The 72,089-nt window shown below is 44.3% G+C and overlaps 1 protein-coding gene across 1 annotated transcript; it reads right to left on the reverse strand.

The window, feature by feature from the left end:
* Positions 1-23,657: 23,657 nt before the first annotated feature.
* On the reverse strand, positions 23,658-43,342 carry ABRA (actin binding Rho activating protein). Its single transcript, XM_086966112.1, has 2 exons — positions 42,575-43,342; positions 23,658-24,151 (listed from the first exon to the last, which is right to left on the reverse strand). The coding sequence occupies exons 1-2, from the start codon at positions 43,285-43,287 to the stop codon at positions 23,677-23,679; spliced, it is 1,188 nt and encodes a 395-aa protein (XP_086822238.1). The 5' UTR covers positions 43,288-43,342; the 3' UTR covers positions 23,658-23,676.
* Between the last annotated feature and the right edge of the window lie 28,747 nt (positions 43,343-72,089).

Consider the following 72,089-nt stretch of genomic DNA (forward strand, 5'->3'; position numbering starts at 1 on the left):
GCCAGAAACCACACTGTAAATTTGGCCCCCGAGAGAAAGTTTGTGAGTACCCATGATCTAGACTATCTGTTTCAGAAATTCTTGCTATACCTACCTCAAACTGCCTCTGCTATGACTCTCTGTACTACTACTACTATTAGGCTGTCTGTAGCTAAGCTTGCCCAGTTGGCCACCCTTTATTTAAAAGGTTTTAAATAAAACTCAGATTCACCAGTAGCTCTAGCCATTGAGTCAAGTCCTTTGGGTTGTCCTCTTCTACTACTTCTAGTCTTCCTACTCTTGAGGCTTTCTTAATCTTGATGCTTTTCGACAATTCCCACCAACAAAATGCCCAACCAGATTTGACTATTTTTTATAGGATAGGACATACTACTACTGTTGTAGGGATTTTGCACATACAGAACTTTGCGCCAGATAATAGGACGTTGGTGATGGGAGGTTGGACCAATGTGGAAGCAATGCACATGCACACCCTTGCTTTCGCTCACTCACTCCTGAAAGTCCACACCAAATACCACAGAGTCTATGTAAGTTCAAAAGGTTTATTTTCAACTGACAAGCTTGGTACATTGTTCTATAATGCAGCACCAACAGCAAAATGCATAAGATTAAAACAATAAACATTGTTACACCTAGTTACACTTACAACTGCAAATCCATAGAACGAAGACAAGATGCGAAATTATATTAACTGGAAGTACCATCCTCCATCTGGTAGGAATATAGTTTATATAAAATTATAAATGAAGATCTCTGAGCGAATTCCGGAGACCCCTCACCTTAGAAGAACTTATTATTGATTACATATTAAGCTCTGCAAAGCACTGGTTTGTAGAAGGGAATCTTCCATCTGTTATGAGAAAAATGGTGTGAGTGTTTGATTAGTTCAGATGCTCCGTCCATCTCCACCCCCTTTTGTACCGCTTTTTTCACCATAAGTTGGCAGGGTATGCTCAGACGTGAGTCCCTTGCTCACTTTGCCACTGGATTCAAGCAAGCCTGGCTGAAGACGGCTGTAATGCCAGAAACCGGTAATAGGAAGCTTGTTTCCGGTCCAGGGAAGGCATGGCTTGGCAGTTCGGGCTGGACTGTTCCCATGAGGCACAGGGTCAGACTGATTTGCATATGGCCATGTCTGAACTGGGGTGGCAGAGTGGGCTAAAGAACTGTGATGGATTAAACCCAGATCTGTTGACTGGGTCTGAGTGTTTGATTGGTTCAGATGCTCCGTCCATCACCACCCCCTTTTGTACCGCTTTGTTCGCCATAAGTTGGCAGGGTATGCTCAGACGTGAGTCCCTTGCTCACTTTGCCACTGGATTCAAGCAATCCTGGTTGAAGATGGCTGTAATGCCAGAAACCGGTCCTAGGAAGCTTGTTTCCGGTCCAGGTAAGGCATGGCTTAGCAGTTCGGGCTGGACTGTTCCCATGAGGCACAGGGCCAGACTGATTTGCATATGGCCATGTCTGAACTGGGGTGGCAGAGTGGGCTAAAGAACGGTAATGGATTAAACCCAGATCTGTTGAATGGGTGTGAGTGTTTAATTGGTTCAGATGCTCCGTCCATCACTACCCCCTTTTGTACCGCTTTGTTCGCCATAAGTTGGCAGGGTATGCTCAGACGTGAGTCCCTTGCTCACTTTGCCACTGGATTAAGCAAGCCTGGCTGAAGATGGCTGTAATGCCAGAAACCGGTCCTAGGAAGATTGTTTCCTGTCCAGGGAAGGCATGGCTTGGCAGTTCAGACTGGACTGTTCCCATGAGGCACAGGGTCAAACTGATTTGCACATGGCCATGTCTGAACTGGGGTGGCAGAGTGGGCTAAAGAACGGTGATGGATTAAACCCAGATCTGTTGACTGGGTGTGAGTGTTTGATTGGTTCAGATGCTCCGGCCATCACCACCCCCTTTTGTACCGCTTTGTTTGCCATAAGTTGGCAGGGTACGCTCAGAAGTGAGTCCCTTGCTCACTTTGCCACTCGATTCAAGCAAGCCTGGCTGAAGACGGCTGTAATGCCAGAAACCTGTCCTAGGAAGCTTGTTTCCAGTCCAGGGAAGGCATGGCTTGGCAGTTCAGGCTGGACTGTTCCCATGAGGCACAGGGTCAGACTGATTTGCATATGGCCATGTCTGAACTGGGGTGGCAGAGTGGGCTAAAGAATGGTGATGGATTAAACGCAGATCTGTTGACTGGGTGTGAGTGTTTGATTGGTTCAGATGCTCCGTCCATCACCACCCCCTTTTGTACCATGATGTTTAACTTAGGCACAGCGATACCTGCATGGTGATGATGTTTTTATTTCCTAACATGCCATGGTTGTGGTGTTAGAAGTTGTAGTGGACACTGGCAGTAGCATTTCCAAATAAGAAAATGAGACAGTCAGTCGCCTGATAGAGACTGTTGGAGGAGTAGTAGAATGAAGTACAGTACATAAATTACTGCCAAACAATGATATGCCAAAATACAACAAAACATAATGGTGTTGGGGATAGCCTAGTTCATAGAGTTACAAAATCTAGTTGTGTTGAGTCACTCAACTAGGCCTGCAGTACACTGGACACAAGCTTAACCATTAGTGCTGTGGAAGAGAATGACAACAAATCCAATCAATGCCTGCAATTAATGATGATGTATTCATTTCCTTTGGTAAAACAATTACTTCAGAAATATACTTCTCATGGGTGGGCAAGCAGAAGAAGATCCTTGCCCTGCCTTGAAATTGAATTACTGTTGCTTTTGCCACATCCGCCCCAGCAAGTGTGTGATAAATTATTGGTGTATATTTAATTTAGTCATACCTCAATAAGTCACACAGCCCGGAGGAAGAGGGTTAGGGTTTGTTGAATGGTTAGGAAGGGGGGTTTAGAGAAAGGTTTGACAAAGAAAAACAGTTTGCATGGACAAACTACAAAACACAATCTTTGTAGACTACCATATTCATATCAATCTGTTATGGAGAAAAAGGAAATGCATGCATGAAGATGATGATAAGGAAACCCGGATTACATACAGTTTGTGTTCTGTTGTACCAGGCTTACTTTTAAAGATAGCAAAGAAAATGTCAAAATATCTGTAAGGATGAATTATTAACTGAGAGCAAACATAATGATAATAATAACAGCACACTGTAGTAATAATTGAAGACAAAAAAAGGAATCAAATTATTTAAAAGATTATGAAAGTTGATACTGTTACTGTGTTATCCTAGTCAAAATGGGGAGTTGCATCTCAGCATTCCTCTTGGTACTGCTCCGTCCATCAGTCTTGGGTGACGCCACTGCCTGCCTGGCAGATGTAGATTCATTAGTAAGATAGGTTTGCATTGTTTTCCCAAGTATAGCACAGGATAAGGCCCGGCTAGTAATTGTAGATGGAAAAATAAAAGGGATATAGAGAAACCAAGTTGAAAAATAATGCACAAGTTATGGTGTAGTGCAACAAGAACACTTTCAGAGGCGGCATGGATGCATCATGTGTACTCTAGTCTGTTTCCAGCATTAATCTACAACAACAACAGGAACCGATTAGGTCTACGTTGACGGCACCCTTTGCACAGCCTCCATTTAGTGTACATTTTTTTAAACAGTTGGACAAAGCACATATACTGCAACATACTATTTTACAATTTAAGTGACTAAATCAATGCACCGCAGTCATACCACACTACACTCGACTCCAACGCCGCCCATATCGAAAGATTGCCCCGGACACGCTACACCATGAGCCTTTTATCACCAAGGACCTATCATAGTCCTTGTGTGCTGAACTTTACCCGACACTTTCTGCGTCACTGTTAAATTGAGGAGTACGGAGAGATTCCTGCCAGAAATCATTGTCACTAGGTGTCTCAGAAGTCCAATACAGGGCGGAACCTGACTGACTTTTCTACCTGATCACTGGATGGGGTCTATTTCCCTACCATATGCATTATATGGCATCCCTTGCACTTTGAAGCGGCTGTCCTAGTGATCCATTAACTATCAGCTATTTATCGTACAGAGCCACCATACAGGGAAGAAAACATATCTACCACTACAAGACATCAGGAGTGAGCCTTGAGAAAGTTACATAATAAGTAACAAAACACGTATCGGCTGTCATCGGCTGTTTCTGTGACCATCACGATTTGGAGGGCCCTAGGACCAGGACCCCCAACGTGGCGGTCAACATGTCTTTTCTTTTGTAGTGCCAAAAAAGCTTCAGTAAAATTTTTAATTTGTTACGAATATCACATATATTGCTAACTTCCTATGTACTACATGTACCATTGACATTTTGTATACATTTTGTGTTTTCTTGACAACCTTACTGATATAAATGCGAAGAGCTATATTAGCTATATTGCACTTGATATCACAATATACTTTCAAGTGAAGCAATATTAAATATAATAAGACATAACATTCAATCTCTGGATGTTCTCTTTTTTGATTTTGGAACATGCATTTATGAGTTGGAACAGAATTTTCACAAAAATAAAAAAAAATCACCACTGGTGATAACGGAAATTAGTAGAGTGCCGAGGTACAACTTATCTATAATATACTTTATATCAGGTATTTTTGTAGCTGTTGACTTGACATCCTTGATAGTGGGATGACTTTGTTACCTTGATAGGCACCGTAATTTCTATACCTTTTGTACTAAAACATATACAATTCTGTACTGTTAGATAGAACTGAATGTGAAACTTTTTCAGACCACCACTACCTACCTATGAGATTACAGAGACATTTAGGTCTGCGGTGGTTGTTGTTGACTTGTTTACCTTTTATGCCACTCATGAAACGCCCTGACTTATTCCATCAATCCTCTGCGATCCTACTGAGTGACTGCGAAGATACTATGTCACTGTGGTCAAAATCATGATGGTGTTGTTCAACTCAGTCTGCAGTGTACCGAGTTTGTCCAGATTCCATATTAAAAAATGCAATGGATTGGCCTGCAGTAGAAGTACAATTTTGTTATTAAACAACAAGAGTGGAAATATTGACTTGAGTCAATGTAAGTGGGTAGATTAAATAGTACACTTTGACTTCACTTCATGCACAACAAACAACAACAACACAAACACCAATCACTCAGAGTCGGTGTCCAATGCATGCCATTCATTACCTGTTCCTTCTCATCTTAAGTAAAAGGGGCGGTCTCTCTCACCATCATCATCATGGTGTTGTTCTACTCAGTGTGCAGTGTACAGATTGAGTCCCCTTTCTGTATTCAAAATGCAATGTCTCGACCTAAAATAGAAGTACACATTTGTTATTAAAAATACAAGAATGGAAAAATTGCCTTGAGTAACTTTTAGTGTGTAGATTACATATAGTACACAATGAATTAACTTCATGCAAAACAAACAACAACAAAATCACTCAGTGTCCAATGCATGGCATCATTCATTACCTGTTCCTTCTCATCTTCAGTTAATGAGCAGTCTCTCTCAGCTCAGAAAGGAGGATAGCTATAATAGTCCTCATCATATTCCTCTTCTTTTGGAGGGATTTTATTTTTTCTTCTATTTTGCATCATCCAATCATCATCTGGCTTGAGGGCAATGGATTTTGGGAGATTCAGGAGGATGGAGGAGCAGGATTCGGAGGAGTGAACTGTGAAATGCAGACAGCTCAAACTCATATATGGCAATAAAAAGACTAGAAGACGGAGGTGATGGATTAGTTGTGATTCGAAGTTTCTAACCAGAAAGACAGACACAAATAAAAGAATATAAGGGAGGAAGACAGTAAGAAGTGTAAGCCTAATTGTCAGGAAAGTATAGCTCGTCCTTAAACTCTGAGGGTTCAACCAGAAGTAGATAATCATCATCTAACACACTACTTCTGTCACCTGAGCCGCTGTCCTCATCTTTCTCCCTTGATTCACGTATTGTGTAATTCGGTGGTATAAAGTGCTTATTCATTTTGATCATGGTTAACCTCTCCACGTTTTTGGATGAGAGACTGGTCCTTCTCACTGTTACAATGGAACCAGCAGCACTGAAAACAGGTTCAGAAGAGACACTTGCGACAGGGCGCCAGCCTGCTGAGCAGGGGCCTTTGGCCCCTTTCTCATACCAATACCGCAATGGGTTTTGATCAATGTACACCTCTGTTGGGTCGTCCAGATAAGCCTGGGCCATCCGCTCAATGTTCAGGGGTAATAAACTTTTTCAGGCTCTTTTGTCTTTGCGTCAGCACTGGACCTACCATTTCCTTGCTGTAAATACCAATCATTTAATGATTTTACTGGGCCTAATGATCCAGTTCTTGCTGTTGTTCATAGTGTTGGTGAGTGTTCTGAGCCAAACGCACTGCCATCAGGCTCTGAAGTTGAACTTGATGCCGGATGCCCTGCTGCAGTACTTGTGGGTTTATCTAGAGGGCTTTTAATTAGCAGCCGTTCATTTCCCAACTTACTGGCTGACTCAGCTATCCGAATTTTGTACCGGGCAACATCCATTTCTGAAAAAGGAATTCATGTCTTACATTTCAGTGCCAATTTTGACGGTGGATCCAGAATTGTGGCACAAATGTAATGTTCTTGTGACAAAATCTTAGTTCACACCCTTGTATTGTCAGCTAAGCGACGGGCTAAGCTCTCCACCAACTCATATGCTTATTTTGTCCTCTACACCTTTTTACGCTTCAGATACCTCCTTGCTCTAGCATTTGAAACAAAGGGATAGCTTGGCCCATAGTACAGCCCTCCTTTCTGACTTCACTTGTCAAGATCTCGAAAGGAAGAAGCATCTCAGTTAGGCATTTAACTAGGCACTTTTGGTCCATCTCAAGGGTCATGCCTTTCACAGTAGCATCCCCTCTTTACATGACATATTCATTGATTGGCCTGTACTGCTCAACCAGACGGTCGAGCATGTAATAAGTGGAGTTCCATTGTGTTGCCACCTCCTGGAGGATGCTTTGATGGGCATTCTATAGTCCAGTTGAATGATCCTCCGCTGCTTCCGAGCTTTAAAAGAATGGCTAAAATGAGTGCATATTCTTCGGCAGGTGGTCAGTAAATTGCTGACTATGGCTTATTTTTTCAGAAAGTCTTGAACTCTAATGTTAATGCAGTGCGCCAAACACGAGATCCTGAAATAGAAACAAAGCGCCATGGCCTTCAGTACATTTCTGCCACTATCTGTGGAAACAAAACCAATCTTAAGCCCACTTGGGCGCAGCCATTCAAAAATCTTGCTGTGAAACTCTTCCAATATCTTCACAGCAGTATGAGATTTCTCCATGGCAAACATGGCTACAGTTGCATGTTTCCTAGTAGCATAAAAATATCATTTGTGTAAACAGCACCTACTTCAGATAGCTTATCTCTAACCCCCACAAAAGATACCCAGTGTGCAGTGATGCACATGTAATCAGTGACTTGGCAACTGGTCCACATGTCTGTTGTCAGGTGGATATTGTGAACAGCACTCTGCTGCAAAGCTTGTCCAACCAATTCCGACACATCATGATGTAGTGCTGGAACAGCAACTCTGGCGAAATAGGACCTGCTAGGAACCTTCCATTTAGGGGAGATGGCTTACACAAATTCAAGGAAACCCAGCTCTTCCACAAATGAAGGGAGAAGGTCCAGCACTAACATTTTAGCCAGCTTTGCATTGTACTACCGTGCCGTTGGGGGGTTGCGTTGGTACTGCCCCTCCAACCTAAGCATGCTCTCCATGGTAGGTTGGATTATTTTCCTTTGTGGTGCAGTTGTTTTCTTGAACCCAGTTAGGCTCAACGACGCACTTTGTTTCATTGCAGGACTCATTCGCCTTGGTGTCTCAGACTGACTCTGAGTATGGCTCTTACTGCGATGCAACTGAGATGTTGCTGTGGATGTGGGCGGTACCACTACACTGCTGGGGACAAGGCTAGAAATGTATCCCTCTTGTTCACCTTCCACTGCAAAAATATCTCCCCCTGATTCTTCATGCCCAACAACAACGGGTTGAGTTTTACTTTGTTCTAAGTGAAGTAGGTGAGCCTCCTATACGATATTGTGGTGTATTTTGAGATGACTTGTTTGGTCTCCGGTACCATAGTTTGTACCAAGCTTAATCCGCCTAACAGCATGTCGACACATTGAGCAGATAGCAATGTTCTCCTCCTTACTGCTAACCGAAAAGAAGTCCCAAACTCGGGAGGAGGAGGACTTTCTAGCACTGCTGGATGTGTCACTTTCAATACCAGATGAACTGGAGGGTGTGCTTGGAATGTGACCTTGTGCAGCTACACTGTGACTTCTACCACTGCCTACTGAGGTGGTGGTTGAGCTGGATGTAGGTCCCTGCAGGGCCTTTGCAAATTCAAATACGGAAGCTGGAGGTCGGTGTGATGTTACCTGTGTTGGTGGTATCCGTGCTACATCCCTCACAGCCATTTTGGATAGGGTAATAATGTTTGTCTCCATCTCCTTTGGGCCAGGAGTGATGTTCGTGATGACTGGCTCGTCATCATCATCATCCCCCTCATGTACATCTACCTCCATAACTCTTAGGTTTTCTGGAACCTTCCTTTTCACTAGCCTTGTCTTGTGGCGTGCATCACTCTCAGACTGAGCTGGTGGCTTCCAAGTTGCATCTCGATCATCAGAAACGGGGCTGGAGGATGAAGATGATGGACTAACCCTCCCTTTCCTTGCTGATGGTCTGGAAGACAATGGACTTTCTGAAACAGTGGCTTGCTCGATTTCCTGAAATGCCACTACTTCAGGAGGAACAACTACTATTGTGGGCTGTAGATGCTGCTGTTCTTGCAGCTGCAGCTGTTCTTGCGGCTGCACCTGCTGCTGCACACTTATCTGCTGAGTTTCTGACTGCGTTGATTGTGTACTACTTTGCGATAATGACATTTTAACATCGCTGCTCGTTAGTAGACTGGCTACCTCTGCGACACTCATGGGCTTGGGCCTAGGCTGGTGGGGTTGGCCTGCTGGTGCAGAGGTGCTGCTCCCAGCTTCGCCCCCGGACAACGCTGCTGCAGGTGTAATTTTATGGATCCCAACACATTGGCCGGCACACCAGTCGTGGTAAGTGCCACTTCCTTTTTCTGTTCCTTCTTCTTCTCAACAGCAACTTTCTTGGTACTGGAGGACCTCGTACCTTTCTTTGGGGCCATCTTCTTCAGATGTCAGGCAGGATGCAGGTGCACAAGTTGCAAAGATGTCTGTGGTCAACTGGTCACACATGAACGTGAAGTGGTGCGCAGCAGGACTTCTGTCTGGCAGTACAACGGTTGATGATACCTCCAACTCTGTCTTTTTGTGCACCTAAAAGCAAAGAAGCCAGGAGAAGAAGATCAGTGAAATGTTACATTTGTTGTTGTGGTTGAATTACTACTTGTGCAAGCAAACAAATAAAAGATATAGTGTAGCCATTTGTGAGTCTTTGTCAACAAGGGCTATGGTATACTACTGTGTACATACTACACTCTCAGGAACGATAGGAATGAATAAGAACAACAACCAAAATACAAATGTACTGGAAGTTGACCCGGTTTGGCTTTACATTATTAGATCATCACATCATTCAGGGAGCTGCTGCTGGCAAAGGGGATGGATGGAAGCAGTAAGCCAAGAAGAAAACCATGCAGGCCTATATGGCAAAAGCAGCACACTAGTATCTCGCACCAGAAATGGCTACCAGCAACATGGACACTCACAAATCACAAGCAACAATCAGGAGGCCTGAGAAACAATGTACTGACAAAAGGCCTATAATAGCCAGACAAAGGATGCATGCTAAACCATACTGCTTTGCCTTTTTAATGCAATGAAATGCAAAAATGAAAATCCACAGGGCAAAACATGGTCTGCAAGGGACACACCAACACACCACACACACACACACACACAACAAAAGCATTTCTTTAACACACACCCAAAACAGAAATACCCCACAAAAACTGGTTTGCCTAAATGAGGTTTAAAATGCAACAGAACACACAGAAACACTTGTTTAATGCACCTGTGGCTACCTCTGAGCCTATTGGATGAAAGCCCTGTTGGCAGACTAGGCCACACAAGCTTGCTGGCCTATGGCAAAAGCACACTACTAGGCTTTAAAATGTCCACTAGCCACATGGCCAGGCCCATGCACAACTACAAGAAACAGAAGACAGACAATGCAGGCCGATTGCAAAAAGCACACTGCCTGTCTTCAAAATGGCTGCCAGCCTCATGGCCAGGCCCACAACAAGAAGCCTAGGCCACAAAGGAATACCATGCACACCTATAAGGCAAAAGCAGCAAACTAATAACTCCCACCAGAAATGGCCACCAGCCACATAGACACTCACAAATCCCAAGCAACAAGCAGGATGCCTGGGAAACAATGTACTGACAAAAAACCTATAATAGCCAGGCAAAGGATGCGTGCTAAACCACACGTATTTGCCTTTTTAATGCAATAAAATGCAACACCTAAAATCTACAGGGAAAAACAAGGTCTGCAAGGTACACACCAACACACCACACACACAGACACAACAACGGCATTTCTTTAACACACACACAAAAAACAGAAATACCCCCAAAAAACACATTTTGCAACTCAGTGCAATGCCATCCATGCCCTAAATGATGTTTACAATGCAACAGAACACACAGAAACACTTGTTTAATGCACCTGTGGCTACCTCTGAGCCTACTGGATGAAAGGCCTGTTGGCAGACTAGGCCACAAAAGCACACTACTGTGCTTCAGAATGGCCACCAGCCATATGGGCAGGCCACACAGAACTACAAAAAACAGAAGACAGACAATTCAGGCCTATTGCAAATAGCACACTGCCTTTCTTCAAAATGGCTGCCAGCCTCATTGCCAGGCCCACAACTAGAGGCTTAGGTCACAAAGGAATACAAAGTACGCCAATATGGCAAATGCAGCACACTTATAACTCCCACCAGAAATGGCCACCAGCCAGGTGGGCACTCACAAATCACAAGCAACAAGCAGGATGCCTGGGTAACAATGTACTGACAAACAGCCTATAATAGCCAGGCAAAGGATGCATGCTAAACCACACTGCTTTGCCTTTTTAATGCAATAACATGGAAAAACGAAAATCCACAGGGCAAAACAAGGTTTGCAAGGTACACACCAACACATCACACACACACAACAAAGGCATTTCTTTAACACACACCCAAAAACAGAAATACCCCCCCAAAAACATATTTTGCAACTCAATCCAATGCCATCCATGCCCTAAATGATGTTTGAAATACATTCAACACACACCAAAGGAACAGTTGCTTTATCATGCACATACCCATGACTAGTTCTGGGCCAACTGGCTACCGACAACAATTTTAAAAAAAAGAATGCTAAGTACCAAAATTGTAGTTGGAGAAACTGCAATGCCCCCAATCAAGCACACACCAACTTACTTGTAAAATATCAAATTCAATAGTCCTCAAATCAAATGATAATGATGCAGCAGACACAAAGAGTGATTCTTCCAGCTCAAAATCCAAAGGCAGAATGAACAGGAGATGGACAAGCATTGGGAGGAGCCTGCTGGACAGGAACAGGAAGTTTGAGACTCTGTGGCACTTCCTCTCTCTCCCCCCAAAAAGTTTTTTTTTTTTAAAAGGACTCCTTGCACAAAAAATGTCAATCTGAGGAGTTTTTGTAATCCAAATCATCATTTACTGAAGGTTTTGTGCTGCTAGAGATATTATTCTTCTTCTGATTAAAAATTGTGTGTGTTCAAGATCGTGAGCTTCACCACACTTCCGCCTGATGTAAATGGCGCGTCTAAAATTACGTGCTTGCGATCTCACACTCTCTCTCGCGGTGGAGAGTGTCGTGTTTGCGACCTCACGCTCTCTCCTGCAGTGGAGAATGACGTGTGGTATGTGTTCTTCTAGGTAGTTTGAAAATCAGTCTCGTCGCATAATTTATGACCACCTGAATTTTCCCCAAGAGTTTAGCAGGAAGCCCTATATAAACTGCATTGCCGTAGTCCAGGCGTGACATAATTAATGCAGATACAACAGTGCACATGGTGGAAAAAGATAGCGGAGGTGCAAGTTTACGGAGCTGTTTTATCAATCCGACGCAACTCCTCACTACTGTGATTACCTGGTTATTCATAGTGGTTAGCTTAGAATCTAACCTGAAACCCAAGCTTCTCACAGCTCGTACCACTGTAGGAGTGGTACCAAGCTCTTGTGGCCAGAAGAGACTAGACCAAGGTTTAGTCCCTGTGGTAAGGGCAAGAACCTCTCTCTTGTCAGGGTTTGCCTTGAGTAAATTGGAGGTCATCCAATTCATCATAAACTGGAGGATGTTTTGTACCTTATGATGTGCCTTGGTAGATTTGTCAATATGCACGATTAGTTGAGTGTCATCGGCATAATTGAAAACCTGTCAGTCCAGTTTGGCCAATGCTTCCACCAATGGCTGAAGGTAGATATTAAAAAGCATGGCGGCAGAGTAGAGCCCTGCCAAACCTCACATGACAAGACTCCATGCCTAGATATATACTCCCCTAATTGGCCATTTTGGGACCGATCCTCCAGGAAGGAAACGATCCAATGGAGGGCTGTCTTGGTAACTTCCAGCCGCCGGAACCGGGCCACCAACTGTGTATGGTTCACTGTGTCGAATGCGGCTGGGAGGTCAAAAAGGATCAGTGAGGAGGGGATTTTCCTGTCGGCTGTGAGCCTTAGCTCATCCAACACTGAGAGCATCAACAGCTCTGTGCTGTTATGGGCTCTAAATCCCTCTTGCCGAACATGTAGCAGCTGGTGGACTTCCAGAAAGGAAGAGAGTATTCTAAGCACATGTTGCACCAATACTTTGGTCAAGAAAGTGAGTCTGGAAATGGGGAGATTTTTTTTTTAATTCTTTCTGTCCGTCCCAGCTTTATTTAGTAATGGGATCACCATGGCTTCCTTAAATTTTTTGGGGACCTTCCCCACTGCCAGTGATAAGTTTAGCAAGGACAGAATTTCTGGGCCCACCACTGGGAAACTCATTTTAAACACCCTCAGAGGACAGGGATCATCTGGTGACCCAGATTTTACTTTGGCCAAGAAATGGGTTAGACTGTTTAAGTCAAGTGCAGGAGAGTATGTTGTCCTGAAGGTCAGGTAGATCCAACACAGGAAGAGGACAAAGACTTATACCGTTATTGCCTATTTCCCTAACCACGTCTCGGACTTTGGCCAAGAATAAGTCCAGTAACCTATCACAATCAACCAGATTTGCAATCGCCCTTTGTTCTTTCTTTTGGCTCAGCTCTCTAAGTACATTGAAAGTCTCTGTCTGAATGTCAGTAGCCTCCTTAATTTTCTATTCATAATAGGCAGATTTAGTGGTAGTAATTAATGCTTTGCTTTATAATTCTCCCAGGCCCGTATAGAGTCTAACGTTGTCATTGGTGCTCCAAGTCTCAGGGCACCCACAGGTCTATTCTCAGTACTGCACACAAACTCCTGCTGTTCCACACAAGGTCTTGGGTCAATTAGGATGCAGTTTTCTTTCCAATCAAATTTCAGATGTTAGTTTCTTGAGGCTTTTCATAAACCCTTTGATACTGCTTCTTAATTTTGCAAAGAAGCAGCAACCTGTATGAACCTGGACCTACCCCTCTTCATGCAACAACATCCCACGGTCTTCAAGGCATATCTCTCTCTCCATGACCTTCTCTGACACCCAAGGCCTACTGTCTATTGCAAGGTACATGTGTGTCCAGCAGACACCTTTGTTACTCACTCCTAGGCATCCAGAACCAGGACCAGCCCACAAAAGTCCAAATGGCAACACTTTTGTCAGTGTTTCCAGCAAGTCCCATCCTCTACTGTCCTGTGAGGAAGCAGGGAGCTTGTGACTCTAATTTTGGATGCAAGGTCCATCAAATGCCCAAGGATTCCAATCCAGAGTGGGTCTTCCACAGTCCAGGCAGATGATCACCAGCAAGCTGATTTGTTTACCTCCAACTGGTGCTTCTCTTCTTTGCAGCATCTCTTCCCTGGGCAGGGTTCTAAAAATAGAGATGGAAGTTTTAGAAGATGGAAGTTGTTACCCAAGCCAGATGCCACATCATCACTTCAACCTGATTAACACTTTCAAAGAGCAGCCCCCTGCATTCACCGAATTATAAAAATTGCAGTTTTGAGTAAGACTGCAAGAGATCACGCCTTCTTCCTGAGCCAAGCTCTCTCCAGAAGGGTATGATTTCTTCCCTCCAAGCGTTTAATAAAACTGCTTTAGTGACTAGAGCAAAATGGTCTGCATGTGGTCCCTGTGCCAAGTGTGCGAACATTCTGCCAGTGCTTGTCAGAGAGATTTGATTTAATTAGCTAATTTTGGATATTCATTCCATCCACTTTTTATGCCAGATGCAGGCCAATCCCCTTGCAAGGGTGTGTTCTTCAGGTGGAGCTTCGCTCTGACAACGGGGTAGCAAAACAACTGGGCCAACAGAATAGCTCACATCATTAGTTATTTAAGACTGGCTCATGGAATTATGATCTTTTTATGAATGCATAAACAAACACATATAGACCAAAACTCACTCTGGATATGTGTGTATTCCCCAGAAACTGATAAATAAAGCCACATAAATAACTTTCCTACCGCGAGGCAATCAAAAGTTATATTTTACGTACACTTTACCAAAAGTTATAAATCTGTTCAAATGCTAAAAGTTTAGACTTAAGCCAAAAAAAGGAGCTACTTCTTTTCATAATGTAGTATATGGTCTTACCAGGCTCCTTCTGAAATAGTTCTACCTGTGTACAGATGTCTGGATTAGACACACAAATAGTCGCTCCGCGAGCCGCTACACATCTGCACACAAGTGCAAACATGTGTTGTGCACAAGACACTTACAGCTTATTATGGCCACAAAAAACTAGTATGTCATCTCTGTAATTAAAGGCATTTGTGACTGGCTGTATTATGCAACGAATGACATCATGAAAAAATTCTACAGCTGATGACACTCTGAAACCTAGCCTTTTATTTCTAAATAAACCAACATGAGTAGAAAAGGTGATAATGTACATGTAATTTTCTTCCAGTTCGAGCTGTGGATACCCTTTGTTCAAATCAAGGCGGGTAAAGGTTAAGCTCAATTCAGCTGCATAATCATGTCATCAATGTGCATACCTGGATGTCACTCACTTTCAATTGCCTTGTTTGCTTGGTGCATATCAACGCAAATGTGCATGGGTCCTCCACTATCCTTCTGGGCTCAATCCATCATCGTTCTTTAGCAAGCATCCTGGCCCCTTGCTCACTTTGCCACTGGATTCAAGCTGGCCTGACTGATGTGGGGTGTTACCCGAAAACTGGTCCCTGGATGCCTATTTCCTTTCAAGGAAGATATGACTAGGCAGTTCAGGCTGGAATATTCCCATGAGGAACAGGGTCAAGACTGATTTGCATATGGCTGGGTCTGAACTGGGATGGTGAAGTGAGCTAAAGAACGATGATGGATTCAACCCATATCTGTGACTGTCCGAGAGTGTCTGAAAAGTTTCAGCGCTCCGTCCATCATCTCCTTGTGTTGGCTTAGTTTGTCCTAAGTTTGCAGGGTATACCCAGACGTGGGATGCTTTCTCACTTTGCCATTGAATTTAAGCTATCCTGGCTGATGAGGGAGGTTACCCTTGAAACCAGCCCCCAGGATGCTTGTTTCCTGTCCAGGGAAGATATGGCTTGGCATTTTGGGCTGGACTGTTTCCATGAGTTACAGGGTCAAGACTGATTTGGGTTTGAGTGTCTGAAACATTTCAGCGCTCCGTCCATCATATCCTTGTGTTTGGCATGCTATACAGATAACACCTCTGCTATCCCATTATGCTCATGATTTGGTATGTTTGCGCTTAGCATTATTGTTATTGGAAGTGGTCTTTAATTATTTTAATTCGCAGTTGTTTGATGGATATAAAAATATTTGCATTGAATAATTTGGATGATATAGAGTTAGGGGCATAAACATTATTCTGATTTAAATAACGTGATTTGCATATACTTAAACATACATAATTAGATATTTGTCATAGCTCAGTGGTAGGAATGGGATTTGAACAAGCTTCAGGTAAGGTTAGTTCATTTAATTTTATTACAAATATTTTAATACTAAAATATTGTGATATTTAATTTTGGTAAGAGATAGGGTTTCAGTTATGATTAGGCACCATTGATGAATAAGATGGTGTCAAAGTAATGCATGTTTATAGATAACTGGTAAAGTGAAGTCAAATGAGATAAAGTGTTGAGTTATTGGTAGCTGAGGTGACAGTAGGAGAGGAAATGGCACATATCCTTTCCAAATATAACGTGGGCAAAATTACATGAAGGATTCTTGGGGAGTGAATTGTGGGCGAAATGTCACTAGTAATTTGAATTGCTGATCTGGGACTGCACGTGGCATTTTGCACATGTCTTATCACATATATATTCTGAAAGCCAGATTGTTGGTGGCTATGAACTTTATTTTCTTAAAGAATAGTTTTAATTGAATGTATGAGTATTAATCACTCTCCATTCACAACAGAACAGAACTTATTGTAAGATCTGGCCCTAATCAAGAGTGCCCTGTAGCTTGCATGTTTTATGGGAATTATTTGTTTAGTAAACCTATGTATCCATGTTTATGGATTGATCGTTAGCTAAAGATTGTATCAACTCATTTTCGATGCATCCCTACTTAGGGACTGCTGCAAAGCTGCATAGCCTAGTATTGATGGTATCTTCTTGAATCTTTACCCAATCCTGGTGTCAAGTTTGGTTGATCCCCTCTGATCAGTAGTTTACTAACCTCACAGTCCTACCTATAACAGGGTGATTTTAAATGAAGTTACATTTTACTCTTTGCTTTCTCTACAGGGTAGTATACTTGTATCCTTTTGGAAACATGCGATTGGCCTTTATTATTTTTTTTAAACTGGACGTTATAGGCCACTATTTTTGCTACCTCTAGTAGGCAAGGTTCTGTAAAAGCATGTCAATCAACAGTTATTGTAATTTCTGGAAAATTGTGACAGATTCCATCCTACTCAAATAGGCTTCTGGTGTGGACATGGCACAGAGACCGCACTTTTAGCCATTGTGGAAGAACTTAACAAAAACCTTGACTGGATGGCTTGGCTGAAGCATATTGTTGGATCTGAGAATGGCCTTTGACACCATATCACACTCAGTTTTCCTGCAGAGGTTAGCGCATGCAGGTGTTGTAAATTTAGAATTGAAATGGCTTTCATTGTTTTTAGAGGGCAGGAGCTTTCGGGTTAACGAGAAGCCGCTCTACTCAGAGTCTTAACCTTTGAAGTGTGAAGTGCCCCAGGGCCCGAGCCCCAGACTATTTAACTTGTACGTACGTCCTCTGGCTGAGATTGTTCAATCTTATGGAATTTTAAGAGTATCATACGCTGATGACATCCAGATAGTTGTCTCTCTACCTACTGAATCCTGTTCAAACTCTGACCTGGTAAATTCTTGTCTGAAGGATGTAGCAGAATGGATGGCAATTAGTTTCCTGAAGCTTAATGAGGAAAAAAACAAAATGATGGTGAGAGGATTCAGCTTAAAGTCTTCTGTATGGGCCATCAAGCTTTTCAGAAGAAGGGCTCTCGGCTGTTGCAACACCTGATACGACTTTACTTTCCTAGCACGACTTGGAGATCTGCTGCCTCATGTCAGCTAGTACCCCTAAGTTCCAAGAGCAGAAACATGGTAGTCGATCCTTTGCCTATATGGGGCCATAATACTAGAGTGCCCCAGGAGTGCACCAGGTGTTTGCACCTGATTTGCCTGGCTCTGGGCACTTTGGTATTACAGAAGGGGCCGCAGACGCTTGTGCATCCCCTTCTGCAATACCCATAGCTCTAGCGCGCATAAAGCACCAGCGATGTCATAAGAGGGCGTTACCCCATTTGCTTTTATGCCCGTGCCGTAATACAGACAGGGGTGCAAAAGCCAAGAAGCAGTCAGGAGGCACACTAACAGTGTGCCACCTAAAAGATGGCACACTGTAACTATGCCTACTGATGGCAGCCCTCTGAAGAGTGAAAAAGGGTGTTCATGGACCCCCTCAGACATCCCCTTGAAGGCTGTGTAGTCTCTCACTGCATCCGCCTGCAATGGGATCTTGAATCCCCCTCCAAAGTGCAGGCTAGTTGCCATCTGCACTGTGAAACACGGAGTGGCTTCAAACCAGCTGCTCCGTTTTTCACCTGAAAGCGCGGCCCCCAGGGAAGCACAAGTTTGCGGCTGCCTTGAAGGCAGCGCATTCACTATAATGTGGCACATTTTCCTGATTAGAAAGGTGTGCCCAGTGCTAACCAGGAGAATGTGCCACATACTTAATATGGCCCATGTTCTCTAGACTATGGCATTAATTGCCTGTTAGGATACTCAAGACAGAAGGGGAACTGAGTTTCAGAAAGCAATAGAAACCTTGTTATTTGTCTAATCCTGGGTGATAACCGGCCTGGACATCTGCTCAGTGCTGGGAGGCCCGTTAGGTTAGCCATGTGCTGTAGATATTCCAAGAATAGATAGAATATTTCTATACATTATGTAATATAGCACCGTAGGATACCCCAACTGAACGTGTTTCTATTTTCAGTGAGCTATACCTATTTGTTATCTACTTGTCTTTCGGATTTTTTAAGTTGTCTTTTAAATAACGAAATAATCTTCAAATTAACAGCATTCATGCAAAACTAAGCAAACCCATTTAATTTAATAACGAGTGCACATATGAAAATATTGCATGACATATGTTTCAAAGATGTTTTATTACGTACTTTTTCAACAATTTTCTACACCATATAAAAATAGTTTTCATAAACAAGAACATGTAAATGTATTATTGTAAGGATTGCCATAAACATGCGATATGGAGGGAAACAAATTCTATGGTATCTTATTAGATAGTATAACTGTGAGCTTTCCATAGTGTGTTCCTAATGTTTTACATATTATAATACCACACATCTTTAATTAAACCCTCAATGTATATTACTTGTGAGGATGAATGGCTGAGTCTATATTGTTGGTTTTACAATCTCATGTTAAAGAAGCATTGCAATTGGTGTGTTCATAATATGTTACGCCTTTAGGACTTTTTTAAAGGGCACTATTTTGAACATTACCGTACAGACAGATTAGAATTATGGGTGTACAGAAGTTACCCTTCTAATGGGCATGTGTAGATATTTGTACCTTTCAGAAATGAATTGCACTGATTTTCACCAAAAGTTAATTCAGTGTAAAGTCACTTAAAATGTTTCTTTTCCTATCTAAAATTCAATTTCTGTTTGGCGATAATTTGGTATTTGCTGGCATGAATGCATCAATTACGCAGGTTTTTATTAAAATAACAGATCTAATGAACATTGGAACACATTTCTGAAAAGGCTTTGTTGCTTTGTTGAAGTTGTTCATAAAGTTTAGTTGCTAAAAGCAGACAGTATGTTTTAGTTATAAACCATCTATTTGGTAATCTGCAAAAAAATATATATGCCTCTTGGTAAAACTCTATGGGAAAGCAAAAGTACATTATTTACTAGAGCACATAAACTTTATTGAAAACATGTTACACTTTACTTCTCTAAGAAGATTAAGAGTACTGAGTACCTTTCAGTTTGAAAGAAAATACATCTGTGCTGAACTAGCCAGTGGTAGTTTGCTCCTTAACCTAAAAATGGTTCTTTATATCTCAAAGTATTATTTGTAAGACAATTTGGGAACAATGAGAACATTATGGAGCAGGAGGTATTTCCTTTACAGATTGGCTGATTAAAACACCATTGTCAGGTTCATTGCTGCAGGTTTTACTTAGACAATTGCCCCTGCAGCATAATGAGGAAATTGTACTAGCTGTAATCTTTTATTGACATAACATATCAAGCCATGCCAAGTAATTAACACTATAAGACAGTATATTTGGACTTAACCTTGTTTCTGAATTCAAATATTTTCTTTTGCATTTCTTTATAACCATAAACAATGACAAACCAGAGATGCCATTACAAGGATAATACTTACTATAGAGAGGTGGCTTAAGATTATAGCCACACTCAAGAAAATTACATTGAACAAATACAGCCAATAAAATTCAGGTATGAAAATGAAAAAGCCTTATTTTCATCAGAGACTAGCACAGCGATTACTATGTATGAAGAACTGGTACTAAATAATAAACAACTGAATTCATACTTCCATTTCAGCATCAATTGTTTTTTCTCCATAAATGTAGAAGTGCACTAGGAAGAGGGGCCAATCAGGATGCCAGTTTGTTACTTGGTATATAGATCCACACACACCATGCACAAGTCAGTTTCTTAAATAAATCCTTTAACTCTTGGCTGTAGCTAGCAATATTAAAGTGAAACACGCTCAAATATCATGTCAATATTTGGATCAAAGATTTGAGAAAATTGGTCTACATAGATGAAGATTTGACTGTGAGCATAATAGACAAATCTGACATTGTCCTGCGTTCAAGTGATTTATCATGTGTTGATTTCATGAATCCAGATTTAGGTTTTAAAAGTTGTAGTCTTGCCATTGCATAGTACCATAAAATATTCTGGTGATAGACTTTAAAGCAGCAGCATTATGTAGCATAGCTAATGTTAGGCTTATACAACGGATTAAACCGAGGAGCCAAAAAGAACAACGCAGAGGAAGCAATGCATTAAAACTGGAGATTTTTTATCAACTATTATCAAGATATTGTCATGTACATTTTTTGTCTAAGTATTCACAAATCATGTGATTATATTAACTGGAATGAGCTTCAATGCTGCAGTATTAGATTACAGTGTGGGAAGTGTTGATTACAGCTGAAAAGTGGTTCTAGGATCCCGGGTTATAATTTAAGGTGTGGAAACCTGAAAGCCAGTGCTTTTGGGAACTCTGTGAAGTTTGTTTAGATGTTTGACTTCTTCAGGAACTTGACAAAGTTGGCTTTAAAAAAAACTAGTCGAAATAAAGTATAATGGCACGAAAAAAGCACAAAAATAACTTTTTGAAAAAATAAGAGTTTGCAGGAAGCATCTCAGGCCACGTCTTAGTAAGTCAACAAAGTTTGCATATTCATAATGTTCTGGAACTGTTAATGTGAAACAACTCCACTGGCTGAATTTTAATGCTGCGCACCTCTACCTGAAATGAATACTGTTAGGAAATGAGACTGCTATGATTGTTTTTGCTAAGTATTTACAAATTGTTTTTTATATAACAGGGTAAAATGAATTTAGTGTGCCTCTCCCAGACATGTATTTTATTACCAGAGGTGATTTGATGTACATTCATTTCAATACTGTTAAACTGTGGTGGAAGTTTGGTTTACCCTGTGTATTTCAAATAATGTATTTGTTCTGTAAGAATGGGCTGTGATGTGATATCAGCACTGGAATATTTCTGTGCTTTAACTTTTAGTTTGAAGAAGCAGTAGAGTGAAGTAATTTTAAAGTAAAGAATGTAATCTGAACACAACCATAGTTTGATGTGGGCACTTGCAAAATATTGCATATTAACTTCTTTGAGGTTCATTGAAATATCTGTCGACCTCCACTGTGAAGTCAGACACAGGGTGATGATGGCGTTTACTAGAAAAAAAAGAAGTTACAACTACAGCTTGAAAACGGATTTAATAAAGGAAGATACCAGAAAACCATAGTATCTTTCCATCTAGTCTTAAAACATAGTTAAGAATAATGGTAATAGATGTTATGCTTATTTAGCTTGGTGATTTTGCAACTAAATTGCATGTTGGGACAAGGGGGGAGTTATGGATGAGGTAGCATTATTTACTGCCTAGAACAGGCAGGTGCACCTCTGATACTTTTCATTTATCTGAATATGTTTCAAATAGACACTGTTCACTATATTATGAATTCTATTTGAAATGGAAGTTTCATAGAAGGCTTATGTATTTTGGAAGTTTTATAGAAGGCTTATGTATTTTGAGGGATATAAGGTTTAATTTGCTGTTCTCTTCGTTATTCAAAGTTTTTCTGCACCCTGGATATGGACTCCAGAATATTGAGGGAGGCACATATCGAGAACACCATTTTGAATCCAAAATATTGAAAGGTAAGTATAGGTTTTCTACACCAACCTAGGCATATGTGTACTTTGACACTACAGATATATCTTCAAAGTATGTGGATGTGGAGTTAGGAATAGTACATCTATTTTTCCTCTGTATACACTTACCTTTCAAAATTTTGGTCTTTGATATTTTTTCTATTATATTTGTGTACCATGAAACCCAGTATAACAATTCTATTGCTCCATAATTTTACAAAATAAAATGTGGCGTTTGGGATTTGTTCAAGTAGTTAAATGAGTTGGAATTGCCAATCGCCCAAAAAAAGTCTGCTGCTACGTTTCTGATACCGATGTCTTTGATTTCTTGGTATGCTTTCTCACAATCATAAATAAATATTTAAATAAATAAATAAGATAAATAATATGAGAGTTCTTATAAGGCCTAAAGATACAATCTTGGTTAATTTATCAGATGGCAAACCCAGGTTGTTCCTGTTCCACATAAAAGCACGTTACATTGGTTCAAGAGCAGAAATTGATCGGAAAAGCCACTCAACCAGGCCAAACATAACGAGAACAATGTTTATAGGAGTCCTGATAGGGTTCCGCCCTCTCTATGTGGCATTTCACCTAAATATTGACTACAGAATATCGCACTACCAGGATACCTTGTACAAATTATCAACAACCAAAATATACCCAAGGTAAGTTTATATAAGTCAGTATAGGTTTACTTTACTTAACCTTAAATCTATATGTGTGTGAGTGTGTGTGTGTGTGTATGTATATATATATATATATATATATATATATATATATATATATATATATATATATATGTATATATATATATATATATATTTCTTCAAAAACACCAGTTCGCGGGTCTCCCTGCCGCCCTTTCGGCAGTGGCCTTAAGCGAGGTAGTGATCCTCATTAATACTTCCAATATCCTGTGCATCCACAAAATAGTCTTAAGCCCAGTTCCATAAAGCGTGGTTTATTTCATTGACAAAATGGCAAACAAACGCGCGACACGTTTCTGTGGATCCGCACCTTGGTCACAGGTCCATTTTGTCTATGAAATAAATCACACTTTATGGAACTGGGCTTAAGACTACTTTGTGGATGCACAGGATATTGGAAATGTATATATATATATATATATATATATATATATATATATATATATATATATATATATATATATATATATATATATATATATATATATATATATATTCAAGGTATGTAGCTGTGGATTTAAGAATAGTAAATCTGTATTTACCTTTATGGAATTACCTTTTTAATATTTTGGTCCTCAATATGAGATTATGATATTGGTAGCACCATGTTTCTGTAGTCGATAATTAGACATAGAGCCCTCTACATTTGTGGGCTATTGTAGAAGTGTCTTTAGTTTCTTTTTTTGTTCTGCATTTCACATATTAACAAATTTCCAGATTTCTAAACAATACATGTACTTTTCCACATAACATATTTATAAGGTAAAGTTAGTGCGCTTGGCGGGCATTGAGCTGGTATCAACTACGCTCACTTTCCCAATGTTTAAGTTTAAAAAAAATGTATTCCAGTAGCTGGAAGACGTAAGAGGTTCACAAATGTCTATGAGAAAATAATTCAATTTAGTCTAATAAAGTTATTATGACATGATCATCTCTTCCTTGCCATAACATTTCTCCTTCAAAATGCAGCAGTCCATGTTTCCTGGCTCTCATAAGAATACCAACAACTTTGTCTGAGATGCGCACATATCTGTCAAAAAGTTCCCCAAATGTGATCTGGATCTTGCCGTTGACTCCCGGGTCAGCCATTGTTGAAATGATGAAGCACATATCATCAATCTCGCGGTGGATGTGGGCCTCCGCTCTCTTGGCCCTCTCCGCAGTTTTTGAACCCTCTTTCGGCCGGCCGTAGCCCTCATCCCCCTTGCGTAGACGTGTACTCATTGCCAGTTCTGGGTCAAACTCATCGCTGAAAGGATTCAGCTTCTGGTTTGTGATGTGATGGTCTGCCCATTTCTGCCATTTGCCTTTTATGCTGCCCACTTGGCTGTGCTTCTGGTGGACTCGGCTGATAGGTTTCCGCTCACTTGTACTCCTGTTTGCACCAAAAAGTCATACAAGAAACATGATTACCAGAGTTTAAAATGTGAACTATACATTTTCACTGAAATTCAGGCATGTTTTGGCTACAAACGAATAGGTGCTGGATTCCTCTTCATCATGTTACAGTTTGCATGCATGTTCCCACTGCTTCAAGCATGCTACTTCTGAAGCCATTTAATGATTGTTCATCTTTTTATGTAAATTAGCCTTACTACAGTGACGCTCAAGGCCCTCTAGAAACAAATGAAGTCCAAACCATTTTTTATGTTCATTATTACCTCTAAGAAGGTAAGTACTCAGCATGTTAGTATCTTTGTGGTCTACAATTGGGTGATTCCTTTTTTTCACTTTGAATCACTTCCATATTTCACAAATGACAAGGTAGATAGCATTCAAACTACTGAAGTGAACATGTGTTCCTAAGTTTCTACTTCTCTCATAAACATCTTTAGGCTCCCAAGTTAGTCCTCTCGCTTTACTTGAAAGCACTGTGTATGGGATCCAGAGGATGTTAGCAAATCATGGATTGTATGGACTATAAAGAATAATGTATGGGGGCTATTAGCGTACAAGCTCACCACTCAGTGGGGATTGCTTTCTAGCGTGACTTTTTTCAACAACGTTTACAGCAGTTTAGCTGGTTGACTTGTAAATGATGGCACACCCATTTAGGTTGACATTTGTCTCAGAACCTGCATTTTCTGTTACTTTCAGATCATCAGGGATACCTTCTGGAGTAAAAAATTAAAAGGGATTCATTTCACAGTCAATCTCTCTATATACTCTCTTTACATCCTGGTAGAGGACAAGATTCCCTTGCTTTTAGACAGATGATTTTTCACTGCACAAGAATTGTTCATTCCTGGGAAGTTACATTCATCGTTCGTTACATTACATGAACACCCAGAATGCTCAGGTTTGCATCTCTATGATTTTTTTTTCTCATGCTCACTCTACAAATGCACAAGGCTCTGGGTTGTTAAAAAACATAATACTTTATTTCCCTCTTCTCCACGAGAGAGGTAATTTCTAGTTCTCTATATAATAGTGACTTTCGTGTTGTAATTAGTCAGCCCGGTGATGTGTGTATTCTGAGATAATAGGCTTCCCTCTACCCCTATCCTTGCAGGATGCAACTCCTGAATTTGACCTGTCCTTGGTCCTCCTGGCAATCTCCTCTTCAGAGTTACTTCACAGTCCACTAAGACCCTTTCCCCACATATACCAGTCACACTTGGAGCTCTTGGGCATTCCCAGAGTAACCACCACATCCTACCTGTGCATCCATGCAGCAAGTCAGTATTTTGAATGTTGTCTCTAGTTTTTTTTTATGATTGCTCCACCTGAACCACTCAGGCTCGGCATACAGGCTGTCCGGGGTTCAGCTCCATTTCACTGCAACGTCTCAGGTAAGGGAGGGAGGAAATTCTCCATAGAATGCTGACTATGTACTGTCACCAGCCCTGTCTGAGCCCTTGTAATCAGTTGCCCTGTTAACTTAGCTCACTAACCCTTTGCTTCCTTCCAGGCCCGGACTAGCCATAGCCGGCATTGGGTGTTTCCCTGGTAGGCTGGAAGGATGGGGGCAGGTTTTGTAGCAGTGGGGGCCCGTTTTGCAGCAGCGCTGCAAAATTCTTCCTTTCTGCCAAGCTCTCTGTACCCTCTGCTTCCAAGCAGGGCCTAGTAGATCAGGGTGAGGAACAAAAGTAGAGTAGCCACCCACAAGCCTGAAAGAAAAATATATATATATATATATCCCAGATGTATCTTACATTTTGCTGTTATAATAATTTTGATGGGGATGATCCGGACCTTGTTGTTGCCACCAGCTGAGGAGCAGCACTGTTTAGAGAAGGGTGCTGGGAATAGTAGTAGTGTAAGGGAAGTTTTTGATACAGAAGCCCCCTCTGATTAAGATCAAATGCATGACTCCCAATTTCACTAGAAATACCACAAGTATTGGTAACGTTTTTTTCTAACTTGAACATTCAGTAGAATTGTCACATTCACTATTAGATTTTGCTGGTGTAATACAGAGAATTCAAAATGTATGGGTCCTCTCAAGTTCTTGTAAAATACAATTCCAAAAGCAGTACAACTATATAGTAATCCAATGGTTCTGAATATATCAAGCTCCTTCTATTTCTCATACTGTTCAGAAAAGAGCCAATGGCCACCTCATCAGGAAGCTCCTTGTCAATCATTTTCACCACAAGCGAATATAACTTAAAACTATACATAGTTGAAGGTGCTTAAAAAGCTCTCTTTATCCTTTGTTCATGCTTAACGTAGCTCAGACACTCAACTTTGTCTTTCTCCTAAATCTCAATAAATCTTTATTTTCCCTTTAAAATAGGATGTTCTCCTATTTACTGACCCAAGGTTTCTTGCCTTATCACTTCTAGAATGGCTGGCTGGATTCAACCAGCCATCTAATTCTGATTATTTCCAGCATTCATTTTTAAGAGATGGCGGTGTTACCACCTCACATGCTTCATGCATGCTTTGTTGATCCCCACTAATACTATCCCTGTTAATCCTATGCACACAATAACTTTCATGCTCTAAATCCCCCTTTCTCCATCTGTCCAAGTCCTTCCACGCTGTCTCGCTATGGCTTTATGTGTTCCATAACAGCTAGCAGTCCTCCTGTTTCTTCTCCCTCCTATAGTTAACTGGTTGAGTTGGGGAAGTTCCTATAGACCCACCTGCCATTTGCTCTGTTCAGTGGGTAGTGAAGCCTAAGGTGCTCAGCACAGGAAACAGCTAGGGAAAGGCTAATGGGTACTAACTGTAAAAATACTAAACTGCAAATCAAAATGTGTCTCATAACTCTTCTGTGCTGCAGAACAAAAATGAGTTAGGCAAGTGATAATGTTGAGTTTATATATTTTAGGGAATCTTGTATTGACATTTATAATAGTATTGTTTTTAAATTGAAAGGTGCTGGGCTTGGCACGTTCTGCGGGCCTACCCCAGATTTTTGCCTTCCTGTGCTGAACCCATGTTAGCTGGCTTTTAGCACTTTTTACATGCTAACCACTTCTAAAGTGTTTGTGCTCTCTCCTTAAAGCATGGTAAAATTGATCTACACCAAATTTGGCACATTTAATTCACTTTTAAGTACCTAGTAAACGGTACTACCTGTACCAATGAACTGTAAATTAAATGCTACCAGTGGGCAGAAGCACATATTGTGCCACACACAAAAGTTGCATTTTTAACCACATGGCTGCTGCGGGGATTTTTGCCCTGTGCTGCAGATTTATTATTACCATTATTCATGACGAGCTCAGCTCGTCATCAGCACACGACACCCGTGGGTGATGACGAGCTGAGCTCATCATCAGCAGCGAAAGGGTTAAACATGTCTCAGGACTGCCACTGCATCCTATAGTGAAGTTTTAAGCTGCCAACATGGCAAAATAAACTTTTTCCCATGCCGAAACCTTCCTTTTTAGAATGTAGACGTCATCCCTAAGGTAGGCACTAAATGATCATCTGGCAGGGCGTGGTACTGAAAATTCTGGACCCTGCTTATTGTGTGGTACCGAAGCTCTGCACTCGTGTCAGAAATATCATCGTATCATGACGATTTTGGTATTGGCAGACCGGTTATGATTGAGATACTATACCTGAGCGTTTGCGTCTTAATCGAGTGACAAAATCACCCTGAAACCGTAGTTTTTGTCTTGGACCCTTGAGTTCCATTTTGTGAGCGGCATCCATTTTGTGATTGCCCTTACATAGTCAAATAACTAAGGTCGAATTTGATCTGAAAGGACACATACACCTCCGCTGACTCCTCTGTGACCTGGGCGAGCTGACTCCACTGCCTCAAGCCAAACCTGTTCAGGCAGTTCCCATCCCAGTGGCCGAATGAGATTAGTATCTAGGCACAACATGTCATAAACTGTTCATCGCATACAAGCCATGTTTTATCTTACACACACCTGTCCCTGTTTCTTCTTTATGGCCTGTTTTACAAGGAGGAGGTGCCCGATTTTATTGGGGGTCCGTCGATATCTGATGAAAGTTCTGGACCTTGCCGGGTAATCTATCACAAACTGGACAAACTGAAATGTGGGCTTGTCATCATGACTCTGCTTTTTCTTTGTAATAGAAATATTTGTATGGTTGACCGTAAAACAAGGAATGTTTGCCTGAAGCACATAATTTAGTATAAAGAGAGAAGACTGGTTCTGTAAAAACGAGCAGTCTCCTGAGAACATACATGCGCTTCATGCTGTTGTACTTCTAGGATAACTGTTACTGGTTGCAGCCAATAAATACGATCCTTGACCTCACCTAGCAGGCTCTGTGTTTCTGTGGTCTGAAACAGGAAGGACTCGAGGTCTTTGGGTGTTCTCCCTGGCACCGCCGGGTCCATAAAAACCCGGTACCTCAGTTGGCGCCCACCGTGGGGCGGTATCAGCGGTACTGGTCCAAGCCAGAGGTTTGTGAGGAGCTTCGTGTGAAAATTCCAGAGGACGGCCAGCCACTTCAGCGACCCCTGCATGTCGACGTGTTTCCGAAGGTCTTTGCTGCGAGGTTCCCCGCGTCCCGACAGCTATGAAGGACTGCTGCCCTGACTATCGCCCTGTTTTGGACCCTTGATCCTTGGTAGAGCGAAACGATAGACGAGTCTTCTGGTGACGTCATTGATACCTCAGTTAAGTATAAGTGGAGCGTCTCCCAGTCCTTAGTTTGTTTCTTAGTTTGGTATCCCTTTGGGATCGCTTTGATTTGGAACTTGCAAGTGCCAAAGCAGAGGGACTCGTGTATTCACGAGACTTTCGTATTCAACAATCCTTTGAAGTTTGACCCTAGACTAGAGAGTGAAGATGCCTGGTCTTAGCAGACTTGGGAATTTGTTTTGTCTTGGTTGTAATAGGGATTCCAGGTTGGAGGACTCGTGTCCGGTTCCTCCGATTGGAACTCCAACATATGAGCTTTATGTGAAGCATGGCGTAGGCCCTATCACATATAATGAAGTATGGATCCAATACACCAGAAAGGATGGTGTTCTAAGATGGCCACAATATGGTAGCTTTGACACAGAAATCTTGGATAATTTAGAGGTTAAACTTTTTAAGAAGAAAGCCCGGCCGGCGATGTTTGACTCCTTTCGCCTATGGCGCAAAGAAGAAAAACAGAAAGAAATGAAATTAGCAAAGAAAAATAAACGAGGTATGTCAATGGTACAAGCTGCCGTTGCATTCAGGGATAACGAGGAAGAGCAAGAGAATGAACAAACGCTTAGAAGTAGGAAGGTAGCGGTAGATACATGCTACCCAGTATTGCCGCGTAAAGGACAAGGATCAAAAGAAGAACTTGATAAAGATCCTTTAATGTCTCATTTACTGAGTTCACCACCTCCCTATGCGCAAAGTGCTACAACACCACAGCAACCTTTGGTTGTGCAACCTCCTATTGTTGGATCACAGGTTCTACCACAATCCCCAGCTCCTCTTCAGTTGGTTCCTACTCCTCCGGCGCAGCCCTCTCAAGGGCCGCCGCCTTCGCTACCTACTCCATCTGTTTTTCCTACGACTTCACCTACTGCTCCAACTGCTTATCTTAATACTCCCTCTGCTACTGCCTCCACCTCTGCTTTACATCAGCCTGTCTTTTCTGGCGTATCTGCCTTTCCATCAGTTTCTCCTTCTGTTCGACAGAGAGTGGCAAACACTGTCACTGGTCTTTTCTCACTTTTCTTTGGGTCGCCTAACACAGAACGAAGACAGTTGCGGAGTCAACTGCCTGACTATCAAGAGAGAGAAGTACTGAATGATTTAGCGCGTAAATGGGTTACCAATACTGTAAGATATGACGTACAGTCCGTCATGGAAGTCTTCCGTCAATGGGAAGCATCTAAACAGAGATACGTTTTTGAACAAATGTGTGTATTTCTCTGTGAAGATTTGGAGGGAAATGATCCGGAACACGACATGCCTGAATTATACCGTGTGCGGTTCAAGTTCTCGGAGGGCATGATTGTGGGCGCCGATGTTGAACAAGCGGTTGCGACATTATTGTCTTATAGGAGTAAGGGGAGCAATTCTCGATCACTACCTGAGCATGACACGCCAGGTAGGAAAAAGGCGCGACAGTATCCCATGAGAGAGGTTCCCCCAGTTTGGAGGGAAGGTGACGCGAATGCTAATCCAGCCATTCCGCCGCATTTTCAGCGTGTGTGGCTCCATGTTCCTTGGAAGATATCTGAGGTTTTGGCTCTCAAACAGACATTGCCTGACCCCGTAAAAATCCTGCAGGGTATTAGAAGGAGTTATCACAGACTGCAAGCTCCTGCATCATGAATTTAGCCGACATAGACATGTTGTTTGGAAATGTTGTTCCCCAGCCTTTGTGGGGAAAGATTCGTCATACAGATCATGATCAAGAATAAGGCGACACGTGGGTTAATATTGCTGCTGCTGATGCTAGACAAGTTGGTGGTGCTAAGCCCGAGCCCTTGGTAGCAGAACTCCCTGGTAGGATTATTACGTACATGAAGACTTTAATGCCCGAATTGCGTGTGAATTGGGACAAGTTGTCCGCGTGCAAACAGAAGAAAGATGAGACTGACTTCTTCATGAGGTTCGAGGAGACTTTCATCGATCATAGGCGTCAGGATATGGCTACTGAGGGTGGCCAAAGATTGTTTGTTGACAAATTTGTACATAATTTGCTTCCTGAACTATGTAATAAGTTGAAGGATTCTGAGAGTGCTTGGGCTGTTTCCACGTCAGCACAGATTTTAGCCACTGCCCAGTACTATGAGAACAGGCGTAAAGATGAGTTAGAGAAAGCGGACAAAAGGACTAAGGAATTGAAAACTAAAGTCCTCCTGCAGCAAGCTTATCCACCTCGTAATAATAGTCAGCGTGACTATCAGCAACCTCAGCAGTATTCGAGGAACTCGCAAAGAAACGAGTCTTCTCAACCACGTTTACAGTATGGACCGAATCAGTGTGCGTATTGCAAGGAAGAGGGTCATTTCAAGAATAGTTGTCCGGTTTTGTTACGGCATATGAATGGTGCTTCTGGTGCAAGAGGTCGAGGTATTCAACAGGCTCCTAGAGGTAGGGGCCGTGGAAATTTTCCCCAGAATGCTCCTTCTTTCCCGCCTCAGACTTCTATGAATAGTTTTGACCAGCAGAATAACGCGTTTTCTAGGACGGCTCAGTACTATGCTGATGACTACTATGCAGAAGATGAGAATATGGGAGGTAATGATTGCTAGGACAGCCAGGGACGAAGAGAGGGAGTTGTTTCAGTTCCAGTAGATCAGAGTGGGCCTTATGTTGAGGTAATTACATCAGGTGTGTCAGAGCCTTTTCTGTTGGATACTGGTGCTACAAAGAGTTCTATTATGCACTCAAGACTCCCTGGGGCACCTTTGTCTGGCGAAATGAATGTTTCAGTAGGGTTTTCTGGCGCCCAGGTTAAGAACCCGATCTCTAGTCCTATGTCCCTTTCTGTTGGGCCATGTGAATTAGAAGCACCCCTCATTCTTACAACCTGTTGTGGTGAAAACTTGTTGGGATTGGATCTGTTAAAGAGATTATATGTGACTTTGTACTGTTCTCCTTCGGGAGTACAACTTACACTGGGTAAGAGAGTGGTTTCCCCAATGTACCTGTCAAAGGAAAAGCTTCCAACAGAATTGTCTTCTCTTCCAGATATACTTTGGGCTGCTGGCTCTAATGATGTGGGTCTGTTGGAAATAGCGCCATATGTTATAACATTGAAAGCCAATGTTAGAATGCCACGTATTCCCCAATATAAAATCTCAAGCGAAGGCGAAAAGGCGTTGTTAGCAATCATTTATGATCTGATTGAGAAAGATGTCATTGAAGAGACAACAGGCAACATTTGTAACAGTCCTGTTCTGCCAGTCTTAAAGCGTACTGATCCTTCCCAACCCCCTGTTTATAGGTTTGTGATTGATCTTAGAGAAGTGAAGAAGATTGTTGTGCCACAATTTCCAGTTGTTCCTGATATCACTGCCTTATTGACTATGATTCCAGCTTCAGCCACTTGGTTCTCAGTAATTGACTTGAAGAATGCTTTCTTCAGCATCCCGATTGCCGAGGAGAGCAGGGATATTTTTGGCATCAATTTAAGAGGCCGAAGTTTCCGCTTCAAACGCGCTCCTCAGGGCTACTGTGAAAGTCCATCAATATTTAGTCAGGCTCTAAAATCACAGCTTGACACGATTGTTTTACCCGATGGCGCTACCCTTATTCAGTACGTCGATGATTTACTGATAGCGGCTGATACTCAGGACATTTGTAAAGAAGCCACATTGTCGTTGTTACAACATCTGTGTGATTTGCGTCACAAAGTCTCTCTTTCAAAGTTACAATATTGTCGACAAGAGGTGACTTACTTAGGTCACCTCTTATCGAAGGAGGGAAGGAGACTGACCCCAGAAAGAATTCAGGCAATTGCAAAATTGAGTGTCCCAAGGACGCAGAGAGAAGTGCGTGCCTTCTTGGGCATTACATCATATTGCAGACAATGAATACCAAATTTTTCCTTATTGGCCAAACCTTTGGTGGCATTAACCTGTAAAGATACACCGAAACCCATTGCGTGGTCTGAAGAGTGTCAGAAAAGTTTTTCCGAATTACGTGATGCATTGTGTTCGGCTCCTGTGTTGGGTACCCCCGACTACAGTAAGCCTTTTACGTTGTATGTCCATGAGAAAGAAGGTTGCGCATTATCAGTTCTGACTCAGTCTTTTGGGGGCAAACAGCGTCCATGCGTGTACTTTTCAGCTACTTTAGATCCGGTAGCTAAGGCGTTGCCAAGTTGTTTAAGAGCCACTGCGGCAGCAGCTGTCTCTATCCGACAGTCTGCTGGGTTAGTAATGAATCATATGTTAATTGTCATGGTCCCACATGCAGTAGACATTTTGCTAAACAGAACAAGGACACAACACTTAACTAGTGCTCGATTGTCGAGTTATGAGCTGACACTGTTAGCGAGTCACGTACACATAAAAGATGCGATACGCTAAACCCAGCCACGTTATTGCCCATTTCAGTAGAGACAGATGAGGTCGAAGAACATGACTGCTGTTTTAGGACAGAAGAAGAGACAAAAGGGAGAATAGATCTTAGGGACACTCCTCTTCCAGAGTGTGATGGTACTTTGTGGGTCGATCGTTCGTGTTTCAAGTTGCCGAATGGTGATACGACTGCAGCATATGCTGTGACGACTTTGCATACTATTGTTGAAGCGGCACGTATCCCCCACAATTCAGCGCAAGCAGCAGAGTTGATTGCATTTACAAGAGCATGTGTGTTGGCGAAAGGAAAACGAGTGAATGTGTATACGGACAGCCAATACGCAGTGGCGTGGCTCACAGTTTTGGACGATTGTGGAAAGAACGTGGGTTCCTGACTTCGCATGGTGCTAAGATTCAACATGGTCAGTTGGTGAATGAGCTTCTCTAGTCACTGACCTTGTCGTTACAGGTTGCAATTGTGAAATGCAGTGCACACAAAAAGGTTACAGATGATGTTGGTCGTGGAAATGCGTTTGCGGATGAAGTTGCGAAAGAAACGGCGAAGAATGTAACAAGTCGAATGTATGTTGCAGGCCCTGCGAGATGGATTGGTGATGTTGGTATGTGTGAAGATACAATTGAGGGTGTGAGGTTCATCCAAGCGGAAGCCACGGAGAAAGAGCTGAATGAATGGAGAGAAAGTAAGGGTAAACTGGATGCGAATGGTTGTTGGATTGAATTGTCAGAGCATCAGAGATGGGTGTTACCCGATGCGTATGTACTTGCCGTGGTGACAATGGCTCATGGAATGGCTCACATCAGCGTGAAAGGGATTTGTAAGTTGTTGGCTCCAGTATGGCAAAATGCTGGAATCCCTAAATGTGTGGCCAAGAATTGTATGGTATGCCTGAAGTACAACCCTGGTAGGGGAACCCCAACTCCAGCTGGTCATTTTTCGCCTCCAACGTATCCGTTTGAGGTTTTGCAGCTAGATTTCATCCACATGGAAAGGTGCAACAATTTGAAATACGTACTCGTTGTTGTTTGTGCCTTCTGAAGATGGGTAGAGGCATACCCCTTAAAGGACAACACTGCCTTGTCCACAGCTAAAGCCCTTGTCAATGAATTTTTCCCAAGATTCGGAATGCCTAGAATGGTCTGAAGTGATAACGGAAGTGAATTTGTGGGTCGAGTGATGAAGAGAGTATGTGAAGGGCTAGGCATTCACCAAAAATTCCACGCTGCAAATCACCTCCAATCAGCTGGACTAGTAGAGTACTATAATGGCACGTTAAAACTGAAACTGGCCAAGATCCAAGCAAGCACAGGCCTCAAATGGCCTGACGCTCTGCCCTTGGCACTCCTATCAATCAGAATGACTGTACACTCTAGATTGGGACTTAGTCCCTATGAAATTGTGTTCGGCCTCCTGGCCAACATATGGGGAGTGCCAAGGCCCACTAGGTTTAGTGAAATAGAACACCCTGTACTGCTTGACTATCTGTATGAATTGACGGCTAAATTGCGTGTTTTACACCAACAGGTCCACGACACTCTACCTCATGCCTCATAAGCTCCAGGGCATCCCATCGATCCTGGATCCTATGTATTGGTAAAGAATTTCCAGTGAACAAAGAATGACCAGCCCCGGTGGATCGGCCCTCATCTGGTTCTTCTCTCGACAAGATCAGCCATTCGAGTAGAAGGAAAGAAACATTGGATACACGGCCATCATTGTAAGAGGGTCCCACTGCCTCTTCCAGACGACCGGTGGGTCCAGGAGGGAATTGCTGACTCTGAAGCTGAGACTGTGCCTCGTTTCCTAACTTTTAGCGATGCACGTATAAAAGGAACAACTTCTGAAAAGGAGAGCGATAACATTTTACAAAAAGCTGTGCCTCCGTCAATTCGGTTGAACACTACAGAGCCTGAACTCTTATTTCAAGACCAGACAGCTCCCGGTAGAAATCGTTATAATTTGAGGCCGAGACCTATGACAATGGACAAATAAATCCCTTTTTTACTTTTTATTGTGCAGCTCTCTCATCCAGGATACTTGCTCATTTTTGTTTTTCGAACCGCCATCCGGTTCTGCTGCTAGGGTCGCTGTTGCCACAGTCTTTGGAGTGCAGCTGGAGATGGTTAGGTCAACAGTTCTGGTTGGTCTAAGGGAGTTAACCTGGACTAAACAGAAGCACTCTTCAGCAGAAACAACCTACCACCGCGGGCAGCAAGTTAGAGAGGATGGAGTTTTCTGAGATGGAGAGACCTGCCAAACGAATGAACTTTAAAGATAAAATGTGTATCTTAATGTCAAAGAAGAGATTGTTAATATGTTGTATTTTTATGTTGCTTGGTGTCATGATATTTTTAATAGGATATGTTTTATACACTTTTCAAGTTTCATTTGCACCCGCTACTCAGCCCATACCTCCCCCTACTGTTTCCTCGCACTTTTTCCACCCTCTGCCTGAACACGAGTCCGCTAGGAGATCCGAATTTATCAATAATTCCTTTGTTCAGCTCCTTCACAAACACCAGCTAGTAGTTAACACAACTAATTGTTGGGTGTGTGGTCTCATGCCACACACGACAGATAAGGGTATCCCGTACTTGGTCTTACCATTCAGCTACAATGGTTCTTTGTGGGCATTTCAAACAATGTTCATATACGCCATCGAACCATATCCCGCACGTTCCACGAGAAGTGACTTGAGCAACAAAGCATTGGTAGCGGGAATAAAGAACATGAGCAGGAACATTGATTCGTATACAATGGTTCCGAGAGATGAGTTGCAGGCTTATGATAGATGGAACTTAACAGGGTATAGAGTCACTCTGAGTAAGAACCAGCGAGCAAAGAGATCCTCCCCAATTTGGATAGTACCCCATCAGGGTCACCTGTGTCTGCAAGGTAATGGTAAAAATCCCAGAGCTCAGTTAGGGAGAAGTGTCTGCACTGAGACATATGTTTTCGCATCTCAGACTTCCCCTTCGCTCCAGGCAGCTAGGGACGCCTATTTCATCTGCCATGATAGAGCCTACACATGGCTGCCCACTGACTTTTCGGGCACATGTTTTGTCTCGTTCCTGTTGCCACCCACCTACACGGCCGCGGCAGATTACCATAGGACAAGGACAGTTAGGGGTGTTGTGAGTGAAGACGACACTGCGGAACAGGAGTTTGGGGATTTCGCAAAAGGTTTTCTGCCATTTTAGGGGCCTATGGTGAACAGCAGGAACATTCGCCAATTGACGAGGGTAGTTGAATCCACCGTGATTGAAACGGCTGGTGCCCTCAGTAACTTGACTGCGGAGCTCCAGTCGGACCACCTTATGACTCTTCAGAACAGGGTTGCCCTAGACGTCATACTTGCAGACCGAGGTGGGGTATGTAAAGTGATCCAATCCAGTTACTGCATCTTCATCCCAGATAACGCTCCGACAGTATACCAGGCCATCTCCAAACTGCATAAAATCTCCGAATCCATTCATGTGGATAAAGGGGACTGGTCCTTGATGGGGTGCTTCTGGGAACTGATATCTGCCTGGGGATGGAAGATTCTGATGGTCATTGGGATGATCCTAGCCATCCTTTTTCTGTTCTGTCTGTGTGTGCAGTGTGCTCCTGCAATATGTGGCCTCTGCGCTACATCATGTGTAAGGAAACCTGTATCAAGAGATGAACTAAGTAATAGGATGATGTTACAGCAACATCTCAATGACTTTATGAATACAGACCTGGACTCAGATTAGCATGAGTATAGGTTATTGCCTATATAAGGGCAAAAGGAGGGTATGTGGTACTGAAAATTCTGGACCCTGCTTATTGTGTGGTACCGAAGCTCTGCACTCGTGTCAGAAATATCATCGTATCATGACGATTTTGGTATTGGCAGACCGGTTATGATTGGGATACTATACCTGAGCGTTTGCGTCTTAATCGAGTGACAAAATCACCCTGAAACCGTAATTTTTGTCTTGGACCCTTGGGTTCCATTATGTGAGCAGCATCCATTTTGTGATTGCCCTTACATAGTCAAATAACTAAAGTCGAATTCGATCTGAAAGGACACATACACCTCCGCTGACTCCTCTGTGACCTGGGCGAGCTGACTCCACTGCCTCAAGCCAAACCTGTTCAGGCAGTTCCCATCCCAGTGGCCGAATGAGATTAGTATCAAGGCACAACATGTCATAAACCGTTCATCGCATACAAGCCATGTTTTATCTTACACACACCTGTCCCTGTTTCTTCTTTATGGCCTGTTTTACAAGGAGGAGGTGCCCGATTTTATTGGGGGTCTGTCGATATCTGATGAAAGTTCTGGAACATTGCCGGGTAATCTATCACGAACTGGACGAACTGAAATGTGGGCTTGTCATCATGACTCTGCTTTTTCTTTGTAATAGAAATATTTGTATGGTTTACCGTAAAACAAGGAATGTTTGCCTGAAGCACATAATTTAGTATAAAGAGAGAAGACTGGTTCTGTAAAAACGAGCAGTCTCCTGAGAACATACATGCACTTCATGCTGTTGTACTTCTAGGATACCTGTTACTGGTTGCAGCCAATAAATACGATCCTTGACATCACCTAGAAGACTCTGTGTTTCTGTGGTCCGAAACAGGAAGGACTCGAGGTCTTTGGGTGTTCTCCCTGGCACCGTCGGGTCCATAAAAACCCGGTACCTCAAGGGTGCATGGTATTTAAAACATGTGTGCTTACGTTTTACATGTCCTGGCAGTGAAAAGCTCATAAAGTTGATTTTCTCTGTTGTAAGGTCTAGCTCTCCCACTGACTTACACTTGGTTACCATATTATATTTAACTTTAGATTGAGAGCTGATAGAAAAATACTGTTCACACTCAAATTGTCATTTTAAATCTTCTTTAACGGTGATGTCATATTTCCAGTTACAATTCTGAAAATGCCACTTTTAGAAAGTAAAATATACACAATTGATGGAGGCATGCAGAACAAATCAAAACATTCACCCCCAGTCAGGAGATCTGGGTTAAATCCATAATTTAGAAAGTTGGCATTTTCTTGTCCTGACTAACTGAGCCATTGTCCTGGGCCACAAAATTGTGAATAGCTCTGCCGGTGGCACTCGTGTATTGCTTCCAGACAGTGAGACAAATAGGGCTTAGGTGTGGACAGTATGGGCCATCCTGACAGGACGGCTGGGCAGGGGCTGTTCCCAGTCTCACTTACACTTCAAATGGCTTTGCCTCTAGAACACAGAAATTAACATGATACTAGGCCTGCCCTTCCTTTTGTTGCCCCAGACAATCTTGACCCTGACCAGAGAGAGGGTAAGAACTGACCGGAACCACTCTTCCCCCACACAAAATCTGGCACCAGGGATAAAAGTAGGGGATTCAGAACCACCTTCAGAACACTCCTGGACCTGTGGTAAATTCAGCAGAAGGACTGCCCTGCTGATAGAAGGACTTCCCTGGTGCTTGTAGAACTGCCTTGCTTTCTGAAGAAGGACGATTGGACCTGCTTGCCTTGATCTCAGGCTACGCACAGTCACTCCAGTGCCCAATTATCTGACCTCCTGTGTGAGCTACAGGAACACAACATTCTCTTCCAGAGGCCTCCCTGCAACTGTCTAGCTGACCAGCTATAACTGATCCTGATTGGTTCTGCCTATGCCCTGCGCTGGCATCTGCTGGAGGGAGCCCTTATTCCCAAGGTGTGTCTCCAGGTCCTAGAAACCTGGCTAGCACCAGTGAAAACTCTTCCAAGAAGAAAAAAGGTGGAAATCCATCCTGAAGTTTGGCTCTTCGCAACCATGAACAGGCCTGTCTGCACCGAAACTCTGCTGCCTCGATGACCGCAAATGCGAAGCTCTGGTGAGACCTGCAGTTCGTACCATCAGCAGCTGCCCGCATCAACCAGCAAAGCTAGACCTGAAACTTTGCGCTGACAGTGAGGGTCAATGACGATAAACCAAAGCCAAGCTCCAGTGACAACCAGCTCTTCGCACGACAGCAACGATCATCCACAACGCTCTCACTGCTCTTCCTCATTGTGGCCCCCTCCAACGTGAATGGACCTCTTCTCGCTGGACTTGGGTAAGATACTAATGCTTAACATATTGTAACTCGCCGTAACTTAGCGGGTTCAATGTTTCCTCACGTACCGCTTTTGATATCCCCAGGTCTTTTAAAACAAACCACTACTTCTTGGTTTACACCACTTGTGGCCAGCCCCCGGTAAGCTCTCTTTTTCCGTAGCATGCTCGTTCCATGCACCGAGCGATCACGGTTACGCTTCACAATTAATCATAACGTCTGTGGCATGTTCGTATCGCTAGGTCCATCCCCCATTAGTCACACACGTTCTAGCAATTCTTAGTCACACAATGCGTCGTGGAAACTACGTTCTGCACACCGACTTTTGCACTGTTCCCTAAGGTTAACGATTTCACCATTAACCATATTGTCTGTGGCATGCTCGTACCGCTCGGTTCATCGCGCATTAGTCTCACCCGTTCTAGCATTTCGTAGTCGCACAATGCGCCATGTTAACTACGTTCTTTACACCTACCTTTGCACTGTTCCCTAAGGTTATCGCTGTATATAGCGCTGTACCTATGTCTCACGGCTATGTTTCACTACTAGTATCGCCTTCACTGGACCTGGTCCCGACATCATTAGTCTCACGATCCTTCCGCCATCTGCCATCTCCAACCGATCACTTCTCTGCACTCACGATTGTGAAACCCTCATCACAACCAAGGTTTTTTTAAAGAAGCAACAGCCATTTCACTGTCTTGTGAAGGCATAATCACAGCATCGTATACTTTTTTCACAAATATGCCTTTTTCTCTTTACTGTACTCTGTATGATTTCTTTATTTCTTTCTCTTCTTTAGGCTATCATGGCATAAAAATTAGGCAATATCTTGTCCTGATGATGATCCCTATGATTCAATAAATGGGATCGAAACGCCGTCGACTCTAAAAACACCATATACTGTAAAATGTACTAATGGCCATGTTTTGCAAGTAATGGTGTTAAATGGAATTTCTGTCATTTAAATATTTACAGGAAATAACAGCTTCTGCCTATAAATTTCTGTTCTATTCTCTGACTTTTTTCCTTTTTATGGCAAATTGTATATGTTTGGGTACAGGCTTGTGCCCCGCTCTATGGAAATTTTGAAGGTATCCTCTCAGAATATTGATTGCTAAAAGTAAAAATTTGACCTCTGTCCGGCTGAACGAGTCACTATTTAATATAGTCTCCATTGTGTCTATATTTATTTAACGCAACTATTTTTCTTGTGCTTGGGACCACTGTTGTTTTCTCAAATATGTTCCCAGAGGTCCCGTGCTGACTCGATTGGGTGCCCTTGTTGTTAGATATAATTGACTTAAGAAGGTAACTGTTCAGCAGGACTAGCATGGTTTCTGTATCCGGTCCATTCTCCATCATAGTCGGCCTGAACTTGTGACTACCCCACTCCCCCGTTCTAGCATGACCAGAATACTGAGAGAGGTGCTTTATGCTTTTAGGCAGTACTTTCACTTAAAACTTTGACAATTAATATCTTTTTTGTGGTTCTGGTATCATTTATTTTTTAATTTACTCTATTTGCCTAAAGTGGTCTGGCATTTTTCACGTGATGTGTTTTCCCTTCACTACGGTATATATTTAGTATAATGATTTTACACATTGCCTCTAAGTTAAGCCTGACTGCTTCTGTGCCAAGCTACCAGAGAGTTAATCACAGGTTCATTTAGTGACTTTTGTGGTTTACCCTGACAAGGATTGTGGTTATTCACTGAGTGGATGATCAACCTCTTATGCTATTTTTCTTTTGAAGAGCACAATTTATAGACTGTAATGTGAAAATGCTGTCCTTTCCACAGTCCCCCCATTCACCTTCGTAGCAAGTGCATTATGCATGACAATTTGCTCCGAAGTTCCTTTAAGTGCTGAGCTTTTGCAGGGACTAAACACTAAAGAGTGCCAGAGTAAGCGTATGCTAGACTTTGTTTGAAAACGTGCTAAAGGCAAAAGAATGTTCAAAACAACTATTCACCGTTTGCAAGTTAACATAAGGCCTAGATGTAGAATAGAATTACTGTTTTAAATGATTTAGTTATAAGCTTAATTTTTTGTTCAGAATATATTAGCATAACAAATTATGCATATTTTGTTTTAGGCTCTTTTTATTTTACCAAATTGGGAAAATCCGCGTGCAGCGTTCCCCGTGAACATCACGGACTTCATCCTACTCGCCGTCCCCGTCGGGTTATATTTCGCGTTAGGTTCAGTAATGCTACTGAGGGCTCTTTATCGACGTCAGTTACTTTGTGCTACAGTCAGACACTGCCAGCTGTTGGTAATTGGCTCTCTTGTTTATTTTTAGGAAAAGGTTCTCAGAGACAAGCTCGCACTTGTGGCCCTGCATACACCGCTGCCATTTAGGCTAACAAGAGCTGTTCAAAGTGCTGGAAAGCGTAAGTCTCACAGCGCCTCAGTTCCGTCTCTTCAAACTCCCCATCTGTCAGTGCCCCGTTGTCTCTGGTGCGCACTGCGCACTGCGCATGCGGAACTTCTCCTATGCACAGACAGGCCAGTGTTTTCAATCTCCTCGTGCTGGGCTGCAAAACTCACAAACCAAAACCGTCTCCAACTATAAGAGGACTGATTTAAAAATGTAAATTATCTTGTCATCGAATATTTGGGGTATTTCTGCGCCACTTTTCTGAGTGTCACAGGAAGCACAAAAATACAAAAACTTCTGGTGCCCCGGACAGACGATGAGCTTTGTTGATTTGAACACCAACATTATCACATGATGTTGGCATAAACCAATGCGGCATTTTGAGGCGGTTGGGCAACATTAGAGCTCAATCAAACCACAAGCAAAATGCCTCTTTTGTCCGGAAGCTTTTTTGTGTAGTTCAGTAAAGATGAAATAAAATGACATATTTCTCACATATTTAAGGAATACCTGTACTGTTCATTTCCACATACCTGTTTCAAATATTTCCCTGCTTATGCAACTATTTAGATTTCTTCCATATTTTCTTAAATAAAGGTGAAGAATAACTGACTCAGAGAATGGGTTCTTGAAACGAATTATTCTCTTTAAAATTCTGAGAATGTTTCTTCACACTTAAACAAAATAAACGAGACAGTAAATCTATCAGTAAATAAGCAGATTTTTGTCTAGAAACTGTAAAAGTCAAAACATTGTCTGGTGCCTCCAGGCGCTTTACAAAATGCTCAGAGCACATGCATGTTTAAGTAGATTGGGTAAACCGGAGATCAGGACATTTTACAGGACAACTCCAGCAGAAAGAGATTATTAAAGGGAGTCCTTGAACGGGACGACCCTATGAACAAAATCTGCCACAGATACTCACAGCGATGCCCTGGGAGTTTTAATGCGGATGGTGGTCTCCTCTGCCTTCTCCGCCAGCTCCCGCTCTTCGGCTGTCTCTCCTTGACTCTTGTCCTCACCATCTCCTTCTCCATAGCCACTGTCCTCCGTCTCGAGGCTGTCGCTTCGGCACTGCTGGAGTGCTGTCCCCGAAGGCTTAATACTTTCCTGCTCTATCTCTTTCCAGCCTTTAGTCAGCTGCTTCACCAAGTTGGAGCACTTTCTCCTTCGACAAGGGGACAATTTGCCCTCAATGATTTTATCAATCTCCTGGAGGTTCCTCTCTGCATTGCTCTGATCCTTTTCATACCTGTCGGTGAGCGAGCTGATGTCCCCTCCTCTCTCCTGAACTTTGCTAACTATTGTTTTGGTCACCTCTTTACTCTTAATTTGAAACCCAGACAAGTCTTCATCAGGATCCATTTGGTGCTGAGAGTCATCTTGTTTTGCCACAGGTCTCCTGGCAGGAATTGGCTGTGGCACCTCTTCTGTCCTAATGTGCTTTGCCTTGGGGAAACTTTCAGAATCTTTTTCCTCATTGGGCACCCATCCAGAAGGTTCTTGGGCATGTCTGACTGTGTTCTCCTTTGCCCACTGCTGCCATCCTTTAGCTAAGCTGGAAACCAAGGAAGCTGTTCGGATCTTTTTAATGGCGCGTTGAGCAGGCTTAGTCCTCGAACTCTCTTCCGGAGACATGGTTATCCCTTGGCTGTAGGGGCCGCACAGTCAGCGAAGAGATGTGGTGGCCAAGACAGCGAGTCGCGGAGCAATGGAAGCACAGTGCTGGAGAACTGTATTTAAATAGAGGCTGCATACTTGATAGATTTGGAAACTATGTCAAGCATGTGCACCAATGTCACGCCTCGGGTGACGCTGTTCTTTTTTTAAAACCACAGGGGTTGTATTTCATCACAGCTGTAGATGACAAATACAGATGGTAAACAGGGGAAATCTACTGTAGTGGCGACCTGATCTCCCGAAATTCCCAAGAGGTTTGTCAAGTTCCTGAGGTCACTCACCTGAAAGAAATGTTTCCCCTCCAGCACCCAGTATTCTAACAAATAGTCTCATTCTTTTCCAAAATATGATTGCCTTTTTGGGTAGTGGTTGTTAGTTTTTAATGAAATCACCTACGTTGTTTTTTGAGTTTTATCTTTTGTGGAAGAGAGCGAATGTTTTCATTTAAAGTAACATATTCATTTTCATTATATATTCATTTTTCCACAGGCACACGTGTAATGTTTGTGCACGTGTGGAGGAGGAACACTATTTCATGTTGTTGTCTATGATTCTGAGTGTGAGATATCTTTCCAAGCATGTGGCCTGGTGGGAACAGCAATACTTTTTCCATTGTACCACTCAGGCTTCTTACACAACAATGTACTTTATGAGGTCGAATAACTTACGGGTGACTTACCTTTTAAATTTAGCAAAGAACACTACAGCCATGAGCCTAAGAATACCACTTGGATTGGGTAATGGTCATAATTGTGCTAGCAGCGTTGGATTAATTATGAAAGTAGTGCGTGCTCATGCGTTGCTGGTGGTTAGCTTTCACAATCGTTCCTTCGTACTTGTAAGAAAGATTGTCTTTTTTGGGCAGGTGTGTATTTTCGTCAATGGCTGTTTACATTGCAGCCACTCCTCTATATTTCAAACATCCGCGAAGCACGGGCTAGCCGCCATTTTAGTTTGTTGGGGAATATTCCGGCGCGTTCTGTCTGTATTATATTTACATTGCTCTGCCTCATGGCTAATGAATAAGTTACAAGTGCACCTGACTCGGGGGGCGCACGATTAGTCTGTAGGCAAACAGGAACATCTGTGATAAACTAAAAGCAAAATAAAAATGGATGAGCTCGGGCAGGCTGGTGCACGAATGTAAGCTCCTAATGGTGAGAAATGTACACAGTGATATGTGTCCAGGTGCAGTGCCAATGTATGCCAGTATGTGTATGTAGTACACACAACATTACAAAAAAGTGTCTTGCAACACATTTGAAATGGCAGTATGCATAAGCGACTGCACATATTTTGTGAGGAGAATTTCTTATTAGTGTGTGGTACGATCAAATGTAAACTAGCTGCCTGCAGCTCTGACGACTTCTCACTCCAGATTGACAGCACTTCCTCCTCTACCATCCACAGTTCTTGACCCACTCAGAGGTCGTCTTGTATTTGCACCGTGGAAAGAGAGATGTGTTTGCAGGGCGGTAAATGAGGTCAGAGGGTCTTTAAGACCCCCCCCCCCCACTGTTATGTTTGGGGAATGAAATGTACCCTTCCACTTTGATGATGACTCATTCAGGGATGCAGCTGGTCAATGCGCCAGCTATAGGCACACACGGATATGATAAGTAATAGAGGGCCATGCACATTTACACATGAGGTTCAGGAATGTTTATTGTCACGTTTACCCAAAAGAGATCAACATTGCTAAAGGTTCCACTTGGAAACATAGCTTGTTTTGTACATTTCGCTGGTGATAGATGTTGCGTTGCCATCACCAGCATTGGGAGAGACTGTGGGAGGGTGCTTTCTTGTGCTTGCTATATTTTGAATTTTACTGCTAGATTGTCTGTTCTATTATAGATATCTATGTGAGGCCTCACTGCTCTGATCACCCAGGTCAAATTCTGAACATAAAGGGAAAGAATTCAACTGTTGTAACGTATCTAGGGCTCTAGTGTAATTTTCCAGATTCATGCCCTTATATAGATATAACTTATCATATCCTTATATAGGCATAAGAATCATAACCATATTTAGGCACAGCCAATGCAGTCCAAATACGGCATGGCTAATTCCACTAAGCTCCTAGAGAACAACGAGTTCTTGAAGACAGCCAGCCTTCAGCAGTACGGGACTTCCCCCTGCTTCAGTATTGATTTGTCCCAGAACTCCTGGAGCGTGTAAAGAACTTCGAGTTCTTAGTGACGTTATTATGTCCACCCTTACGTCAAACTCAGCACCTTCCAGGTATAAATATACCCACATCTGCCCTAGCAAAGACACAGTGGTTTGGAGCAGATCGACTAACTACTTGCCCGACCCCCTGCTGTAGCGAGTGCCGAAGGAAGCCGACCCTCCAGCTGACGCACTGAGAGAGACGCTGTCTTTTCTCCTGCCGAGAAATCCAGCTCCAGTGTTTCCCTGCCACCCTTGCGGGTTACTGGGAGATCAAGTCCTGAGAGAGAGATACAAGACCTCCTTCATTCTATAACCAAGGTACGGAGCTGATTAGACCCTTAGAGGATTCTTGGATAGATTCTTGGCAGAAACTATTTAACTCAAGCTACACCTCACTTCCTTCTTCCCTTGTACTAGACTTAGGTTAGGTACACCGGGGTAGGCATATTTTAGATGCACCAGTTGAGTACTTTTAGTCATTATTTATCATTGTATGTATTTTATCTATTTGATTTATCTTATGGCTTAGAAACCATATCATGCTTTTACAGTATTATTTCATAATACTCTTTTTACTGTACGCACTTTACTTCATAGCAAGTATTACGATTGTAGCAATTAACTTCTCTTGCATGAGAAAGAAGACTGCTCAATAAATAACCTTTTTATTGAAAACGCCCGTCTCTCTATTTCTCTGCAAAAACCCTGGTGAAACGAAGCATGCACGACTGTACGAATGTAAGCTCCTAATGGTGAGAAATGTACACAGTGATATATATCCAGGTGCAGTGCCAATGTATGCCAGTATGTGTATGTAGTACACACAACATTACAAAAAAGTGTCTTGCAACACATTTGAAATGGCAGTATGCATAAGCGACTGCACATATTTTGTGAGGAGAATTTCTTATTAGTGTGTGGTACGATCAAATGTAAACTAGCTACCTGCAGCTCTGACGACTTCTCACTCCAGATTGACAGCACTTCCTCCTCTACCATCCACAGTTCTTGACCCACTCAGAGGTCGTCTTGTATTTGCACCGTGGAAAGAGAGATGTGTTTGCAGGGCGGTAAATGAGGTCAGAGGGTCTTTAAGACCCCCCCCCCCCCACTGTTATGTTTGGGGAATGAAATGTACCCTTCCACTTTGATGATGACTCATTCAGGGATGCAGCTGGTCAATGCGCCAGCTATAGGCACACACGGATATGATAAGTAATAGAGGGCCATGCACATTTACACATGAGGTTCAGGAATGTTTATTGTCACGTTTACCCAAAAGAGATCAACATTGCTAAAGGTTCCACTTGGAAACATAGCTTGTTTTGTACATTTCGCTGGTGATAGATGTTGCGTTGCCATCACCAGCATTGGGAGAGACTGTGGGAGGGTGCTTTCTTGTGCTTGCTATATTTTGAATTTTACTGCTAGATTGTCTGTTCTATTATAGATATCTATGTGAGGCCTCACTGCTCTGATCACCCAGGTCAAATTCTGAACATAAAGGGAAAGAATTCAACTGTTGTAACGTATCTAGGGCTCTAGTGTAATTTTCCAGATTCATGCCCTTATATAGATATAACTTATCATATCCTTATATAGGCATAAGAATCATAACCATATTTAGGCACAGCCAATGCAGTCCAAATACGGCATGGCTAATTCCACTAAGCTCCTAGAGAACAACGAGTTCTTGAAGACAGCCAGCCTTCAGCAGTACGGGACTTCCCCCTGCTTCAGTATTGATTTGTCCCAGAACTCCTGGAGCGTGTAAAGAACTTCGAGTTCTTAGTGACGTTATTATGTCCACCCTTACGTCAAACTCAGCACCTTCCAGGTATAAATATACCCACATCTGCCCTAGCAAAGACACAGTGGTTTGGAGCAGATCGACTAACTACTTGCCCGACCCCCTGCTGTAGCGAGTGCCGAAGGAAGCCGACCCTCCAGCTGACGCACTGAGAGAGACGCTGTCTTTTCTCCTGCCGAGAAATCCAGCTCCAGTGTTTCCCTGCCACCCTTGCGGGTTACTGGGAGATCAAGTCCTGAGAGAGAGATACAAGACCTCCTTCATTCTATAACCAAGGTACGGAGCTGATTAGACCCTTAGAGGATTCTTGGATAGATTCTTGGCAGAAACTATTTAACTCAAGCTACACCTCACTTCCTTCTTCCCTTGTACTAGACTTAGGTTAGGTACACCGGGGTAGGCATATTTTAGATGCACCAGTTGAGTACTTTTAGTCATTATTTATCATTGTATGTATTTTATCTATTTGATTTATCTTATGGCTTAGAAACCATATCATGCTTTTACAGTATTATTTCATAATACTCTTTTTACTGTACGCACTTTACTTCATAGCAAGTATTACGATTGTAGCAATTAACTTCTCTTGCATGAGAAAGAAGACTGCTCAATAAATAACCTTTTTATTGAAAACGCCCGTCTCTCTATTTCTCTGCAAAAACCCTGGTGAAACGAAGCATGCACGACTGTACGAATGTAAGCTCCTAATGGTGAGAAATGTACACAGTGATATATATCCAGGTGCAGTGCCAATGTATGCCAGTATGTGTATGTAGTACACACAACATTACAAAAAAGTGTCTTGCAACACATTTGAAATGGCAGTATGCATAAGCGACTGCACATATTTTGTGAGGAGAATTTCTTATTAGTGTGTGGTACGATCAAATGTAAACTAGCTACCTGCAGCTCTGACGACTTCTCACTCCAGATTGACAGCACTTCCTCCTCTACCATCCACAGTTCTTGACCCACTCAGAGGTCGTCTTGTATTTGCACCGTGGAAAGAGAGGTGTTTGCAGGGCGGTAAATGAGGTCAGAGGGTCTTTAAGACACCCCCCCCCCCACTGTTATGTTTGGGGAATGAAATGTACCCTTCCACTTTGATGATGACTCATTCAGGGATGCAGCTGGTCAATGCGCCAGCTATAGGCACACACGGATATGATAAGTAATAGAGGGCCATGCACATTTACACATGAGGTTCAGGAATGTTTATTGTCACGTTTACCCAAAAGAGATCAACATTGCTAAAGGTTCCACTTGGAAACATAGCTTGTTTTGTACATTTCGCTGGTGATAGATGTTTCGCTGCCATCACCAGCATTGGGAGAGACTGTGGGAGGGTGCTTTCTTGTGCTTGCTATATTTTGAATTTTACTGCTAGATTGTCTGTTCTATTATAGATATCTATGTGAGGCCTCACTGCTCTGATCACCCAGGTCAAATTCTGAACATAAAGGGAAAGAATTCAACTGTTGTAACGTATCTAGGGCTCTAGTGTAATTTTCCAGATTCATGCCCTTATATAGATATAACTTATCATATCCTTATATAGGCATAAGAATCATAACCATATTTAGGCACAGCCAATGCAGTCCAAATACGGCATGGCTAATTCCACTAAGCTCCTAGAGTACAACGAGTTCTTGAAGACAGCCAGCCTTCAGCAGTACGGGACTTCCCCCTGCTTCAGTATTGATTTGTCCCAGAACTCCTGGAGCGTGTAAAGAACTTCGAGTTCTTAGTGACGTTATTATGTCCACCCTTACGTCAAACTCAGCACCTTCCAGGTATAAATATACCCACATCTGCCCTAGCAAAGACACAGTGGTTTGGAGCAGATCGACTAACTACTTGCCCGACCCCCTGCTGTATCGAGTGCCGAAGGAAGCCGACCCTCCAGCTGACGCACTGAGAGAGACGCTGTCTTTTCTCCTGCCGAGAAATCCAGCTCCAGTGTTTCCCTGCCACCCTTGCGGGTTACTGGGAGATCGAGTCCTGAGAGAGAGATACAAGACCTCCTTCATTCTATAACCAAGGTACGGAGCTGATTAGACCCTTAGAGGATTCTTGGATAGATTCTTGGCAGAAACTATTTAACTCAAGCTACACCTCACTTACTTCTTCCCTTGTACTAGACTTAGGTTAGGTACACCGGGGTAGGCATATTTTAGATGCACCAGTTGAGTACTTTTAGTCATTATTTATCATTGTATGTATTTTATCTATTTTATTTATCTTATGGCTTAGAAACCATATCATGCTTTTACAGTATTATTTCATAATACTCTTTTTACTGTACGCACTTTACTTCATAGCAAGTATTACGATTGTAGCAATTAACTTCTCTTGCATGAGAAAGAAGACTGCTCAATAAATAACCTTTTTATTGAAAACGCCCGTCTCTCTATTTCTCTGCAAAAACCCTGGTGAAACGAAGCATGCACTACTGACTGAGTGAAATAGCAATCTATTGTTTCCGCGACTCTGAAGATATATTTCTTATTCTTGGGGAACAAAGTTGTCATGTTATATGGTTGTCAGAAACTAATCCCTTCTTGTGTATTCGAGAAAGTTTCTAGTGACCTCTGAGCTAGCTGGCATTCACAATTAAGTCTAACATACTCAATAGAGACCTAGTCGACTTCAGTCCAACATCTAAACTATTGTTTATGTTATTCCAATGCGCAGAGCCTATTGGGAATATAGGATCTAGCTTCTGAAACAGAAGGGGCCATTCCTCGCCCACCTTGGATGGTTGGGTGAGACATTAGGTGTTCTATCATAGAACATTCATTGACCGATCTAAGGATTCTGTAGGCCCAATATCCCAAGGCAGTGATTGATTCTTTAAATGATTTCCCTTTGACAGAATAGCAAGTGTTTTTTCAGGGTGCATCTGTCCACTCCAGAGGTAGCTTGGTCCACAGAGCATTTGGGAAAATGCCTTACCGTCAATCTCCTCTAAAACAATACCTGTGCTCTGGGCAGTCTTAACAGCATTATAGGCCCTTAGGCAAAGCAGTGTACTGGGCCCTACCCTCCTCCTGAGCTGTGGAGTGCCTGTTTTTAATGGGCATTTATAAAAAATTGCTTTGCACTAGGTGCAGTCTATATATCACCCATCTCTATATTTTGGAAGCACTTTTTATATTCAAGCTGAATTTTTTTGTGCACTTTGTGGCAGCCTATCTTATATTGTAGGCATTGTTCCCTGTAACCTGCGCGCATGCGCGTCACGCGCGCAGTACATTTCACGAGTGCACAGACTCTTGAAAGTGCACATCTAGCTGATTAACGTGCACCAGCCACGACCTTTATGTTTGAGCGTCGTGAAAGGTGTGGTCTGTTTTTAACTTTGAAGCATAGTGGTATTACAGAACAGACACGACTTTCAGGCTACTCTTGCCATTGGCCTGGTTCACAGAAATATTTACCTGACATTTCAGTGAATCTGCACTGATTGTAACATGCAGGCGATCGGGCATGTTACAGGAAACAATGAGATTTGTTAGCCCATGTTCACAATCAGAGGGGTGGGGGCTAATTCTTCCAGCAAGAGGCAGAGTGGAGATGCAGGGGCTCTAAGAAGGGGTGAAAAACCAACAAAGCCTCTTAACACATGAATGGTCTTTTAGGTTTAAAGCATTTTATTGAGACATTCACAAATAAAAAAAGAACAGTTGTCACAAAGAAGCAGTGCTTAAGATACAATCATATAGTAGCGCACCAGCGCGTAAGGGCTCTGCAAACGTAACGTCCATCCAAATGTGATGCTTGGCGCGTATGCTGCAACAAAGTACTTAAAAAATAAACAAACCCCCCCAAACTCCCCCTCCCCTTCCCAACCCCTCGAACCCCCCCTCCCCTCTCCCGTCCAGTGCTACGGTCTCTCTCCCGCATCAACCCCCCCAAGCCGCCCCTCCCTCTCAGCTGCCCACAATCCTAGGCACGCTGGTCATCTGAATCCGCTTGTGAAGTCAATCTCAACAAACGGATATATCGGGGGCATGTAAGTTCTGTGAATTCCTTAACAAGCAGTGAGTGAAACGGCTGCCACAGGTCATTAAACTGCTCCACCTCTCCCGCCACCATAAGCGACAACTTTTCCATTTCCAGGACATGCCATAATCTATGCAGCCAACCTGTTGTGGATGGGAGTGTGGTAGTGCGCCAGTGAATAAGTATATTTTGCACGGTAGAGCCCAGTGCTATCGCAATTTGCCTCCCTCTACGAGACCTCAGAGGATACATTAGCCCATTGGGTAAGTCCAACAATACGTATGTAGGGAAGCGAGGCAGTTCAATATTGAAGTTTGAGTCAATCTCATCCAGGACTTCCTTCCAGTAGGGGCACAGTAAAGGGCAGTCCCATAAAACATGAGTGAGGGTGCCTATCTGCCCGCAGGCCCGCCAACAAGTGTTCTCGATGTTGCGATTCATCTCATGCAGTCTCTGTGGTGTGTAATACCAATATGTGGACACTTTAGTGAATGTTTCTGTAAGCCCAGTGTGGTATGCAGAGTGGCGTGCTCGGGAAGAAATGTGGTCCCATTCCGTGTGACTTAAGGATCTCCCCAGTTCCCGTTCCCAGCGTTCCCTACAAGGGTTATAAAGATCAGAGGAGGAAGGCTGCAAGAATTTATATAGATCTGAGATGAATTTCGTGTCTGAGGTGCGTGTTACAAGCCATTTCTCATAGGGAAGGAGCTTCCTATCCGCCGACTCACGCACCTGTGGTTGCAGCGCCCAGTGGCGCACCTGCATGTATCGCAACCGTTCTGTTTCAGGCAGTTGGTATTCCTTCCTGAGGTCCGGAAATGAAATGATGCCGTCCTGACTATATACGTGAAATAGCGCTCTGCATCCCGTAGCTCGCCAGCGCACAAAGGCCCCCGGTTCCATTCCGGGATGAAAATCCGGGTTGTCAACCAGTGGTGTGAACGGCGAAGGGAAGGTAGTGAGTGCATGCATCGAGTTGGTGGCGTCCCACACTCTCATCGGGACCCGTGTGGTAAAAGACGCGTATAAGTTGGGTGGGCGATGTGCCCTACGTAAAAAGGGCACCTCTTGCAGAGTCCGGCCCGCCACCGCCTGGTCTTGAAAAAGCCAGTGTTTGTCAGACTCCCACTTGCTCCACTTCACCAGGTAGCGTAATTGAGCTATTCAATCACAAAAGAGGGGCGAGGGTCAAATTAGTTTAAACTCTACCACCCCAAACCCCCAAGGACCTCAATTGTACACACAAAAGGGGTGGATAGAGTAAGTAACAAAAAATACATAAATACACAACAAACAGAGAGGACCCCAATAGGGCAAATCGCTCTATTTGAAAAAACTGCCCTCACTCACATTCCAAAGTATGTGACATGCTTCATCATTGGGCCTGCTTACAATACGCCCTGGTGTACCCCACACAGGGCGGAGCACGAGGGAGGGGGAAAAAATAATAAATTTATCTTAAGACGACATATAGTCAGGACAAATAGACATAGACAACACTTAACACATAAATTGGTGAGAGTCGTGCAAACACCAATTGATCTCAACCGAGGAGTGCGACAAAAAAGTGCAGTATGAGGAGTGATTAAAACTGATTAAAGCTGTCAACCAGAATGCAACCTTTATTAAACTTTTCTTGACACCTCTACCAGGATTAAAAATAAATGAAAAAGGATGTAAAAACACCTCTAAGAGATAATTCGGGACCTCAGGGCTTCCCTCCTACCACTGCCAGAGTCAACATGTTTCGACCGCTCTGTATGCGCCTGTAAGGTCACTCTGGTCTTCTTCAGGACCGTCGCATTCGGTGTCACTCTGGGTTCCCTCGTACTTCGGAGAAATATTACCCCAACAGGGGGACAGGTCAAATCAATCCGTACCTCTCCTGTAATGTATGTGGAGAGTGTCCCCTCAAATGCGGGAGAACATTCGCTATAGCAAAGAGAGAGAGTAGAGAGAAGGTGATTAAATCCCTTATTAGAATACACCTGCTCTTTCTTTCAATTGTATTGTGTCGTCATTGTCTATAGGCATTAAAATTCAGTGTGTAGTGTTGAGTCAAAGACCCCAAACACATGTTATGCACGGACTCCTGCTCAACTTATCACTTGTCCCTGTATAATCAAATATATACAAGACACAGTTCCTTCTAATTGACCATGTCTCTGCATTAGCGTAATCACTCGTACCTAGTACTTAGCCCCACTCTATAGCCGAGGGGCCATCATAATACCACAATCTCCAACTATTGCTGTTAAAGTGCCCCCACTCAGGATGTTATATATTGTGTGGTTCACTTACCGAGTTTATATCTATTATAAACTCGAACTGGTGTCCGGTGAGGAGGACGCCAAAGAACGCAATCTGGAAAATGAGTATGAGAGGAGATGTTACCTTTGAAATCTCCGCCTCCCAGTATACGTCTGTTGGTAGATATGTCACAAACTGCTCTTGAGCATTAGAGAGCCTTCGTTGGATGTTGGCTGTCACCTGCGCTAAAAGCGCTCACCCCCTCGAGCCCTCTCCTTACCGTTCTGTAGGCCCGTCCTGGCTCAGTCACCCACAACCCGTAACCCCGCGTAGATCATGCGCGCCGTGTTTCCCCATTCTCTTAATGTTGTGAACCGGCTAATGGCTACCATGTGACCGCGCTAGAGACGTTGTTACGTTGTGCGCTCTCACACTCGTAAAGAGACCCATGGGAAATGTAGTTTGCGCTTGGAATGCTGCTTCGCGTACAGAGTTCAAGACTCCTATGGCGCTGTTTAATTTTATTAAAAATTATATTATATATGTTTGCATTACACAATTTCCCATAGTCTACCCTGAATCAATAATGTGACTTGGTAGATAGCCTTTAACAAAAAACCCAAAACGGCTGTAGGAGGTTACTACTAAAGCTGATCAGTGGACAGGTAACACTCGCTCGGAGACCTGACTTCCCCCAGACAACATATAGATCATTAAGTGAATGGTGCATGATATAAACGAACCTCCTAACTAAGCTCTCTCCATAAGGGTAAGAATATTAAGAACTCAGCTAGGAAATCTGGAGTTTTGGCAAGGGAATACCCCCTATATAGTGCTTCATTATGGACTCCCTCACGTTCACTATTGGCTCCCCAGAGACCTATAAGTGGATATTTAGGTAAGTTGTTAAATAGAACAGAAAAGCACTTAGAAATACCAGGGAGGGCCAGACCCTGAGGTGATCATACGTAATAGAAGACTCCAATTAACTCTAGAGGCTTATCTTCTATATCAATAGACTTCATTGCATGTTGGAACTTCACGGCCTGATTATTTAGTGGCAATCTAATGTCTGCTCAGTGCCTGCCATGGGATGTCATCATTCAGTCCTACCAGATGGCTCCTCAAATGATACACCCATCTTTGCTCCCGCCGGAGCAAAAGATCCTGATCATCTGCTTGGTATCTGCCTAGTTGGATTTTTTCGATGACGGTCCACTCCAAATCCTCTATACCATGTCCTTTTTCCTGGAAGTGAGCTGTGAGTCGAGTGTTGGTCTTTCCACATCTAATTGTACTGCAATGTTCTGTAATTCTCACGCGCACTTTTCTACTTGTCATACCTTCGTTGGCAAGGGCATGTAATAAAGTATATCACTCCCTGGGAATTGCAGTTGGTATGGGATCTCTGTTCCCAGGGAGTGCGAAGGCCCAGGTCGATGGTTTTAGAGTTGCGTGTGAGGTGACGGACACTGCATGAACCACACCTAGTTTGACCAATCAGTCTAGGTAAACCAGGTAGTACGTTGGTTTCCCTCACTCCCCCCAGATCCCTGGGTCTGGTATGTACCAGTAAATCCTTCAGGTTTTGACTACGCCTGAATGAAAAGAGTGGTGTTGTAATGCTCATCCCCCCGGTGTTCAGGATTTTCCAATTCTGCATGACTAGGCGTTTTATATGGTGTGAAGCCGTATTGAAGGTTGACACAAACACTGGCTTGTTCATTTCAGGTCTAACAGTCTTCATGAGTAATGGCTCTCGATTGGCATTGAGGGCCCTTTTCTTAGCCTTTTTGATTACTTTTAGTGGGTCCCCTTGTTGTTGTAGTTTACCTGTCAAAAGATCTGATTCGACTACAAAATCCTCTGTCTCTGAACAATTCTGACGGATCCGGAAGAATTGTCCCACTGGTAAATTCTCCAGCAGGGAGCGAGGATGGAAGTTTCCAAAATCCAGCAAGGAATTCTTGTCCGTCGGTTTGTGGAAGACCTTGGTCTTTAAGGTACCATTGGAGGGTTCAATCACCAGGTCCAAGAAAGGTAAATGGGTTTTGGTGACTGTTGAAGTGAAATGGAGGAACGGGTTTTGGGCGTTGAGCCACTCCAAAAAGTGGTCAACAGATGTTCTCTCGCCCCTCCAGATCACTAGGACGTCATCAATGTAGCGACGCCATAATCGCAGGTTGTTCTTCCATGGGCCACTGGCATCAAGAATTGTCATTTGCTCAAAGGCGCCCACGTATAGCCCTGCCAAACGTGGGGCAAAAACACTCCCCATTGAGGTCCTGTGGGTTTGGAGATATAGTGACCCCTCAAATTCAAAGAAGTTCCTGGTCAAGGCAATTTCGGCCAGATGTAAAATGAATGTTGTGGTGTTTCATATGGCCACTCCTGTTCAAAAAGCTATGTTTCTAAGACCCTGAGGCTTTCCCGTTGCGGAATATTTGTATATAGGGCTTCGATGTCAAGCCCTATCAGGAATTCATCCTCATGGTTGAACGGTATCTCTTTCAATAGATTCAACACATATAGTGTGTCCCTTAGGTAGGTGGACCATAGGTTTTAAATAGAACTCACAGAACTCCGAAAGGGGTTCCAGCAGGGACCCCATCCCAGAGACAATGGGTCTCCCGGGAGGGGGTCGCACTGCTTTGTGGATCTCCGGTAAGATGTAGAAGTACGGAGTCCTTGGTAGTTTTTGTACAAGGAACTCCGCTTCTTGCTGTGTGATCCAATCATTCGCCTTGGCCTCCTCTACCATAATGACAATTTCTGTGGTGTGTAATTGAGCTGCCTGAAAGTATTTGCGTAAGTCCGGTACCCCCAGCCCCCCAGCCTTAGGTGCCAGTGTGGTCAGGGCCCTCTAGAGCCTGGGTTTGCGACCCTGCCATATGAAACGTGCAATGTCCGCCTGAGTCTGCTGGAGCCATCCATTCGGGGGCTGAAGCGGCAGGGCCCGGAACAGGTATAGCGCCTGCGGGAGGATGGTCATCTTCACCCCGGCTATTCTGCCCAGCCAGGACATGGTGCCCTTGCTCCAACGACCCAGTTCTTCCTTTATTTTCTTACCTAGGGCGGTATAGTTAGCGGTCACCATGGCGGGCAATGTGGGTGCCAGAAGTATGCCCTGATAGGGCACCAGATCTTTAGACCAGTGCATGGGGAACCGGCCCTGCAAGTCAGTTCTAGTGACAGCATTCAACGAAACGTCAAGGGCCGCCGACTTCCCCATGTTCATCTTGAAGCCTGCGACGGCAGCAAAGGTCTCTAATTCATCGATGCACACTGGGAGTGCCCTCTCTGGATCTGCTAGTGTCAATATGATGTCTTCTGCATAGAGGCTAATGGTATGAGTATACCTCCCCATCCGTATTCCAATCGCATTCGGGTTTTGGCGTATCCTCTGGGCGAAGGGTTCCATATAAAGTGCTAATAGAAGCGGGGACAGTGGACACCCCTGCCTGGTGCCCCTTTCTATCGCGAACTGTTGGGAGCTGCAGCCATTAACCCGCACCACTGCCGATGGGAATTTGTAGCAATTGAACACCAGGGTGCAAAATTTCTCACCTATACCTGCTTTCGATAGGACCTTCTCCAGATATGGCCAATGCACCCGTTCAAAGGCCTTCTCCGTGTCAACAGCTAGCAGCATTCTCTCCCCGGTTGTCCGGGAGGCTTTCTCTAGGATATGGACCACCCTCTTGGTGTTATCCACCGTTTGCCTCCCGGGGACTAATCCCGCCTGATCCGGGTCCACTAGTCCCGGGAGATGAAGTGCCAAACGGGCCGCAAGGATCCCAGTATACACCTTGAGATCGATATTCAAAAGAGAGATCGGTCTGTAGGAACTACATTGCGTCCGGTCTTTCCCCGGTTTAGGGATGACCAACACTGTTGCTCGAAGTAGATCTGGAGGGATAGCTCCAGGAGTGGAGAAGGAGTTAAAGAGGCACGTGAGAATCGGGGCTAGCACGGGGCAGAATGTTTTAAAGAAAAGTGATGTGTAGCCGTCCGGGCCTGGAGCCATCCCGTGTTTAAGCCTGGAGATGGCTGTAATCACCTCCTCAACTCGAATATCCCTTTCGAGGTATTCCGCCTGTTCTGGAGTGAGAGAGGGAAGGTCAACCGAGGCCAAATAATCCGCTTCTGCCTGTGCCGACGGGGGTTCGCCCGTATAGAGGTCAGCATAGAATCGGCGAAAGTCCTCCGCTATCTGGCTATCCTCCGTAGCCAACACCCCATTAGATATCGATAGCTCCTTCACCAAGTGCCTTTGATGCGCCTCACGGAGCTTGTGTGCCAGAAGCTTGCCACATTTGTCTCCACCTGTGTAATATGCGTGCTTCAAGCGTAATGCAGCATATTCCGCCCTATCCATATCTAAAGCTGACAGAAGTTTCCTCGCTGTTTTAAGTTGCTTCCAGATTCTGGGAGCTCCCATCCTCTGGTGAACCTGTTCCAGCTCTCGCACTTTACTGGTGAGTTCATCCCGCTTTTGCTGTTGTTCCCTATTCTCCGCGGAGGAGATGGCAATGAATTCTCCTCGGAGCACTGCTTTCAGTGCCGCCCACTGTGTCGCCTGGGTGGTATCAGTATTATCATTGTGCGTTTGGTAATCACGTATCGAGTCGTGGATGTGCTTCACCACTGTCTTTTTATGCAAAAGAGTATCCCTGAGGCGCCAGACCCCATGCTTGGGCGACATCGGTGGCAACTGAAACGTCCCCGTGATAGGCGCGTGCTCCGATAGAGAGAGAACCCCTATCTCGGAAGCTGTGGCCAAGTCACAGACCGGGCCTGTGACTAACAGATGGTCCAGCCGTGCATAGGTCTTATGTGCGTGTGAGTAATAGGAATAGTCTCGGGTGGTGGGGTGGAGACGGTGCCAGAGATCGTTGAGATCTAATTCCTCCAACTGGCGTCTGCCCACCTGCGAAATTTCCCTGTCTGCGGATATCTCTGTGTTGACATATCCAAGGAAGAATCGAAGACCATGTTCAGGTCCCCCCCTATAATTATGTGCCTGTCCGGGGTGGCGGTGATATCCACCATGGCCGAGTGAAGGAATCGTTCTTGGTGTTCGTTGGGGCTATACACCGACCCGATGGTGAATACCAGACCCCCGGACTTAACCCTATAAGCGAGGAGTCTACCTTTCTGTTCAGCAAATTTATGTAGGACCTCCCCTTTAAATGTTCTGGACACTAGAATTGCTACCCCGGCTGTCTTGGTGGTGTTGGAGGAGAAAAATTGTGTGGGGAATTTGGGAGAGCGCATCCTCTGACAGTCTCGGGCCAGGAGGTGAGTCTCCTGCAGGAGACAAATGTCGGCGTGTGTGTTTTCCAGTAGGGATAGCACTGCCCTCCTCTTGACAGGGTTATTTAACCCTTTCACATTAAGGGTGACTACTTTAAGGGCTGTCATCTGTGTGGGTGAAACCAAAGTTTAAGCAATGAGTCATAGCCCAGGAGGGGCGGCTCTGGTGCAGATAGCGCATAGGAGCACCGGGCGGCTAAAGCGAATGAATCAAAAGCACTGGATGGTCCCTGTTCATGCAAACAACCAAGCACCCTCCTCCCCCTCGGTTCTTCAAACCCCTGAAACCCCAACAAATTTCAGTCCCAGTCATGTCCAACGGACAAGTCTGTGGTGAGTTACCAAAGTGGACGTCCGGCCACTTACTCCTTCTTCCTCTTCCCCATGGCCCCCCTCCTTCCAGGACCCAAACCTGCTACATCAGTAAGGCTGTGGTGTTCTCACCCCAGAGCGTCAGTATGCTGTCAGCGCTACATCACCAATCGAAGCAGTGTCTCTGGCCGCCTCGGAAACTGCATTCGCCATGCCAGCTCTAATGGTAGGCGAGTCTGGTCTTCTGGAGTTGGCGGACACCCGTCTCTGTGACACCCTCTGCCAGCTGTCTCTGGGGCCGCGTCTCTGGCTCGGTGTAGTCGTTTCTTCCTCCTCCGCGGCGATCCCCAGAACCTCGCACGTTTCCTGCAGCCATCTCAGTTGGTGCATCGTGCCATTTCATCTGAAGATGAGGCGGAAGGGGTGTCCCCAGGCATAGGATGTTTCATGCTCTCTCAGAAAGTCAGTGGCAATCTTAAATGATTTCCGCCTCTGGAGGGTGATGGCGGACAGGTCCTGATACAGGCCCACAGAGTGACCACGAAAAGTGAATGAGGGTTGCTTCCGCGCCTCAGCCATGATGCGTTCCTTCAGTGGAAAGTCCGGGAGAAACGCTAGGATGTCCGGGGGTGGCACTGACGCTTGTCGTGGCTGTCCTACCCTGTGTGCTCTATCGATCCCGACTGGGAACTCCGCGGGTTCGCCCAGGATAGCCCTAAACAGGTCTCGCAAGTAACCAGCCACATCCGAGCCCTCTTCTGTAGACGGACTTCCCCAGACTCGGATTTTGTTTCGTCGTGACCTGTTTTCAAGGTCCTCATTGTGCGTTTGCAGGTCCAGATGCTGGTCTCTGAGGCGCAACACCTCCTGTTGCAACTGCACGATGTCCTCGTCGAGACGGTGGTTCGTGCTCTCCACTGTGGCCACTCGCTCCCCCAATTCATCCACCTCTCTACGCACCTCCCGAACTTCACCCGCCACTTCCTGTTTTAGTGTCTGAAAATCGTCTCTGAGGGTGCTAAACAGCGATTCAAGGAACGATCTAGTGACAGGCTGTTCCTCTCCACTCGCACCTTGTGATCCTCCGGCTGAGCTTGGAGACGGTTGCCCCCTGTCTCCTCTCTGCTGGGGCCTGTTAAGCATTTCGGGGAGAGTGCGATCTCCTCGTTTGGTGCCTTTGCCGGACGCCATCTTGGAGTGTAGGCCAGTTCTCCCGTCTCCTTGGCTTGACACTCCCAGCCCCGTAGGTGCTTTCCTGGGCTAAGTAGGGGACTGTCGGTCGTCACCAGCGGTAGTTTCGAGTACAACTGAGAAAAGCGCTACTAGCACTGCCGTACTAGGCTTCAGCTGTGGCTGCGACGGCGGGCACCATTCCATCGCTCACCCTTCCGGTAGGCCCCGCTGTTCTCCGGTTGTCGCGGGCTCTGCTGGGCACTCCGTTGCATGGAGAGGTCAGGTCGCTCCGATGAGACCCCACTTGTACACTGGTTTGTGGGCCGCAACTGCGATCCGTGATATCGCCTCCGTGCCTGTCGTCTCCGCCAAACCTCGATCGCTCCGGGCGGGGTAAGCGCTGTGGGGCCCACCGGATCGTCCTTGAACCCTTCAGTTGTGTTTGCTGATGGAGGCCTCCCAGGCCGCCTCTGCTGCCGTCCACTCCAGCCCAGCCGTGCCGTGTGTTGCGAAATCAGTAGCCGGTGGTCGGTCAGCGTGCATCAATGCAAGCTCCGGGACCTCCAAGTCAACCGGGTTCTCCGTTGCGCCTTATGTTCGCCTACCAAGCCAGAGGGGGCTCCAGGGGGGACCGGACATGCAAGACTCGACGTGGAGCCCCGGGTCCGCGCCCCTTCCGCTCCAGTTCTCTCCCAGCGGGCGCTCAGTCGAGCAGGCTGAAGCCTGAGCGCCGCCCACAGCTGCTACAACGGTGCAGGCCCGTCGGTCTCCGCTAGTATTCAGGGCTGTCTGGGCGCTGTGGAGCAATACCTCCTCTGGCGGTGCACGCTGATCGGCGGTGGGCGGGCGTGTGGTCGTTCCGTCGCCTCCCGACGTGCTTCGGGGGCTGGCCTCTTCCTCCTCCGACTCCCGGTCCGGACCTCCAACGCCGTCCGACGGGCTGTCCTGAAGCCAATTTAAGACTAGTTCCAGACCAGGGTCTTCACGTCTGGTTACGCCACCTCTCCCTGAGCCGCTGAGCTCTGGCGGGGGGAGAAAAAGCTATATTTTAGGGCTCGGGCCTAGTCGGATCGGGGAGCTGCGAGAAGAAGCGTCCTCTCACTCCGCCATCTTGGCCACGCCCCATGAATGGCCTTTTAAAGACCTGTGAAGTACTCAGGTGTGGCAGGCAGCTCAAGAACAGTCTGTGTGTGCCTGGGAAGCTGCCTCAGCCCCGGTTGACAGGCACAAAGGGTTTGGGGGGGAGAGAGTTGAGGATGGGGAGTGCTGAAGCCCTTTGACCCCTTTGGCCATTGCACGCCTGTTCACAATGTAGATGGGGCTGCTTTTCACCTACATTTTTGAAAGTGTGCTGTACAAATGCTACTCTCTGGTCGATGCTGCTAAAAATAAAATAATTATATTGTTATGTTTTCCCATTGGACTGGGATAGGTTCCATGTACTGACCAGCACACAGAGACACTTTTGTAGAACAGCACTATTCACAGTGCTGTTTTTCAAAAGCTCACAACTGATTTTTAATTTTTTTTTTGTTTTACATAACACAGGATGGATTAAACCAGCCCTATGGAAGGGAAATATTTGCGCAGACAGGATTACAATGTATAACATTTTTTATAAAAGAATGAAGTAACACTATGAAAGTTTGTGCTCTATTATCCCACATAATTTGCCTGTTCTTGTTCCATAATTTAGACAACACTGCTGCATAAGTTGGTGCTTTCCTCCGCTGCAGAATTCCAAGGGCTCTGGGTACTTTTGTTCAGCTTTTGTACAGTACACAATGTGCCATTACTATATTTCCATTGAATGTATGGACACTGACAAATGTTCTCCCACACATTTTCACTCACCTCCTACAGTCTTACACCACATACACACACCTTTAGGTTATATACTGACTGGGAATGCACCTTGCATTTGGACAACTCATTCCTCATTCTCGTCCTTCACTTTCCCGCTCACCTTGCACTCACAGTGATCACAATGCACTCTCACTGATCACAATGCACTCACGCCATTCACCCACTCACCCTGATCACTCTGCACTCACAATACACTTGTGCTGTTCACCCAGTACCTTAGGACAATTTGTCAGAAAAGATTCCCCTTTGGGTGAATTTTTGAACTAACCGCAGTTTAGAAACACACACATACACAATCAATACCAATAACCTAACTAAGGAGCAACAAATGATGTAACCGATACAGTCATACAAGAAAATAAATGTACATTTTATTTCGATATAATAAAACAGAGTTAAAAAACAAGATAAAAAACCACAATATATAATGGGACAGTACGTAAGGAAAACAATTCCTAATTCATAAGGGGGGAATACACTAGTCCAAACTGTTGTATAGGATCACACTCCAACATATATTGTTAATCACTTCAAAAGGAGTCCTTTGTCCAATGACTTAGTGCATTTCCACCCAGCAGAGCATCGACGCGTTTCGGTTATGGCATAAATTGATTCAAAGCCAAAAACCTTCCTCAGGAGAAAACAATAGTATCCCACTATAATCATGAATCTAAAATAGAAATATATATAATATAAGATATACATATAATGTATTGCATGACTGATCATAACACTACAAACATCATTTATCAAAATATTGCTCCTATGCATGCATGCACACTATATTACAATCACTCAAAATAAAATAGCATCATAGAATTCCTTGTTGAAATAACAGTATCAAGGTGTGCAAAATACAATTAGTCACAATCTCTATTTGGTTGTTAACACCGGTCAAAAAACATATAGTTCCTTCTAGGGATAACTGTATGTAGGTATATCATCCTATGGTGACCACATTGCCATTTTAATGGGCAGAAATACAAACCATTTACACATCTAATTAGGGGCTAGGTAGATAGCCACTTCTGATAAACATCAGGATAGGGGGGCACACAAACAATGCTCCTAAAATAAAGTTACTATTTATGATAGATTACCTTTGATAAAATCAAAAGAGATCAGTATAGGTGCTGCTATTAAGATCAGCTACCTCCAATTGCCGCCTGGTGCTGTTACGTACAGCTACCTCCAGCTACCATCTGGTGCCTGAAAATTTTGAAGCGACATAGAGTTTTTGTAGTATTCTGACTGTTACCAGCCATATGGTTGTCACATAAGCATTGATCCTATCTGTGTTGCCATGATAACATGTAGATTATGAGCTATATGTAGGGTCAATGCCAAAACTATATTTGGTCGATTATAGCCCCTTTATGCTCATGATCCATGACGAATAGAGACACCATGCAGTTTTTATCAAAAAAGGAAATTATTATCAAACATTGCGCCCTATTAAGATGTCATATATTCGTTATTTAAAAAAAGGGCTACAGGTAATTTCGTAGGCTTAGAAATAAGGGCGTGACAAGAATAGGAGTTTTTTTAAAATAAATCCGTAATATACGGCAAGGACGGCAGTTAACCTTTCCGTTCTACTCCGTTCTAAATCCTCAGACTGCAGGCGGTCTAGCTATAGAATCGAATAAAAAGGAAACGGCAAAATCAGAATATCGTTGGTGCATCAGCACATTTTATATCTCTGCGCACTGCCAGCACAACTAGAAAGGTAAATGATTCTTGTGTATCGAGTTGCATGGGGATCTATGTGTGGTATGGGGCGTCACGGAGGGCGAGGTCGGCAGCATTTGCCACTCTTTTTGAGTATAGTATGGCGACTTTAGAAGTATTATCAATAAGGGAATCGCCCTTATTTCTAAGCCTACGAAATTACCTGTAGCCCTTTTTTTAAATAACGAATATATGACATCTTAATAGGGCGCAATGTTTGATAATAATTTCCTTTTTTGATAAAAACTGCATGGTGTCTATATTCGTCATGGATCATGAGCATAAAGGGGCTATAATCGACCAAATATAGTTTTGGCATTGACCCTACATATAGCTCATAATCTACATGTTATCATGGCAACACAGATAGGATCAATGCTTATGTGACAACCATATGGCTGGTAACAGTCAGAATACTACAAAAACTCTATGTCGCTTCAAAATTTTCAGGCACCAGATGGTAGCTGGAGGTAGCTGTACGTAACAGCACCAGGCGGCAATTGGAGGTAGCTGATCTTAATAGCAGCACCTATACTGATCTCTTTTGATTTTATCAAAGGTAATCTATCATAAATAGTAACTTTATTTTAGGAGCATTGTTTGTGTGCCCCCCTATCCTGATGTTTATCAGAAGTGGCTATCTACCTAGCCCCTAATTAGATGTGTAAATGGTTTGTATTTCTGCCCATTAAAATGGCAATGTGGTCACCATAGGATGATATACCTACATACAGTTATCCCTAGAAGGAACTATATGTTTTTTGACCGGTGTTAACAACCAAATAGAGATTGTGACTAATTGTATTTTGCACACCTTGATACTGTTATTTCAACAAGGAATTCTATGATGCTATTTTATTTTGAGTGATTGTAATATAGTGTGCATGCATGCATAGGAGCAATATTTTGATAAATGATGTTTGTAGTGTTATGATCAGTCATGCAACACATTATATGTGTATCTTATATTGTATATATTTCTATTTTAGATTCATGATTATAGTGGGATACTATTGTTTTCTCCTGAGGAAGGTTTTTGGCTTTGAATCAATTTATGCCATAACCGAAACTCGTCGATGCTCTGCTGGGTGGAAATGCACTAAGTCATTGGACAAAGGACTCCTTTTGAAGTGATTAACAATATATGTTGGAGTGTGATCCTATACAACAGTTTGGACTAGTGTATTTCCCCCTTATGAATTAGGAATTGTTTTCCTTACGTACTGTCCCATTATATATTGTGGTTTTTTATCTTGTTTTTTAACTCTGTTTTTATTATATCGAAATAAAATGTACATTTATTTTCTTGTATGACTGTATCGGTTACATCATTTGTTGCTCCTTAGTTAGGTTATTGGTATTGATTGTGTATGTGTGTGTTTCTAAACTGCGGTTAGTTCAAAAATTCACCCAAAGGGGAATCTTTTCTGACAAATTGTCCTTTGGTACCCTACCCCTTTGGGTTTGTTTGGGTCCCTCTCTTTTGTTAGAGACACCCAGTACCTTACCCTGCAGTCACACAAGCACACTACTCACCCTGCATTCATGTGATACTTCAACCACCTGTCCCCCTCAATCCTTTATCTGCAATCTCACTCAAACAAGCCCATCACAAACCATGCATTCATTCGTTCCACTCTGCACTTACATCCTCACCCAAATTAATATGATCACCTCATTCACCCTGCAGTCACTCCTCTTACCCTACCTGCTACCGTGCATTTACATGGGCACGCCTGTTACCCACACAGTGCAGAAGGTTAATGTGCCTGCTACAAAGAAAGTGTACCATGTAGATCACAGAACTGAGTGTGAGTAAACTAGGAGCAGCGGTATTAAAAAATGAAATGTGTCTGAAAAGTGCTACAGAGAGCTGAGGTGCATTGTTGGTGAGTGGTAGTGAAGGAATTCATGAAGGAGGAGGAAATGGGAGAAGGGTGCCAAAAAACACTGTTGCACAGTGTGCAACCAGTGCTGGGACAGCCCTGGCTAGGAGCGTTAGCCCCCTAAGTTCAGGAGTAGTTGCTCCCCTGATCACAGCGTCCGTCATGGGCTGCATTTAACATACATTCTTTCAAAAAGCAAACCATCAGCCCCACATTTAGAAAAGAAATGCAGTAAGTTGTATATAGTGCGAACTCAACCCAAAAGTATTGGAGCGATTGAAATTATTTATTTCTTTATTTATTTGTGTGTGCATGGGGTGATTAATTGATTCGATGAGAATCACAGGATGTTAATCTGACCCTAGACTCAAAGCACAGCTCCTAAATCGGCAGCTCGAGCATTAAGCTACTACCTCTACCACAACAATGGGAGCATTTTCAATAGTATATACAACTTTATGCAACAAGCAACCATTGACAAAGCCAATTGTCCTCGCTTCTTGTAGGTGTAATGTTACTTGTATTATATATCTGGATGCAATGCCAGAAGAAGCAAAATATCAGTCAGGTGGCATACTATGCTAAGCACAGATTTTTAGATTAATTGCCTTTATGCCATACCCTTAATTGCATTGGTCACTCCCCTTTGAGAGACCTCCCTAGTTTTTTCATCCCACTTAAAGCCCTAGTCCACCGGTGCGGTTGGGTTCTTGGCGCACATAGCCTTGGCTGCAGCACACAGAGACCTTACTCTGCCGCACACGGAGGAAAAAAATTAGAGGTAACATTGATTATATGTAATGCAAGTTTGAATTCATAACATATATATTCGCAGTGCTTTCTGCCCCAGACTGGGACCTTGTAACACTAAAAACACACAAGCCACGATTTCCCACAGCACCAATCCAGAAAACAGTTCTTTGACTCTCTGGTTACACAAATATATATCTGCAGTGATCGCATTAACCAATAGAGGTTTCACACGATACAATAGTGCAACTTTCTATGATAAATAATCACATTTATTGTCTAATTTAAGGTGTGTGCTATTCTATATGCAGTTACTTGAAGGTGAAAGGCCAACAAAATACTTACAGAATATTATGTTAATTTTACCATGCCTTTGATCCCACTCCCACGCTCACAGATCCCACTGCATTGCACTCAGGATCACAGTTCCCCAACTTTTTTAACGACTGCTGCATTTAAATGATTATTCTGCAGCCCAGTCAAATGGTTAGAAACTTTGGACAGCATTGTTTAGGTAAACTGGGGAAGGGGGTGAGGGTTGTTGAATGTGATCATAAGAGGAGCACAGTTAACTTTAAGAATAATTTTCTGTGGCTGCAATTTTTTCATTTCTAAAACGTTCACTGCATTTATCCTTCCCTCGCGTTTCAGAGCCTCGGAATTCTCTTGCTGGATCAACCCTTGCTCTATCCTTCTCCCTTGAGTTAGTATTCTCCTGAGCAGTGCACGTGTAAAATACATTGTGACAACATTTTGACAGGTTAGGAAACAGAGAGACACGGGCAAAAAGTGGTTAGAACCTACAAACAAAACGTTCGCCTATGTGGTAGCATTCAGGAGTTAAACCCAAATACCTTGCTTCTTTGATCTGTAATTTAGCCACTGGGTCTCATCTTGTCTTCTTTATTCTTCCCTTCCCTCTGTGGCTTTCTCTTCCTGTTTGTTTTTCTTTTCCTCAAATTGTCCTTGTCTATTTTCCAATCTTTGCAGCTTTACTTGTTATTTTCTTTTTCTTCCTTCATTCCTTCTGTTTCTCCCCATTTGTATTTCTTTTATCCTCTTCCTATTTTTGCCTACCCTTGTTTTCACCTCGCTACCCTAGACTCGCACTACAGATACAAACCACCAGTAGCAACTTTGTCCTCAAGTTACACATTTGACTACCATCCATGCCAATAGACCTCATTCAGAGGGGAGACTCCCGAACCTTAAAACCAAAAGTGGCTTTATTTTGGTTGTCTTCCGCCTAATATTGCCTCTGCTTCAGTAGAAGTAAATGGTGAAAATACATTCCCCTATTTCTTTTTTTAAAACTCCCACTTTTTGCTCAAAAAGTTGTCATGTATGAACTACTGCCCTGGAACTGTCCGGCAAGAGACTCAGGTCCAGCCAGCACATGAGGCATTCTTCTTTCTATTGATCCGCGGAATCTGATGCATTTATCCATATTTAGCATATTTTAAGATGTGAAACCACTCGAAATTACCAATGGACAACAGATTTTTGTAGTCCAAACTGGGCAGATTTCACACTGTTACACCATTCGTTTTCTCAATTTGCCTGTGTGTGCATCCCTACTACAGATATAGAATTATTAGCCAGCTTTCTAACAAAGCAACCACAAGCATGCTGAAACTTCACTAGTGCCAGATACACACTGCATTCCTGTGACACCACGTCTGGTCACCTTTTAAGAGACCTAACATAACCACACAGACCTTCCCACAGTGTTTGGATCTTACCGTAGCTGCTTGCTAAATCCCATATGAGCCAGGACAATGTTTCCTTAAAAGATTACTACACACGTCTCTGATTGTGGGATGTTATGCCACAGGCTACTGGTGTCTCCTCTGTATATTTTCTGTCCTGATGAGGACCCTTCTCTAAATTGTGTATTTGGGTCGAAACATCAACAACTGCTACAGTGGACTGTTTCTAAATTGATCTAGGATTTCAATACTACCAAGGGGAGTGTTAGTTTAACATTCATCTGTCCTTACCCGTCACATGTATAAACTTGCATTTTGTATAGCACTTGTGCACTTTCCACTCACTTTGTCACTTTTACTTCGCCACCACACCAATAGGAGCACCTTGTTCTAAGATTGATTCTCTAAGATCAGGAAAATGAGTTCTTGTTTTATGCAAGCTTATTCTACTGTGAATTACTGAATACATTTGTTTAATCTCATCATAAATCTTACTAGTGAAGGTTTTGTGTAAATAGTGCCATGGAAGTTAAGGGCTACACTTCCCCCATAGGAGCCACTTGTATCTTTATTGATTGTCCTACCCAGGTACCAGGGTTACTGGCTTGCCTCTTATTCTTGATAATGAAACTGATCCATGTCCGTATAGCTCATTACAAATAAAAAAGCAAAACAAGGCCAAGATGGCGTCGGAGTAGGACGCTTTCTCGAGCCTCTCCGACGCCGATCCTGCACAGCAACTTATAGCGGGGTCCTGGGCGTTCTACCTGTGCTGCTCGGTAGGCGGAGGCTGCCGCTTGCTGGCGACGTGTCCCGGTGTCGTCGCCTCGGTGAGGGGTGACCGGCAGGAGCTGTTCGGAGGGAGCCGAACTGAGGCCTGAGAGGCAGCGGCCTCGCGTAACCCGGAGGCCGGAGGAGGCGGAGCGGTCCTGGGCCCTGACGCGACATCGGCGTGGGCTGTGCTGCGGTGAACGGGCGAGGCGGACTGCGGACCGCGCCAGCCGAGAGACGCTTGCTGCTCAGCGCTTGAAGGTGCCTTGGCGGACCACGCCGGGACTGGAGCCGACGGGAGTTGTCTGAGGAGCCGGCGACGAACTTGAGGGCAGCCCCTGCAAACGCCGACAGCGGACGTTGTACACAGGCCCGACGGGGGCAGAGCGAGCGGATTCCCCCCCCCTCGGTGAGCTGCGGACTGGTGAGCGTACCGGCGGGGGAAGGGAAGCGGAGCTGCAGAGTAGCGAGGCCCAGTGCCTCCCTGGGACACACGCCACGCTGAGGCCTTCCATACTTGGGCCGAGTGACTGCGAGTGGCTGGGGGGCCGGCGCATGGTCTTCTACGCGTCGACATAACGCACGAAGTGCAGCGCAACGTGGGTGGCTGGCCCGTGGTAGTGGGGGGCTTTAATTCTTCAGTGGCCCTGCTGATAGACCTTGTGAAGTGCCTGCCATTGCGACTGTGGTGCACCCCCCCGAGGGAAGCCCCGCCGGCGCTGCTACGACCTTCAGCTGTAGACTGGCGCCAGGGGGAGCGGAAACCTTGCGGCTTGCTAGCGCAGTCCTGGACAGCGGGACACTTGAACTGCTGCCCACCTGGGTGGGCCCTACTGGCGGCGGCGCGCCTGGCGCTAACTTGGAGAGGTTCTGATGGTGACCGTCCGGACCGGCCCCTTCCCGGTCCTGGGCACTGGAGAGGACACGAGCTGTGGTGGGAGCCCGCGCCGGTCACCAGCCTTAGGGTGTGGGCCTCCCTAGGGTCGGAGGGGCCCCTGCATACTAGCGGCGTCACTGCGTGGAGGTGGCTTGGTGGGAGAAGAGCCGCGCTTTGGTCGGTGCTCTCGTATCGAAGAGGGCGAATAGCGTCTTCAGCGGACCGCCCCGGCGCGGTGCATCGCCGACCCGCATCTCGGCCTCCTGGCTGCGGTTGTCCTGGGCCCAGGTGGCAGTGCGTGGGAGCAGACCACAGCCATGTCCAACTCACAGCGTAGAGGTGGGAAGACGGGGAAGGACGTAGCCCCCAAATCGTCGCAACAACCAGCATCGCCCGGTGCCAGCGGTTCCTCCAGGCAATCGGATGATGAGGCACCGGCAACTAAAGCCTTCATGAAGGAACTCTTCGCGACTATCAAAGAAGACATCTCAGAGCTTCGTACCCAGCTGGCCTCGGATCTCAGGGAGGTGCGGAGAGACGTGGATGGGATTGGGGAGAGAGTGGCGACGTTGGAGGACCATGACCTTAGCATTGCGAACGATGTGCACCAACTCCAACAGGATATCATACGCCTCACAGAGCAAAATCTGGATTTGCAAACCCATGCAGAGGATTTGGAGAACCGCTCCAGAAGAAATAACATTCGCATCAAAGCAGTGCCGTGGGACGGGGAAGCAGGAGACCTGCGTGGATACGTCCTGGCGCTATTTCTCCAGATCCTGGAAGACGAAGAGGTGCGCGACGTCCAGATGGATAGGGTGCACAGAGTGGGGCTGCCCAGGAGGGGCGGGGGTCCGCCGCCAGATATCCTCGTATGCGTACATGACTTCCAGTTGAAGGAGAAGATATTGAGGAAAGCGAGAACCACTGCCTCGCTGCAATTCAGGGGCCATCACCCCCAACTCTACCAGGACCTGGCAGCGACAACCTTGCAGAAACGGAGGGACTTCCGTCCTGTGACCGCCTTTCTCCGGGAGCGTGGCGTATCCTACTCCTGGGGGCATCCTTTCCGGATCATCTTTAGATGGGAGAACCGGTTGCGACAGATCAATTCCCTGCGGGAGGCGAAGGATCTTCTGGGCATTGAGGACACGGAGCCGTCACAGGAGCCGCGGGGATCCCCATTCCGGAGACGGCGTCGCTCTTCCTCGTGGCACAGGGTGGGCCCATCCCCGGAGCGGCGGCGGCCGGACCCGGCGACTAGTGAGCAGGAGAGGGGGGCCGCGGTGGCTTCGGTGGCCTCCGCCACCACAACGAATTCCCAGATGAGCTCTGGAGCAGCGTGACCCCGGTCTTATGGAGTGGCGTCGGAGGGGCACTTGGCCTGAGGTCCTCGGGGTACTATGGTACTTTTGGAGAAGACACCCCGGAACTTGGACCTGGGGGTCCCCAGGTGGTCCCCCCTGCCCCAACCCCGGACCAACGGGGAACTTTTGGACCAGGACCTTCTGGAACTGAAGATTGCGTGGTTCAGGTTCAGTGCATTGAGTTGCATTTTGTTATTCTTTGTTCTTGGGGGGGTTAGGGGTGGGATTGTTAGCGCTCTGAACATGGGAGCCATGGCGGGATGTTCTGGGTTGGGGAAGGGAGTTCGGGGAGTGGCGGCGACGTTGTGTGACGAGTGTATGTGGAGAGGACCTTTGTCAATAATTTCTTTTGTGATTTGTATATGGTTTGGGGATCTGCCTTCGTTGACCCTTGCGTACCCTGGGAATGTGGATGCCTCACGGGGCTTGCGGGGTGGCCGGGCGGGCCTTCTGTGTTGGTTGTGGCTGGGGTTCTTCCCTAGAGTCCCCGTGCTTCTCTACCTCCCCTGGGCTTGGTTTGTGGAGCGTGTGTGGGTCCGGCGCGAGCGCCGTGGCTGTTTGGCTGTGTGCATGGCATGGAATCTGTATAATCCCTTATGCCTGTCAGCATAGGAACATGGAATGTGAAGGGCCTTAACTCTCCGCAGAAGAGACAGAAACTCTGGAAGTACATCATAGATCACCATCTGGATGTGGTGGCCCTCCAGGAGACCCACCTGGCTAGGAGGGATGAGTTGAGGCTTCGACATCGGCAGTTCCCCCTTA

This window comes from Lissotriton vulgaris, chromosome 4_1 (genome assembly GCF_964263255.1).
Source record: "Lissotriton vulgaris chromosome 4_1, aLisVul1.2, whole genome shotgun sequence".
NCBI lineage: Eukaryota > Metazoa > Chordata > Amphibia > Caudata > Salamandridae > Lissotriton > Lissotriton vulgaris.

Coding starts and splice junctions, on each gene's coding strand:
- ABRA (XM_086966112.1), bottom strand. CDS start 43,287: ATGTCTCCGGAAGAGAGTTCGAGGACTAAGCCTGCTCAACGCGCCATT. Junction 24,152..42,574: donor AAAACTCCCAGGGCATCGCT/GTGAGTATCTGT, acceptor TGGTGCAAACAG/GAGTACAAGTGAGCGGAAAC.